Here is a 72,089-nt window from a genome sequence, read left to right on the forward strand (position 1 = left end):
TTTTCATTCAATCTATATATATTTCGTGCATTAGTGTAAGCAGTAATGTTATCATATGTAATAACACTACTTTAGTTTTAACATCTGCGAAGAGGTAACGTAAAATGAAGGTCTGTGTTACTTTTTATAGACTCCAGCTGGTAGGTCAATTAGCCTATAAGATATTCGAATCGTCAAATGGTATGTATTAACCTCTTCTGCATAATTGTTAAAGCGTTTGCCTACGTAATGGAAGGTTGATGGTTCGACCTTACACAGGGCACAATCCGACATGGCCGGTTGCGCACCCAGCATCTAGTTGAGATGATCGGTACCGATTGCCTTCCTGCCAAGCATTTGATATGGATGATATATATCGGGAGTAAAAATGGTTGTTCATCAAGATGTGTCATAAGTCAAACTGGTTGACCCGTAATCGTAAGGGGTGAAACTATAACAAACAAACACTTCATAGAAGAATATGTCGATATGTTACAGAATCACATTTGTCCGCTTAATGAAATTGAATACTTTATGATGTGTCTTTTGGGGATATTAAATATGATGTTTAATGGATAATTTACGATCACAGACCGCCAATATAACACCGTATTCGATATCAGGTTAAGGTTTATGATGTCGTGCATGATGAAAACATAACATAATGGAATCTTCGGCGTCAAAATTTATTACTTTGATTGTATCTAATCGACAAACATTGTTCTGAATGTTTCAAACATGACGTAAATGTAACAATGTTTCTACATGTACGAGGTTTTATCAATGAAGCTCGTTGCTGGATGTATACAATTTGTCGCGCAATTCCTATATTCACTGCATATATCTTAATATGTATGCATAATTCGAATTGAATGTCCATTGATCCATGACTAGTGATATTTGTGTTTGCTCGGAAAAGTACATATGGACAATCGATTTGCCAGAAGAACATTGTATTTTACTTGTCCACATCTGTTGTATCTTTGGGTGCATCATTTTGATATCACTGTTTTTTTAATAAAATGATTAGGATCCAACTTGGTTTCAATAGTCATGGGCAATGTCATAAGTTGATGGTTGGTAAAGCGATGAATTAATAGATAAAGAAATCGCATGATTTCCTTTTCAATTGTGAGAGTCTTAGAGAAATAACATTCTACGAACTAGTTAGTCCGCTAAAACCGATCAAACCGAACGAACACATAACATATTTCCCACATGTTTAACATGTTCTTTAGCTTCCTTGCAAAGCTAAAATACATTAAACATATCTATAACACGGTGAAAACGGTTTACTTAACAAAAATCATATTGATAATGTCAATATACCACCTGTTTCATCCACGAAATATACCCATTATTTCAATAATTGGGAACTAAACACATTTGATCGTTTTGATATACATTTTTGTTTATACAAGCTGCTGTGCTTTACGTTCGATTTATTATAAAGCGACGCTAGAATACAATATTTCCACAATCTTTCGTTCATGAAAACCATTTTATATTCAATGAAGAATATTTGTGACGCTAATGGGAAGTGCTGTAAAGATACATTATCCTCGAGATATATTGACTTCATCTTTTATAATGTATGCGGTTTACTTTAATTATGTTACTTGATTTTGTCTTACAATGCATGGCGTATGATTTATGTTTATTGCCAAAAATCAATCATAGAAAAAATAATGCAGTCAAGAAAAAATGAAATAGTGGCATATTTCAAAGAAATTAATGAGCGATAGTACTTTTTTGTATCCGGCATTTTAATTTGTATTCAATCAGTATATTCAAAGAGAATTGGGTGTGTTTTATTCAACTTTCAAATACAAATGTAGTTTATGATGTAATGTCTTAGGAACCGAAATTATATGAATACGTAAAATCCTTTACTTCCCGGATATCAATCGACAATAACGTTGTACATCTACCAGTATATATCTGTAAATTTTATACAAATCTTCAGTTCGAAGGCTTTGATTTGTTTTATAAAATGCAATTAAGTTCGGTCATGCGTTCAGATAATTTTGACAGCGATATTTCAGAGATATACGTGATCAATAATGAATGTTCGAGTTGCTTTTTAATTATTTTAAGATACTAATAGTCAAAAATAAACATATGTGTATTATCTTATTTGGCATCTCCGAAATGGATTTGTAACATGTAATCTTGTTAAAAGCAGAATAAAAGCGATATGTAATAACTATATTTTGCGACTGCTGAATAATATCAGTATAACTATTGAAGACGATGCATTTGTTTTTTAAAAGTTCTTTATCAGGAACATACTGTTATGTGATTGCCAACGTGTTTGTGTATTATTGCATGACTATTCACATTCACAAGACAACCGCGGGCATCTTATAAATCGAGTCATGTTGCTAAAGAAAATGTTGTCATATTTAATTCATAAAACGAATTAACTGAGAGGGAAGGACGAACGCTCGTGTACAATTTGATGGGATACTCTAATTAATGAATGATTGCAAGCAAGCAGTCTGTAGTGCATATTTCTATATAAAACGTTTAATCTCAAAGAAACTATTCAAAATGCAGGGAATGTTTGACTTTTTTAACAGGTATATACAGTATTAATGTAGTCAATATAATACAATAATTATACAAGGCGCTATGTGTAACTTATATTGACATATAAATTGAAAACAAGCTATTTTAAAGCTAAAGTATTTGAATATATTGATAATCTTCATTGTTTCAGAGATTGACATGAAAAATAGTGTCACTCTATGTCGTCAAATGTATGGAACTTGGCGTTTTACTGGGAGCAGTTTCTCGTTGTTTGTTTAATTTATCTGACACATTGGGTTACTAAAAGTTATTTACATCACTTAATGGGTCTAATGCTTTTACTTGTATATATTGACAAGCACGGTAAGCATTGTGTAATCATTAAATGAAAATAATATAAAGGATTAAATATATTGACAATACAATTTCTTATATTATGCCTTTTTTTAATTCGCTTCAAAAGGGCCGCTTTTGGAAATAATATACTTTATGATTATCAGGCAAATCTGCTACAAAATATCCAATATTCTGGGTTAAAAACAATCCTTTCTAGATATGTTGTGATTATGTTATGTGTACGCATGTTTGTTTTATTGTAAATTTGTCAACATGATGAATTTTAATATGCTACAGTGAATAAAATATTGATTATATTCTTTATTCGATATATATTCCTATAAATATTTCAGAATTTTTAATCATAAAAAAGAATATAGTATCACAATCGTCAGAGGAAAAATGTAGTGAATCATCAATTCCCGTCTGGAGCTGCACATCAAAGTTGAGAAGCAATACTAAAGTTTAAGTGGATTAAAGCTAGCCGAAGCTAATGTTTTATTGACTGGATTTGACACCCGTCGTCTAGTGAAATCATTATAAGGTCTCATGGGCGTTCAGATGAACATAAAAAATATTGCTGATAAGATTCATGTAATAAGAAAGCTGAGGAAGTTTTCGTCAATGTTGTTTGTCCCAGAATTATAAAAATCACACTGCAAGATAATTCGAGAATAACACGATGCTTTGCGGTATTCTTTGAATATGATACTCGTCAAAGTAATGTGTTATTGGTGTATTTACATGCATGCGAAGAATAAACAAACAATTATATACAAAATGCATTATATAAAGCGAACTTATACTTTACAATCATAATGCGATAATAATCTGATATGAAAAAAGAAATCGTTTTATAAATTATATATAGCTTTCCTGAAATTAACCGAGTTTCTCCTTTATAATTTTGATTTCAATGGCAATGAAATCATATCATAAATGTAGTTTTAACAAAAGAACACGTTATGAAAGCGAGCAGTTAGTTGCATACACTGAATTCAGCTTGGCTGAATAATTGAACCAACGTGTATGATTGTAGTAGTTGTGTCATATCCAATTGGTTACCGTACGTGTATATCCCGGATGCATTTCGAAAGGCTGAATAAATCATTTTTAAACGGGCCAGCACTTCTGTTTAACAAACAGCATGTCTAAAACAGCCGGATCTCATCATATGCCAGGTTGCAATATTCGGTGTATTTATTGAGTTGTTGATTTCACGGCATTAATGCTATTCTTTATGTGATGTTGTTACTTAATCAATTAACGAAGCTCAATCAATAAATCAATGCATAAAGGTGAATTTTTGTTGTACGCATTCACGCCTACTGCCCATCATGGACCATTTTAGTTGATAGGTCAGTATAAATGGCTTCTTATTCACCCGACGCTGACATTTCGTCCTATATATCTGTCAATTTGATACAAATCTTCAGTTCGAAGTCTTTGATTTGTTTTATAAAATGCAATTGAGTTCGGTCATGCGTTCAGATAATTTAGACAGCGATATTTCAGAGATATACGTGATCAATAATGAATGTTCCAGTTCCCTTTTTTAATTGTTTCAAGATACTATTAGTAAAAAATAAGCATATGTGTATTATTTTATTTGGCATCGACGAAATGGATTTGTAACATGTATTTGTGTTACAAGCAAAATAAAAGCGTAATGTAGTTTTAAACTATATTTTGCGACTGTGTAATATCAGTATAACTGTTAAGACAATGCATTTGTTTTTCCAAACGTTCTTTCCAGGATTATCCCATCATTTGATTGCCAACCTGTTTGTGCAGTATTGCATGGCCATTCACATTCACGTGTCAACCGCGGTCATCTTATAAATCAAGTCATGTCGCTAAAGTATATTTTGTCATATTTAATTCATAAAGCGAATTAACTGAGAAGAAAGGACGAATGCACTTGTACAATTTGATGCGATACTCTTATTAAAGAATGATGGTAAGCATGCCGTATGTAGTGCATGTTTCTATTTAAACGTTAAATATAAAAGCAAATATTGGAAAAGTAGGGTATTTTTGCTTTTTTGACTTATAAAAACAAAAACATTAGTCAATATAATTCATTTATTATAATAGAAGGCGCTATTTGTAACTTATATTGACGTATGCATTGAAGACAAACTATTAATAATCTTTATTGTTTTAGAGATTCACACGAACAATAGTGTCACTCTTTGTCATCAACTGTATGAAACTTAATGTTTTACTGGGAGCAGTTTCTCGTTTTTTGTTTTGTTTTAATTAATTTTACACCTTGGGTTACTAAAAGTCATTTAAATCACTAAATGTGTCTAATGTCTTTATTTGTATATATTGACAAGCACGATAAACACTGTGGAATCATTAAATAAAAACAATACAAACGAAAAAAAATATTTACAATACAATATCTTATATTATGCTTTTTTTTACGCTTCAAAATGGCCGCATTTGGAAATAATATACTTTATGATAATCAGGCAAATCTGCTACGACAATTTCCGCTTCTTTTTTAAAAGTCTACATGTTTAGCGGAAAGTGTCGTTCCAATTTAACTGAAGTGTTGCAATATTTATTTCAAAAAACAAAAGTGGACTGAGACAATCAAAATGAAAATTTATTTTGATTTTGCAACAGGATTTAAAGGGACATTTTCACAGATGTTGTCAATATTGAAGTTTGTCATTAAATGCTGTATATTGATAAGTGTAAACATTGCGTCTAAAATGCTCCAGTGAAAAACAAGAATACAATTAAAGGAAAAAAGACACTCACAACTAGGCTCGAACCACTGACCTCTGTAGAATAAGACTAACGCCTAGACCACTTGGCTATGCGTGCTCATACAATGAGTGAGGTGAATTTTATACTTGATATAAGCAATCCTCGTAGTGTCACAAAATATAACGACAACAACATAACTCTCCAAATTATTCAATCGTTTTGCGTTGCAACTCTTTATAATTTTCAGGTTCTTAAATCGTCACAAGATTCATATAATGGATATTTAAGGTCATGATAAATGTTGAGTGTTACTGTTTACTCACAAATATCATAGCTACAACAATACTTTGCGAATCTGAAACATTTAACAGTTTGTCAATTTACCAAAAACGTCCCATTAACCTTCAAGGCCTGTTCAACAATCAGTTTGCATTGAGATAATATGCATCAATGATGTTAAAATTTAAATAATATATATATCGATGGCTGAGATGTCTATATGACATATTAAAGTTAACTTAAAGAATGTATTCCCACACACAGTTATTTGGTCATGTACACGTTTCAGTCGATACATTACTATTGTATTCTATTTATTTGATATACAATCCAGAAACTGTAAATCCCTACAAAATAAAAACTGAAAAAAAAACGCGTTAATTATAAATGTTCTCAATTTTGTTTACATGGACTAAAAATGCACTCCAGAAATACACTGTTCTGGACCATTACACATGTTTGACTTTTTTGACAGGGTACGAAGCAGATGTCAGAAAAAGATACAGGGTATAGTGTTTATCAAAAACAAAACTCATTAACATGACGGGCGGGGCTAAATATCTATTGAAACATAATATTAGCAGTATTTTCCTAAGTTAGGTATAATGAAATCTAGATCACGTAAGTGTAAATGATATTGATCTTGTATAGTCTGTCAACAAATTACGCTTAGGTTGACATCATGCTCTCGTTCAATATCAATATCAATACGACACAAGCAGCGGCGGCTTAACATTAACTATGCTTCATCACATTAAATGTATTGTTCAACGAGTGTTACGTAATTATGTACCATGCAATATTTTTCTATCAAAATTTTTGATCTTAATAGGGAGATAATTAAAAGTCAGTAGGAAACTTGAGTTTCATGTTAATGAAATGGGTTGGTATTGACACGCTGACTATTGCACAAATAATAATGTACATTTTACCAAATCAAGCAAGCCGTCACACACACGTGTCTTCGAATCTTTTACAGAGGACACAATACCAGCGAGTACGTCCGAAGCATGACACCAGCACTTGCTGGTCCACAAGAATCCGTCCTGTTGACTGTCAACCGACGACATCTGGCTTGGTGTGGACACGTCATCAGGAACGACTCTTTGTGCAAGAGCCGTCAGAAGTTGGATGTGCCAAGAGTGGACCTCCCAACAGCCCACAACAGACCTTACTGGCGGAGGATCTCTGTGTAATTGTCTCTAATTTCATTCCAACAGCCAGTCCGGACAAGGAAATAGTGCTAATGATTGTTAGAACAGTAAGACAATAACATAATTAGATAATTAACTAGTAAGGGTTTTGTACGAAATGTTTTTACATTTAGTGGTACATATTTGTTATAAAAAGTTGTATGTTTATTCACATGATGCTTATGTTTTTCTTTATTAATATCATTTTAATATCGCCCGAACTAGACGTATTGATCTTGTTTATGTGAATATGTTTATGGAATTGACAGAAAAATAAATTGATTTTTATCCTGACCAGTAAAGCTTGGCACAAACACTGTATTTTTATGTGTCTTCAGAAGCTGTAAGCAGTAAAACATTTTTGTTGATGAAAAACATTAAGTATCTGTTTAACCCCTCGTTGAGTGTTGTACTATAGAAACATCGCAACTAGATAGTTTTATATCGCTTTTAGATCGGCCGTTTTTTGTACATTTATAGTATTTTAACCTATTACCGTATCGTTTTTATGAATGTCTTACGCTGACAACAATACTTCACAAACATTATGTGTGTAATATTTGGTTAACTAGTCACGTGTAAGAATTCATATTGTAATTTCCTCTCTGCATATCTTGATTGAATTCATATCGTTTTAGACGCGTTGTTGGTTTGAGATTAATTCTTTGGTAAGTGTGAGGTTCGGTTAGCCCTCAAACCGGTTTTTACCACCGATGCTTTAATGTTATTCCAGTTAAAATTGATTTGTTTGATGTTTTATGTTCTGTTGATATGGTTGTGCATACAATCAAGATTGTCTCTCCTAATAGAGTTTCATGAGTTTCGTTGTTTGCTATATTTCGTTTAAAAAAGAATCAACAATAAAACGTCGACAAACAATTTGTTTATAAAACAGTGATAAGTTTTAAGGGAATTTTATAAATTCGTAGATATTCAATATGTATAAATATGGTTTATTGTTTGTAGAACATTATGTGTGCTCATCTGAATGAACAAACTGACTTTTCAGGTGTATTGAAGTTTAATATTAATGAGTTTTAACGCATTTTTAAGTTTGATAAATGTTTACATGATTCATTCAAGAGTTCGTCATGACATTTAGTCTATCAGCCAGATGGGTTGGGATGTACCACTCAGGGGGGAAAACAACACCTATCGTACTTGATTGTATACTCAATATAAAGAAGCAAAATGAGTGATAACAATCTCAGTTGGGCAGCTATAAGTAATTATTGAGCTGTTTCTATGGCAACTGTCAGGCTTTGACTAAATAGCTGGTTTAGCTGGTATAATTCTCAAATATGTCTTCAAAATTAGTTATAGAAAAAAAGTTTGGTGTTAAAATGAAGATTATGATTATTACCTAATATGATCTGCCCTTAAATATGCAAATTAGTACATTTGCATATCTATGAATATTAATGAGATTGCAAAAAAGTTCCTAAAAACTAGCGAGCCTCCAGAATAGTAGGGTCAATATATGAAAAAAAAAACCTTCAACCACCAAAAAATTTCTACAAAAGGTATATGAAGTGAACCTGGTAGGGTAGAAGCTTCTTCAAAACATATTAAAAGATTACCACAATCTGACCTCCGGAAAGTTTTTTTGTTCAAGATGGCCGCCAATACCTATTAATGATCACAACTATGTAACTATACAATCAAATTTGATGAATTTGGTGTCTATTCCTAAGTTTCAAGGGGCCGCATATTGAAAATAGGTTTATAATACTCAAGAAGTGCTTATTTTTTGCGATGTTAACAATAAACGTTGCTTTTAAACGCAAACCAGGCCCCGTCACGAAGGAGCTGTATTTATATAAAATCACCATTTTTTGGGTGGGGTATTTCGCGTCTTGGCAATTTTCACGGAATAAATGCATTTTATTCATTAACTAAAGGAGCATTGTTAGTTTTTACGAAAAAAAAATGCTTTTTAGAGGAAAATAATAAAAAATCGTACACAAACTCGCCTTGAGCATTTCAAATCGCAACAATGTTTGCTGAAAGCACCTCAAAACACGTTTTTATAGTTGTTTACTTTTTTATGGAGGTAGCTGGTAACAATAATCCAGTATTTTGACTGAGTGTTATTATTTAGGGCAGTCTTTTTACTCCTGATCGCCTTTTATAAATCAAAGTTTCGACCGCGAAAGCCAGATGGCTTACCAGGTGTTATTAAAAAATGCATTTTCAAGCATTTCTACGTGAAAGATCGATCTGAAATTTGGCACGCATATTGAAAATAGGTTTATAATACTCAAGAAGTGCTTATTTTTTGCGATGTTAACAATAAACGTTGTGTTAAACGCAAACCAGGCCCCGTCACGAAGGAGCTGTATTTACATAAAATCACCATTTTTTTGGTGGGGTATTTCGCGTCTTGGCAATTTTCACGGAATAAATGCATTTTATTCATTAACTAAAGGAGCATTGTTAGTTTTTACGAAAAAATGCTTTTTAGAGGAAAATAATAAAAGATCGTACAAAAACTCGCCTTGAGCATCTCAAATCGCAACAATGTTTGCTGAAAGCACCTCAAAACACGTTTTTATAGTTGTTTACTTTTTTATGGAGGTAGCTTGTAACAATAATCCAGTATTTTGACTGAGTGTTATTATTTAGGGCAGTCTTTTTACTCCTGATCGCCTTTTATATATCAAAGCTCCGACCGCGAAAGCCAGATGGCTTACCAGGCGTTATTGAAAAATGCATTTTCAAGCATTTCTACGTGAAAGATCGATCTGAAATTTGGCACGCATATTGATAATAGGTTTATAATACTCAAGAAGTACTTATTTTTTGCGATGTTAACAATAAACGTTGTGTTTAAGGTTACAGTATACTAAATAACCGTTTCATGTAGTGCTGTACTCTCTAAAAAAATATCATAGTTGATTCGAAGGCATGTTGTACACTTTTAACTAGTGTTCTGGCTTTATTGTTTGGAGAAAGTAGTAGGGCATGAATAGGTGCTTACTACTAAATCCCTGAAATATGATAAACTTTGAGACTAAAGGAAAACATTGCATTGAAAGAGGTTACATTCCACTATTAAACGGCCGGAAAAAAATGCAAAAACAGTCGATTTTGACTTTTGACAAATTCTTTCTTGGTTCGTACATGACATATCTTTTGTATTGCACGAATCGACTCCGCTTAAAATGGCCTTTAAGAAAAGGTATGGGTATGGGGGTCTCTATGTGCAAAATATGGCATTTATTTTCGCTTAAAGATGTCGCTTTTACATTGAATTATATAGGGAAACTATTTGGTATATTGTGACCTAAACTATATTACACACAAATCCAACATGGCGCCCTAAATGGCCGCCAAGATGGCCATCAAAACCTATTAATGATCATAACTATGTAACTATCCACTCAGATCAGATGATTTTGTTGTCTATACCGAGGTGTTGAGGGGTAAAGAACACATTTCGATTGTAAGACACAGTTTAAGTTTATTATGTTACACCGAAATCTCACATGGCGTCTACTGACACAATACGAAGGACCGCAAGTCAATTACTTTTGACGTGATGCTTGTTATGTGAAACGCCATAGTTTGGACCTGCCGCAATTTCTGGATTTTGAAAAGAGGATCGATATTTTTCAGCTTCAGGCAACACTGAATTGGCACAGAATGATGCGTATCTTGCATCAGCAAAGTCAGTACCCTGGGCTGTTGTCAGTCATATTTGTTCCTATGATTAATATGTACAATGGGGACAAAGCGTGCATTCTGTTAACATAAGTCTTAGTTTGCAACCTTGCCACAACCTTCACACTATTGTAACGTTTGACCAACCCTTGTATTGGAAAGCTGCCGAAATAATCATTGATGCGCCACAAAGTAGTTGAAAATGTTGTTCAGAATTTGGGATATTTCATAAACGTATGAATTTGCGGGCGAGGGTTGGCAAAGGATCCCTCATGGAGGAAACCGCTCTTAAAAACATACTTGAGGCTGTCTATTGAGTAATGCAATTGTGCACATTGTGACACAAAAAGCTGTCAAGAGGGCTTCACGGGACCATCTTCTTGTTGAAAAGTGCATACACAGCAAGCTTTCAGCCGAAATGACCAAGGAAGATCCAGACATTCAGATGCTGCTTGATCATGCCACGGGTTTGTACTCTTCCCTTGTGAGGGGCAAAACGACGCTAGCAGATGATATGTTATGCGATTTTGATCAAACTCGAGAGGGCTACAGAAAAGTAGAAACATGAAATTGCCCAGACCTCAAAGACAAGCATAGTATGGCAGAATTATTAGCTTATGATTAACAATTCAAGGGTGTTGATTAAAGCATATCGTACTGGGTATTGGTTAATGCATTAGGCAGTGCCCAATTTGCTATCAATCTTTGCTGCTGCTGGATTCATTACATGCAATCTACGTATTACTACATATATCTGCAGCAAATAAGCAACCTAGAGGAAACGCACCCGTACGATTATCGAAAGTTCGGTATTGGTGTTCACGTTGTTTGTAGGAGCCATCAGTGCTGTGCTGGGCTAGGAATTGATCTTGTTATTGAGAAAACATTGATGATGTTTTTATAGAGCACATGTGGTCTAACTCGCGGCAGTGGAATGACTGAGGAACTGCAAACCCCTTGAACCCTATCTGCAACATCCGAGCACAACAATGCGATGCAGGATTTCACAGACCTGACCTATACTTTAAGTCCACAACACAAAGACTCAACTTAAGCGTACATCAAAGGGGATTCTTCTGATCTAGAGAAAATGCAGACACAGATTACAACCTGATCACCATATACAGCTGATCCTACTCTTAGAAACATGGTCAATGGGATGGTGGCTGGGTCACATGTGAATGTTCATGCAATTGAGGCTGTTGGGAAAACGACCATAAGAGATATCATAGAAAAGTCGGTCTTTGGTTATAAATTCACGAGAAAATGCAGAGCCAAATCTCTTTGGAATAGCTTGGCTGTTTAGATCGCTTCTGACAGTGCTTTTGATCATGCTCTTTTGTTCCAGCGTTTTCTTGTCGTGTCAAAATATGGAGATCCTTCCCTTGCAGTCGTATTGTCTTATGAACTAAGCTCCCATCCTGCTGTCTTTTAAGAAGCCAAGAACATACTTTGTACAGCAGATAAGCCTCAGATCGCTCAGGCAATTTGAGAGTATGCTGTAGACACATAATGTTAGGCTGTGATGTACTGTATTCATGAAACAGATGCATGTTGGTGGCACTTCGCTGCATCGTTAACCATGGAGAAGGGCGACTCATATAACGCAATAGCCGACTCATATGGAGATTCAGTGAAAGGCATTACGGACCAGCGACAGTGGGGTTCGATGTCTACGAAGACGGTGATTATAACAAAGTCAAAACGCACTGGAATCGTGAATCATACTGTGAGTTTCAGCAAAGAGACAGAATGCTCATGTAAAAAAGGAAGAGTTTTGTCTCGCGACAGAAACAAGGCCGGCATGATTGCTCTAATCAGCACAACTCTAACGAAAATGGGATGCTATTTTGTTCTGTCTTCAGGGAATGCAGACGTTCAAATTGTTAAATACAGTATAACGATCCCGTCGTAGCACCACAACGTTGGTGAGCGAGGATACATATTTGCTCATCTTGATCCTGCATTACTCCGAAAGGGACAACAAGACCATCTACTACCGCTTTTATGTAAATAAATAGTCGAAGGAACGCAAAGTGTATAATATTAACCTTTTGAAAGAACTCGTGCTTATTCAGGCTGTAATTAATCTTCAATGATTTTCAGCAACGGTAAAAAATCAAGTCTACAGAAGTTAGTAAAACCTGGGCTCGTATTCACCAAACAGTTCTTAGACTTAAGTCTAAGAATAAAGAAAATTCTTAAAATAAGAATATTCAAGAATTTCTTTAATTTTGAGTCAAACTCTACAGTAAACATCTCCATTTATATTATTCTTCATATAGAACATGTTGTTAATGACATAATCACTAGTGGAGGCCTGTATATATTCAAACACTGGACACATTTTTCTTGGTCCCAAGTCTATTCTTTATTCTTAAGTCTAAGAATGGGTTGGTGAATACAAGCCGCAATCCTATCATGAAGTCATGTGCTGGTTCATTCTCTCTTCCAGATGTCGTAAATTGGATTTTATGAGTATTCAACTCCTTAGTGATAACCTCAATTCAATTAAAGTGTTTCTTGTCTCCTAAACTATGGCATTTTACATAACAACGATAACGTTTCAGTAACATGTTATGGACTTGTAGTCCTTCGTATTGTGTTGATGGCCATTGGACGCCGTGTTGGATTTCTGTTTAACATAATTAGCTGACATTTTGTCTAATAAATGTGATATTAATGTGTTGTTTGCTCTCTGAAACTTGGGTATATACACCAAATTCATCAAATTTGAGTGGATAGTTACATAGTTATAATTTATAATAATAAGCATGTTTTGGCGGCCATCTTGGCGGCCATTTTGGACGCTGTGTTGGATTTGTGAGTAATATAATAAACTTAAACAAAATCTGATGATCTTAATGTGTTCTTTGCCCCCTTAAACATATGTATAGACACCAAAATCGTCAAATTTGAGTGGCTTGTAGCATAGTTATGATCATTTTATAGGTTTTGGCGACCATCTTTGCGGCCATCGTGGGGGCTATTTAGGACGCCATGTTAAATTTCGGTGTAACATAATTAACTTACACTTTGTTTGATGATATTAATGTGTTCTTTGCCCCCTGAAACCTGGGTATAGACATCAAGTTCATCAAATTTAAGTTGATAGTTACATAGTTATGATCATAAATAGGTTTTGGTGGCAATCTTGGCGGCCGTTTTCGACGACATGTTGAATTTGTGTGTACTAAATTAAACTTAAACAATTGCAGATGATCATTATGTGTTCTTTGCCCCTTGAAACCTAGGTATAGACACCAAATTCATCAAATTTGATTGGATAGTTACATAGTTATGATCATTAATAAGTCTTGGCGGCCATCTTGGCGGCCATCTTGAAAAAAAAAACAACTTTCTGGAGGTCCGATTGTGGTAAACTTTTAATATGTTTTTAAGGACCTTCTACCCTACCAGGATTAGTTAAAATAAGTTTTGTAGGATTTGTTTTGGGGTCAAAGTGTATATTGACCCTACTTCGGTTCAATTTCTCCCAGACAATTTATGAAAATAAAGCTGATTGAGGCCCCATCTTCAAAGGAGAAAAAAATACCAAAAGCTGCCAGTACCAGACTGTTATCAACCATTTTCAAATGCTACTGGCATGCATCTTCCAAGATATATAGGTGTAGTTTTGCCCCCCTTACTGGTACACCCCGCCTCAATTTTGGGTACTTGGCTGAAGGACTAATTACTTGAAACAGAAGTTTAGCGCGCTTTATTAAGTTAGTTAAAGTTTGCTCAACCAAGTAAACTGTTTCATCAACTACGATGTTTCTTATAGATTTCCTCTACACTAAGCACGTCATAAGTGTTATCATTTACCATACTGACATTTTGTTTTCGAATTTCTTTAAAGCCACATAAAATACTCAATATCAACGAATATTTCGTGAAATATTTTGTAAAATAAATTTAACGCATACACAAGCAATGTTCCTTATAGCAATAGCCGAAATTTCAATGTGGTCAGGTAACCTAGATTTAATGAGATTAAAAATGCTCGTCTTTATTTGTTGTGAGACAATATATTGCATGTGAATGTCCCGCGTTGATATCCGAACATTCAAGATCGACTGTTAGATTTCCCGAAGCCGAACAGTGTTCTCAATTTAATGTCTGATACGGTTCAAAGCTTGTGAAACAACGCTATAAACGACCGCCTGAATAATCGGTTGACTGTTCACAATAAGGTCGTATTTGTCTGGATGCATCAATTCTTTAGCCTTGTTGCCATGATTATGGATGTCATCCTGTTGCATACGGCTATACATGGGTCGAGTATGTAGTTAACTGTTTCGTGTATTGTATCCTCGTAGTGATTATAAGAATTTGCAGCGGGCAAGTCCGGATAATTCGCACCTTCTTGGAATCAAGAGCCGATGAAGCTAGCTTTTATGATGTCGAAAAACACGGGTACGGACGTAAAGCATAATGGAGCAATATCCACTGGGGGCTGACGAGGTCAAAGCGTAGTCCGTTTCGCTACGACGGCGGGTATATGTTTTACTACGAAAACATTGTTTAAATACACATGACATCGAGAACGGATTAGTCGATAATTGTGTTTAAAAAACAGGTAAAATTATGCTTTTCTAATAACAAAACTCTGAATTTAAGAACAATTACATTTCATAGGTCTGTTACATCAAATTATAATCCAAGATGTGTCTGGTTTATGCGGTTAAACATGAAATATACCGCTGATGTATCAAACCGAAGTCAAGTTTCACTTTAAAAAATGCAATTAAGGTTTACAACTGTGTTTAATTGACACAATTTTACAATTTCCATATTGATCTATAAATCGTTAAGCCACTGGTGTGTTTAGAAATGTGTAGGGTGACCCAGTTATCAGAAATAAAGGCTAAATATTATTATTAGGCATGATCATGTCTCTGACAATATTCGTATATGCCTCGCTACGACAACGCTTTAGCGTGTATGGGTTTCTCACAGAAGACGTATTGGTTATCTCTCAAAGGCAAAATAAAGAAAAGTTTGTTCAATACAGAGTCATGGAGTGGCTGGATGTTTCCCTTGAGGAAGAGGTAGAAACAACGGCACAACATGAAGCGCACAGTAAATTTACATCGTGTTACAATGCGATAAAGGCCCAGTCTCACTATGATGCCGGTGGAGTCCCAGTGCGTGATCAGGCATCTACCGGGATGAACCGGTGCTCCACTGGGATGAACCGTGAACGACCGGGGCTCCACCTGGAAAGTATTAAAATGTTTAATACCTCCAGGATGAACCGGCAGTCACCGGGTAGGACCAGCACCGGGAACAACCGGAACGGCACCTTAGCTCCACCGGGGCCAAACACACCCCGCAGAGCTCCGGCAACGCCCCGGTGGAGCCCCGGTGAATGCCGGCAGAGTCCCTTTATAGCTACGTTACATAAGTAAACCGGTGCTCTGACGGTGCCGTCCCGGTTGTTTCCGGTGCCGGCCATTGCCGGTCCTTCCCGGTAACTCCTGGATCATCCCGGAGGTATTAAACATTCGAATACTTTCCCGATGGAGCCCCGGTTGTCCCCGGTTAAACCGGGGCGTTGCCGCAGCTCTGCCGGGGTCTGATGCCGGTATTGCCCCAGTGAGTGCCGGCGTAGTGACGGTATACCGGGGCTCTGCCGGGACTCTGCCGGCTTTCACCGGGTTCAGCCTTTTCGTTTGGATGTTCATAATCAAAGTGAAGCACGGCATCTTTTGCACTGGAAAATGGCGGTCTGCAGTATCTGCAAACTGCATGTGATATGTACTGAAATGGATACAGAAACTTCGTTGAGCAACCTATACATTATATTTGTACTTCGTTGCGCAACCAATACATACTCTGTGCGAAACCTATACATAAAGCGACTTGTTATTTCCTTCGAAACAAAGCATTTGAATAATTAAAATACATGTTCGTAACCTGTTTTGTACTTTAAAATGTGTAATTTACACTGAATCAAAGTAACATGTAGTTTTATTTAATTTAAGTTACCGCAATTGGCTATTTTAACAGAATACCCATCTTATGCATTGCTTCAAATCAAATATTTCGATTTTAGCTCAAAATAAACTTAAAGGTTGCAACTACGGGCATTTGTTATTAGTTTGTTATTGAAAATAAGTACCTACCATTACTGGATGTTCCGTTCTCTAATCCAAAAACACCAGAAAAGATGAAACTCGCCTGATTATGTAGTGTATTTACACAATGTTTTCCTAGTAAAGCATATACCCGACGTCGTAGCGAAACGGACTACGCATTGACCTCGTCAGCCCCCAGTGATATCGTGTATGATTAGTTTTGTTGAAATTTCTTTTAGCATTGATTGTCTTTTGCGGTCAGCGCGAGGGTGTACGCTGAGCTAAAGACGCTATCATTATGTAAACTTGAGATCGAGGAAAACGCAGGGTAAATTATATATGCAAATTTAATGCAAATAAATAATACAAAATGTCAAGCATAGATATGGCATTACATAACAGTTTAATTTAGTAAAATCCAGCTAGTAAAAATACTTTTCCGCAAATACACACTACCGGAAGTTAAATTAATTTGCATATAAATGTCTTGTTTTTTGCAGTTTGTGTGGATTATTTTTGGGGTGTAAGTTGATACATTTTTACAAGGCAGCATGACATTGATAAATTGTCTGCATATCTAATGCGACAAATAGATGGATGTTTCTACGTCGAACCTTCCTACATTCCAAATGTTTCTCCCAGATGTCTGAATGGTTCTGTTTTTGTTTTTCAATTTAAGTATGTTGAAGTTCAACATAATTTTAATGTGTGAAAAAAAGACATACATTTATAAAAGTTTATCATCAATTTTTGATTATTATGTATAACAAATTGCTCGAAATACATAGTACAAGTCAATTAATATTTTTTTAGTTTTTAAATTGACGCGTTATCCTAAATGAGAATCTGATATAATTTGAACATATGTACACGAACGTAAATATGCCATGATGAAAAGGGCATCTAAAAGGACACATACTTTATACTGTCAACCATTCTTTTACTTTATTTGGTTTAAGGTTACCTCTAATATTAATCACCCGTTGCCCTTTTACATTATAGAGCTTCGAATCAGAGACTGTGGAAAGTTTCCATCGATGAGCCCATCATCGCACCTGCCTTTTGGGAATTCGCGTGGTGAGCAAATATCTCCTTTACTTGTCTTCAACTCCAACTCACGATATTTAAATATAAAACAATGTTTTCGATGAAACTATTATGTTTAAGTAACTTTTTAACAATAAACTTATACGCTTTTACATGTTTATTATTTGCATTGGTAAGCTAAATATAAGATCTATGCATGCAGAATAATTAATATATTTTGTTTGTTCAGCAGATCCATTTAATAAAGTGCAGTGTTTATTACAGTCGATTCATCACACGATAACAAGAAACGTAAAAAGCTCGAGGGGTAATGTCTTTTTTGTAAATTAACGGATGATTCGATTTTGATTGGCATTTTAATTATTTCGAATTGTATAATACACCAACTTATTTCATACAGGTATATTTAAAATGCGTCGGATTGTCATCGGATGGAAATGTGGCGTGTGAATAATGTATTGCATTACATCAATATCACGGTATTATACTTGAGTAGAACAAGTAAGTGTTTCTGTGAAAAGGAATTTTAGTAAATATTTTATTCATGTAATGATACTTTCTTGCGTATAAATAATTCATTTTCGCGTACATTTTTATATGTATATACGATTACAACCCATGTTAATCTTTTGACATTTTGTTCAATTCGCCCCATAGGTAACATATTATACGTAATTTTTTAACTACCCTTTTTAATAACAAATGATGTAAAGATACAGTGGTTCCAATACAGAATAATTTATAGGATACTTGAAAAAAATAGTATTTTGAACAAAATGAAAATAACTGATGATCCATTATGTACTTTTTGCAAACAAAGTGAAGAAAATTTAGAACATTTATTCTGGGAATGTCAGATATCTAAAGCAATAATTGATGAAATGCTACCAGGTCAATCTTTTTCTTTCATTAATATGCCAATATTTCTACTTGGATATTTTAAGAAGTCTGATAGTGCAATAAATAATGTAATTTTGTTTATAAAGCTATACTTATACAGATGTAAGATGAATACATGCATTCCAAGCATAGCTGGAGCCAAGAAATACATAAAGTACGAATATGAAAAAAATATCAATTTCAAAAAATAATTTAGACTCTTTTGACATTTAATGGGAACAATTTTATGCCATTGTTGCATTTTAATCTTAATTATACAATTATAAACACCTATTATTGTTTCTCTATCCCTTATCATTTGTTATAACAACTTTTCTTTACTCAATGAAACATGTCTTTATTATTATATGCACATATTATTGTTTGTATCAATACCTTTTTTCATCTGATAGTTCAATTGAAACATCCATGATGATCTATACACACTGGAATTGGTATTTTTTCATCTACATGCCATAAATGTTTTTTTCAACACAAAATTTCATGACTTAGATAGCTAACCTTAGATGTATTACATATGCTATTCTGTGCATTTCTGATTGTATTACATGCTTGTGTTATTGTTCATAATTGTATATGCAATCTAGAAAGAAAATGTGTTGGAAAAAACAAAATAAAAAAATAAAACAACAACATAATATACGTATACCAAAGAATGTAGTCCGTTACTGCATTTAACCACTTTGCATCCAGATTCTGCATTCGCAAACAAAATATCTCCAATGAGCGAGTTCCATCCATGGCAACGTCTTTTTACTGTGGAATTAGCACCCGAGTAACACGCAGTCCTTATTGAAGGTGTATACATCGACGAAATATCGGTTCAATACTGAACTATCTACACTTAACCGATAAAGCGCATTTATGTTCTTTCGTTTGAAGAAATCAACTGCGTTCGCGATTTAGGCGACAAAATTTAATAACCACGCGCTACATGTTTTACTGTCAAAGTAAACATCTCAATGTTCTGTGCGCTACAAAGTTTTATATGACAATTCGCCCGTGGTTTTCAAGCCAGTTTTGAACTTTTTCCTTACACACAAAATACATGTTGTGGTTTTGCTCCCATAAAGTCGCTATATGATCTACACTGTGTCGGTGTGACTTAAAATCCAGCAAATAAATAATTTGAATATATGTATGAATAAAAAATGAATCTTCATGATGTATGGAAACCGTATGGCAACGGTTGTCTTCACGAAATATCAGATACATATAACACTAAGTCAGAGTAAAAACCTAGGTCACCAGTTCAAACGATAATAATCAACATTGTATTCACAGACGTTTCGCAGTTATGAATTGACACGTACGACAATGACTTGTTTTAAAAAGCATCATTTCCTTTTAACCCCAATAGCTACATCATAATGTTGACCGCCTGTCACCCTTCCTTAATTCCATCTGTTTTATTCAACAAAGGTGATTGGTTGGCATCACGGTGTATATTGTTTTTTATGACCACACAATTTGAGCAAAATCGCCCCACCAGTACTTTAAGTACTTTGATTATTTTTGTTATCAATTTTCTTATTTTTACATAATAAATTCAAATATGTGCACTTTAAACAATACGAGTAACTACTCTAATGTACTTATTTTATTGTAGCAATTCTATTTGTTTTATTTAAATTGGTAGGATGATATCAATAAAGGGAAGCATACACGGATAAAGTATCATTATATATATATATGTTCTTAATATGATAAAGTGTACATTATACCAAATAGAAGAACAACTTTCGCACTATTATATTTTTCATGACGTGACTGGAATTTTGGAAGAAGACTTTTGAGTATCAATTTGGCATAAGTCTAATGTAAAGCGTTAGTTTACTTATTTCGGATGGGATTTTTGTTTTAATTGTGTTATTTTAGTTTAACATTACGGTTCAACATAAGCAAACAGAAATATATTCGTCTTTATTTTAAAAAAGGGTGTTTTGTTGCTATTCATAACAGCCATCTAACCAATTCCAATTACTCGGAGTCGTTTCAACAGAATATATTTTTATTGCATCGGGTCAAAGGAGAACGATTATTGTATAATTCCATGTAACAAACACACAACCGAACAATATATGGCAAAGAATTAATTCGTAGGATTGAAAACTGTTTTAATTTGACGAATCATTTCAACATCCATCCATCGATGTAAACGTCAATAAATATGTAATTGTTTCTATAAGGGTGTCAACAACAGACGCGTTTACCCTAAAGACCATGCCAAATAAGTATGTTGTCAGATTACTTGACATATCGCGTGCGTAATAACCGTGGAATGGATTCAGTTGGGTTAAGCATAAATGTATTTTGCCTCTGTTATATCTACAGAGCACGTACATTATACATAATATACGCTAAAACACATCCAATAAACTGGATATATATGATGAATACATAGTTTGAATGCTGTACAGCCGGTTAAATGATAATGAAACTCATTACTGATGCGTAGTATGTAAATGCTTTTCATCGAATCAGTTATATTTATTACAAAACAAGACGAATATAAATGAAAAGCCCCTGTTTGTCAAGTAATGATGTCATATTGTATGAGTCATTCAATGAGTTTTAAGTTGTTATATTGTGTACTATTTTAGACCGATATTTGATTATTAATCGCGAACAACTTCAGACAGGAATTCAATAACCCATTAAGTCTAGGTTTTAACTTCGTCGTATAAAGGGTTGCGTGCGTGTCTTTCTTTAACCATATTTAAAACAAACTGAGCATGCATTGGGATTACGAGAATGTGTTTTATGTAAGAACAATGTCGAATACTAAAATATCTTAACTGAGTTCGATCCAAAATAAAACAACCTCTGTACGTTATGTCTGTTTTATCTTTCTTAATCGTTATATTGAGTTTTATATATTTTAAAACATAAGAAAACATTATGTTTCACCTTTAAGTTAATGCTGGTCGTACGTATTTTTTTTTGTTTCGTTCGTTAACCAGAGTGAATTATTTATTTGAATAGACAAATGACGTCATAAATATGACATAGGAGATATTTAGAATATAAGGAATGTGTTCTGCACTGACATTTAACATTTCATCGCGGTCATATGATCGGGGAGTCAGTTGTATTTTGTTCCGTCGTTTAAAAGATTTGAACTTATTTTTGACGGTTACACCATCTCGTTTCTTTGCTAATAGGATTTCGTCACACCAGGTTAAACTAATGATAGACTTTAAATTATTATACCATTAAGTCGGGATGTGATGTATACTTTTTAAATTATCAATTTTTCTTAAAAGATTTACGACGTTATTTTATTTATTTATTTCATTTAACATTTCATAATAGTAAACATGTTGAATAAATGGTCCATAATTTCTCAATACAAACTATCTGTGCACAATATACCTTATTTAACAAACTTGAAAATATGAAACCGTTTTGTATCTTTATTATTCACTTCCTTGGTAAGTATAATTTGAAATTAATTGTATATCCTATCAACGTGATATTGAACAATCTAGTACACTATTGCAATGGGATTATTATATAAAATCCTACAAGCTTCACGTGGCAAAAAGAAAATACCTTAAATATTATACATGTAGACTTACTTTGGTCTTAATTAATGTTATGTTGCGTGAATATCGTTACCTGAAACGGTTATAGTTTTACGAATGTTAGAACATTTATATATTTTTTTTCAAAATAGGAAGCCTTGTAGTTTTTATTTTCATCATTGTACTGTCTTTAAGCACATACACAGTTATCACCGTTAATAACAATTCATATCAAAATTCTCTCATCGTGAATCAAATGAAATTTCGTTAATATTTTGCATAAGTAGGTAACGTTGTAACAATATTGAACATATATATGTTTTACAATGGCATATGCCTTGCTTATAAAACATTTGATTATGTTAGAATAACTAAGTTAACGGATCATACATAGACGATTAATGCATACTTTTTTGATTGTGTATTCGTTTCTGAATAGTGTGGCTCAAAATATACACTATTTTTTTGGTTGCTATCATTTCCGGAATGTGCATATGAAACATTCTAATGCTAATGCTAAATCAAGAGTTTTCGCTATCATTTCTTGTGATTCAGACGCACAGCAAAGAACAAATGAACGCCCTTTAGCGAATGTTGCACATAGATAAACATCCCCATGAGTTGATACATATATCTTCAAAATCTATTTTTCTCTAGTGTATTTATACAGTCTAAATGAATAAATAGAGAATACTAGATCGGTCCCGAATAAAGCAAAATAAACTTTGCTTTATTCGGCACCGACCTAGTATTCGATTTATCCCATCAATTTTCTTAGTCGTAAATTATTTCTTTAAAAATAGAATAGGAAAATCGAACTCCACGGAAAATCTCAAAGTTATTTTAAGCAAACATTGTTTTATTATTTTAATCGTGCCGAGCCTAATACATTACAAAAAGATCAGTAACTAGCCTGTTTTTCTGTTCATGATACCTCTACGTCCCGATTTTTAAGAAATAATGAAAAAAAAACACTAAACAACTGCAGCTTTAGCGTTAAAGAACCGGGAAAGAACATGCATTGTGTCGTATGAGGTGTTAATAATGACGTCACGAGTACGCGCACTTAATATTTGTAAATAATGTTTTTTTTTCTTTTTGAGTTGCATTATTTGTTAAAAATATATTACATCTTGGTATCAAATTGTTTGTTTTGTTGAATCTGATTCGATTTTACTAAAAATGATTACTTTATAGTTGATTCCGAGTAATATGACCATTCTCCGCCGCGCGTGACAGCTCTATTTCAGCACTGCCGAAATAGAGGAAAATTTATTCGACAGTGGTTTATTTCGACAATGCACGTCTGATGATGGGATAAATCACTCGGACTCACGTCAAATGTTTACAAGTGAAATAAAGCTACGTCTATCAACGTTACATATATTGACCACGTTAAACATTTGATGACATTAAAGTAGAAAACAATAATGAATTCAGGTAAAACCTCCATTTTACAAACAAATACACATCTGTAGTTTTAAAGTAATGAGATTAAAATGATGAGCTAAACAGATAACATCAAAGATCTTTTCATTGGTATGAGAATCGCATCTAAACATATAAGGGTGTCAGTTGGATACGGTATATGAATTAAATATGACGAGATCTGATCTATCGCCTCGAATCGATAAATAAAATTGGTAGTTATGACCTTTTCAATCAAAGTCTCCCGTTCATATATCAGTGTTTCTTTATTTGTGTTTGATTAATCTGTTTTAAATGTTTCAGAAATGTAATTATGTAATAATAGTAAACGTAATTGTATTTTTTCGTTATTTTAATTAAATATGACAAATGTTAAATTCATAAGTCTCTAGATTATTTAACTCAGTAATGCTTAATCACATTCTTGTCAAAGTGATTATATGCTGCGTTTTTTATATTCAAACAAGTATCACGCAGAGCATTTCTTCTCTTATATTTATATAATACACTTTGAACCAAGTATGATAATGAAAACTAACAGTATATAATGGACGCAATACAGACTTGCAATCAAATATCTGAAGAAGTCCCAACGGACGTGGGAAGAAATTGTTGTGTTTGTTATTATATAAAGTCAGAGTATTCATATTTTGTTTGAAGTTCTAAATGTTTAAACAATGCCTTAACAAACAAAGCAAAGTGACTTTTCGTTGGTTATATTTTTTTCTACACTGCTATAACCAATCTTCGGTAAATTGCAATGCAATAATTTTTGGAAAATCCCTGAAAGGCATATAGTGTTGTATTGGAAAATAATATAATATGCCAACTTCAATCATATTCTGGCGATAAAACTAATTTAAGAATACCATTACATCGACATGATATTTTCCATCGATCATTAACAAATAGTTTTCGGAGTGTTTTATTCAAATTGATGTTGCCAACGCTTATAGAGAAATGTATAAACTTACTGTTGTTGTTGTTGTTTTTGTTGTTATCATTACGGCATTTGTGTCATTCACTTTCATTTTATACAGCGTATCGCTGTGAATGTGAGTTTTATCAACTTACAAGTCCATTCGATACCTGTCTGCAAGTTGTCTATGGTAAGAATGGTTGTTCACGAGTGTCAGGCCCTCTCGTCTGTCTGCGCTGCTATTGTTCAATGCTGTAATATAGCCAACTTTGGAACTACTTTTTGAAGTCTTCATATATGAGGAAGCCGCTTTCTGGAACCTCGGCGATGTCTAGTTATAACACAACGTCGTCGGGGAAGTATCATATGACCAGCTAATGTATGCTCTCCTAAAAGGAGACTTGGTGGGTATGTAAAAAAACTTGTCTTATATATACTAGGCTCTATGTTTTGCCTAACAGTCTGTTTATTTTTTCAATCCCTCTTCTCCATTTTCTTTACGATCTCTTCAAAACAGCTGGTTACCTCTAATATTAATCACCCGTTGCCCTTTTACATTAAAGGGCTTCGGATCAGAGACTGTGGAAAGTTTCCATCGATGAGCCCATCACCGCACCTGCCTTTTGGGAATTTACGTGGTGAGCAAATATCTCCTTTACTTGTCTTCAACTCCAAGCGGCATGTTTGGCTTTGTTGCGTGAAACTTTTTTGTTTTGCAGATACCGCTCCTCCTCTCGGTGTACATGAAGCAAGTGTTTTACGTAAATCCATATACTGGAGCTAGAGCAAATAGCGCCGCTCAACATCGCTTTGTATTTCTGTTGTAGTATAGGATGTTACTCTAGGGAATGAAGGGGCCTTTTATCCCCCCCTCGCTTTCGTGTAAGAACACTCCAGTTGGACTGAATCTCCGCCTGTTAATCCTGTTGGCCCAAGAAGACATGGATTATCTCACAGCTAGCCCGTTATCCCATAAGCACCCTAACCCATCTGAATTAAAATTGACGCTTTTTGCGATTGGCCAACAATCTATGATAACGTGGTAATTATAATATCGCAGTTATCTTAACTTTTACAATAATTAAGACTGGTTATATAGTGATTCATTTGAAGTAAGCAACATCATTTTATCATGAACAAAACATTTATAACTGACGAGACATGAAACATGCGCACCTAGACAGTACATCTATTGTTGAATAATCGTATGAAAGCTATTATCTTTTTACGCCCTTGCCATGTTTTAAACGTACTTCACAATGCTATAATTTCAAACTTGTTACAGTTTATATGTAATTTCTATTGAAATCCCTTGTATTATCTTCGTTAACCTAGTTGTTTGTTAGTTGTTTGTTACTTTGTTATTGTTATTATACATTATATGGCGGTGCATGTAATTATTTAAAGAGATTTATGAACTAAAATCATCAATGACGTGCGAACGTACGCGTCGAAAAAGCATAACAAAATCGTTAAACAGTATTTACGTTAAATGCATGAAGCACGTCAACAAGGGATAAATACCATGACACAATATTACATTTAAACATGAAAGAGATTTTGTTTTTGAATGTCAAATAAAAAGACTCATACACGTAATACTGCAACGCTGATATTTACGCCCTTGCAAACTACCAAAACGCCAATAATTCGTATCATACTTTAAACCAGTTTCGTGTAAAGCAATAATGAAAAAATGGTGAGTGTACTTAATGATTCAACAAAAATCACATAATAGATCGGCGTTGTTCTGGTGATAATATATATTATATGCCATAGTCAAGAAGTGAAAACGTTTCGAATAATAAAAGCTGGAGCACGAATAGTGACTATGTCATGGAGATATTGTCATGTTGGGACGAAAAATAAAATATAAAATCGGAATTTGTATACGACAGTTTGTAATCTATATTAAATCTTAAAATTATGTCTGACTATATAATTCCACCGGTTAAGTTTCAACAAAGTTGGCGTCTCTGAAACACGACTTACCGTGCCTTACTGAAACATTTTCGATATTGGAAACACGTTAACAAGTAAATAAAATGTTATGTTTCATTAATAATACCTTAACATTGTTTTGAAAATATTTAAACTGTTCTATAATAAGTTTTAACCAAAGATGCTTCGCAATTTAATATTGTCTTTTACTAGTAAAACCTGTTAAAACTCACATGGTTTAACTTCTCAATAACACAATTAACGCAAAACGGTAAGATATGCCTCTTTTCCAATCAAATGTTGATATGCACGCAAATCAACTGCGTAAACGGTATTTTTCTATTTCGTTCAATTACGGGTTGCTCATTATCAGGAAGGTAAGGTACGCAGGTAAACTTATCTTCATTTTCAAATTCGTGTCATCGCTTAAAAGCATCTCTTGGTATGAACAGTCCCATATGCACGGATTGCTCATCATCAAAATATTAATCATATGTCCGAAGCAGTAAAGCTAATACTATTGATGTGACGAAATAGGTAAGATAGCTTGTAGAAACGCCTAATGATCCGCTCGCATGTGAATAACTTCCATCAGTGTCATACCCTGAAAGAACAATTGTGTCTTGAATATGATTCAGAGTGAAATTGAACAATATTATTCCGAGAATTGTTATACAAGAAATGGTTGTAGCAACACGGGTGCAATCAATATATGATAATGTTTTACGCAAGTGTTATTTATAAAAGTCGTTTTGTGACAAACGTTTATTAACCGACCACGATATTGGAATACTAGTTAAGTTCTGGTTTATTTCGGATATAGATTCCCTTGTAGTCATTCAATATCAATGTTTGGAATGTAATTGCATTATTTTATGTTTTTTACATGCCGACTTTAAAAAAAGCAATCGATCAGTTTGTTAAGAACAAATATTTAAATATATTGAATACAAATTAAAGGTTAATAATTAGATAAAAATTAAAATACCTCTTCGGCATGCCTGCTGCCATAGTAAAATATATATAAAACAAATTTAAGTTAAATAATGAAATTACACATGTATGAAACTCAAAAAAACACTTAAATGTATAAGCAACTTTGTTTCCATCAGAAATAATTATATATAACGGAATACGATACAAAACATCGCATATAGCACAACAGTTGTAATTGTTCAAGACGAAACGTGTTAACGCTCCTTTGCGTATCAGTCCTTCGTGTTAAGATTTGTTAATAATGCATTGATGATATCAATCTGAGATACATAAATACATTCCATAATATTAACATGTACGACATGAAACAAAAATCGATTCTTTAATTGGAAATCAATCATAAAACGATCTGCATACTCACCGCTCAGAACATCGACTCTAATGCTGTCTATCTTAAGATTGGGACCTCGGCACAGGTACATGCCCATGTCTTGATCTAAACTGTGGTCAATAATCAACTCGTTGTAGTATTTATACCCTTCCATGTGCTTCAAGATGCTCGTTCTGTCCATCAAATGGGATGCCGATGTCACTATCGGCTCACCTTATAATAATCAGTCCATTCCATCAAACTTATTGGGCACACCGTTTACAAATAGTATTGTCATTTTATAAATGAGAAATATTAGTAAATTGTGATTCTTTTTAAATTTTCCCAATATCGTTATATTTCTGATGTTTATCGTATAATGATATGTATACATTGTTAGTGAATTTTAATTTAGCAAATTAACTTACTTCCGTTTTCTTTCGCTGGATTATCTGAAACAGGAAATACCATTGATGTATTGACATTACATGGTCTTTAATATAATTCCAAACGTGTATGTAATTACATTTATTCACACCTTATAAGCAATTACTCATTTTAGTGTCACAGTGTAACATACCACGATATATTTTAGAAAGTTATTATATTATAATAAATATCTCAGAATGGTTTGAGAAGATAATGAAGGCCACCGCTCAAGGGAATGTCCATGGGACTTTCAAAGCTTAACAGGGATCAATTAAAAAAGGACGGGCGCGTGCATACAACATTTTGTTTTTTGACTTTACGATAAATGTGACAAATGTAGACATTTTGCGGATGAACATATGAACAAAATGACATATTTTTTTCAGATAGACTTACAGACAGATCGTACAAGGTAGCAATTCATAAAATACGTTGATTTATGTTTTTTTAGAAAACATGCGATTATGTCATAGCCAGTCGAATATTTATATGAACTGAAGTTTACACGAAACACGTCCAAAAGTAAAATGGCATAAATTACGATTAGTGTTTTGGATACGCATTCGAAAATGTCATACAAAGTGTTTTGTTTAAATTATTTATGAGCGACCTTATCACTTTATTTAAATTCTGAAGTCACATCATAAATCCCCATTTGTTCTTTCGGCGATAATAGAAATGAAATAGCCTTGAATTGATGATACCTACTTACATTAACTTGAAAACAAAAGTTTCGATCGGACTTTTTATAACCTCCCTATCGACAACATGTTTTGAATGAAATTTGCATGATTCTTATTTTCTTTACACTCTATGAACTGTTGAATGAAATCAAACGTCAATGATCGAGAAATAAGGCAAATGCATTAAAGTGATATATACATGTAAGTGTGTATGTGCAAACTAGAAACCTTCCTATATGATAGTTATCTAAATTGTGATCAACATTTGCCTATTTTTTATTTAAATCAGTCAACACTTTATTGTCGATACAGATCAATAAGTTTCTAAACAGTACTCTCCGTGGGTGACATTAACCCGTCAAATTGCCAATTGTCCGCTGAAACTTCCTTCGTCATTGTACTTTTGTTCAATGAAAGATGTTTTTAATTGAATATTGCGTGACGATCTTCAATATACACTGGAATGATTTCTGGCTTGTTTAAGCTTACATTATTTAACAGGCTTCAGTTGGAATTAATAAGTTACCAGAACTTTCGCTTCAATGATTGATAGAAGTGCCGGCAAAGAGGAGGAGGTCAAGCTTGTACGGCGGCTGATGGCTGAAGTTAAGTTAGTTGTATATGACTGACAGAATGGCGTCTTTTAAGGGATTTTTGGTCAGAAAAGGACATTTATATATTCTTCCATAATCGTTAACCGTTACATTGTGTCAAATTTATCACCAACCAAAGACTCCTTTTTTTTAATATTTAGTCATATATCGGGTCAATATATTTTAGTCCATTGAACGTATCACTCATAATGAATTATTTTATTTGCTTAATCCCCTATGTATAATTAAAGTGTTTAATATAACATAATTCCCAAGATGAAAGCATATTTTGTTATTCTTCCACGAGAAAGAACGTGTTTCGGTAAGTAATAAACCAGTTTCTGTTAAGCTTATATATTCACATATATTTGTAAGCATTGCAAAGTTTACATTATATCAAATTGAAAAATGTTCGCATTTTTTATTGCTCATAAGATAACTGGACTTTGAAAACGATACGTTTGCGTATCGATTTGGCATATATCTCATTTTAGGCGGTAATGTACTAATAGTTGATGGGAATTAAAAATTGTTATTGCAGTTGGACACTCCGGTTCAACATAAGCATGCAGAACTATGAGTATCGATTTGGCATATATCTAATGTTAGGCGTTAATATACTAATAGTAGATTTGAATCAAAGTTTGTTATTTCAGTTGAACTCTCCGGTTCAAAGCAGAACTATTTTCGTATTTGTTTCAAACTACCGTAAAGCGGTGACATTTTGATTTCCATTATATCCATCAAACCAATAACTCATAGTTGCTTTAACAAAATCGTTTTATGGCCTACCTATCGACTGCATCGAGTCAATATCGAGAACAATTATTGCATAATGACATACAACAAACATATAGCCAAACAATACATGTCAACGAAAAACTGCGTAGGATTAAAATTGCTTCAATTTAACGAATTATTTCAACACTCCATCCATCGATGAAAATGTCAATAAAGATTTATTTATTTTCACTAATGGTATCATCAATATACGCGACTACCCTATGAACCAACCTAAATAAGTATGTTGTCAGATATACCTGACTTATCGAGTGCGTGATAACAGTGGCATGAATTAAGTTTGCTTTCGCAATCTGGTAAATGCATTTAACCACTAGTTTATCCACCGAACACGTACGATGTAAATCCTATACGCTTAAAACACATCCATTCACTGAATATACGAGATAAATAGTTGGAATTATGTACAACCGGAGAAATGTTGATGAAACTCATAACTGATGCCATTCCCTAAATGTGTTGCATTTATTTCAAAACAAGATGAATGTCAAGTAATATTCAAGAACTGATATCGTACTGAATGAGTCGTTCAAGGTGTTTTTCTTCGTAATATTGTGTAATAGTTAAGACCGATATTTGCTCATTAATCGCGAAGTAATTCAGGAAGGATTTTAATATCCCATTTATTCTAGGTTTAAACTTCGTCATTTAACAGGTTGCTTTGTTGTCGTTCTCTTAACGTACAAATCATATTTTAGACATCGTGATTATATGTTGTGAAAACGATAAAAGTTTTTTTAAATTTTATATGAGAACATTGTCAAATACTAAAATATATTAACATAGTTATTTTTGAAATAAGACAAACTCTGTAAGTTATGTCTTTCTTATCTTTAAAAATCGTTATATTTACATGTTAAATATTTCAAAAATAACGTTTTATTTCAAACCTTCCGTCACCTTTAAGTTCATGCTGTTCGTTGGTAGTAATATGTTTTTAAAGCGTTCATTAATTACCAAAGTGAATTATATGATTGAATGGACCAATGACGGCATGACGAATCTAAACTGGTTTTTACTGTAACATCATATCTTTCTTGCGTTATATGATTTCGCCACACAAGGTTAAATTGAGAAAAAATTAAAAGGATGTATACCATTAAGTCGTGATGTATACTCTTTTAAATTATGCATATGTATCAATAGATTTACAGCATTAAATATTATTTATAAATATAACATTGAACGCTACATAATAGTACAAGTGTTGCATAAATGGTCCGTAAATGATACATTCTCAAGACAAACTATATGTGCACAAATTACCTCATTTCGCAAACTTGAAAATCTGTAACCGCAATGTATCTTCATTACTAACTTCTTTCATTGGTAATTATAATTTGATATTTATTTTCAAAACTATCCACGTGATATTTAAAAACTAATATTCTATGGCGATGGGATAATTATATAAATTCATAATGCTTCTAGTGGCAAAAGAAAATAAATGACTCATTTTACATTTATACTCACTGTGGTCTTAACTAATTGTATGTGGCGTGAAATTCTTTGTCTGCAACGGTTATAGCTTACACAAGTTAGAACATTAATACCTTTTTCAAACATCAGTAAGATAAAAGGAAGCCTTGTATTTAATTTATATAATTTTATTGTGTTTAACCACATTTGCATTTATCACCGTTAATACTATTTATATGGAAATTCTCTCAGTCATGAATCAGATAAAATCTCGATATTGATATGCAAGTGGGAAAAGTTTAAACAATGTTGACCGTATGTTAAACGATGGAATATGCTTTGTTTATAAAACATTTGAAAATATTATATTAACTACGTTAACTACGTTAAAGGATTATGCATTTACGATAATTGAAGCATACATTTTTGATTGTGTTTACATTACAGGTTAGTATGGCTCAAAATGTACACTTTTGATTTTGTTGTCAGCATTTCAAGGATGTGCATATTAAAAATGTTCGAAATCAAATCAAGAGTTTTCGCCATCATTTCTTGTGATTTAGTCGCACTAATAAGAACAAATGAATGCCTTTTAGCTAATGTTACACTTAGATAAGCATATTTTGAAGAATGTATTAATTAAGTCCACACAGATATCTTCAGAATCTATTTTTCAAAAGTGTATTGTATACAGCATGACCTAATAATTCGTTTCCAATTGAAATAAAGCTGCGTTTATCAACATTTGAACGATATTGACAATTGACCGTGTTTCATTTGATGAACTAAAAATACAAAACAATAGTAAATTCAGACACAAAATACTCCATTTAAAAAACATAAAACAGCATCTGATGTTTCAAAGTAATGAGATTAAAAAGATGAGCTATACGCATCACTGTAAAGATCTTTTCATCGGTCAGAGAATCACATCCGATAATATGAAGGGGTCCGTTAGATATGGTCTATGAATTAAATATGTCGAGATCTAATTTATCACCTCGAATCGATATATAAGATTTGCAGTTATTACCTTCTCAACCAAAGTCTCGCGTGCATGTGTCAGTGTTTGTATAGTTTTTTTCATAAATATTGTAAATATTGCATTCTTGTTTTAATGTAATCATATTTAACGTAATTGATTTAGTTAGGCATTGTAATTGAATATGACATATTGTAAATGCATAACTCTCAAGATTATTTAACTCCATACTATTAATCACGTGCGTGCCTTAGAGATCATATTTTGTGCTTTTTATATACAAAAAATTATCACGAAGATAATTTGTTCTCTTATATAAATATAATACACTTTAAACTAATTATGCTAAGGAAAAGTAACAGTATGTATAAGACCCAAAAATGACAATAACCAGTAATTAAATGTCTAAAGAAGTCCCAACGGACGTAGGAAGATATTGTTGTTGTTTTTTCGATATTATATAATGTCAGAATATTCATATTATTTTTGACGTTCTAAATGTTTAAACAATGCCTCAACAAACAAAGCAATGAGACCTTTCGTTGGTTATATGTTTTTCTTACAGTGTTGTAACCAATCTTCGCCAAATTGCCAGACAATAAATTTTCTTTCTGGTTGATATTAAGATAAGCCTTATATAATGCAAACATTAAACCTCCGTTTCTCTAAAGATTAAAGTGTCTGAACTCAATAATTTTTTAACTGATTTTATAACAATTGTTCTGCTGACGCCATTCTCCATTACATGCATTCTACATTCACATGAAATATCACTGAAGAAAATATAGAATTATTTTTGAAAATAATATACATTGCCAACTTCAATCATGTTTAGGCGATAAATCCACTCTAAGAAGGCCATTACATCGACATGATGTTTTACCATCGATATTCTTTTTGAAGTGCTTATTTAAATTGATGATGTCAACGCTTTATGAGAAATATATAAACTTATTGTTGTTGTTGTTTCTGTTGTTGTGGCTATAATTACGACATTGGTGTCGTTCACTTTCATTTTAAACAGCGTATTGCTATGAATTTACAGTTTAATAAACAAGCAATGGGTCCTTCCATACCTGGCTGCGAATTGTCTCTGATTCGAAATGTCGTTGATGAGTATTAGGCTTTCACGCTTTCATTGCTCGATGCTGTAATATAGCCAACTGTGAAACTAAATTGTTAAGTCTCCAACTATGAGCCGCTTTCTGGAACCTCCAAGTAAGTGATTTACGTAAATCCATACACTGGAGCTAGAGGAAATAGCGCCACTTAACATGGCTTGGTATTTCTGTTGAAGTATATGATGTGTCTCTTGGGGATGATTGGTCATTTTATCCCCCAAACTCTGGTAAAAACACGCAAGTTGGTAAGAATTTTGGCTGTTGATCCTGTGTATTGGTCCAGGCAAAGCTAACTCGTAAACACATAAGTCCTCTATCCCAGCTGAATTGAGAATTGTCCTCTATTTGAGGTTAGCCAACAAAAGATGATAATGTGGTGATTTTATTTGCACATTTTACAATAATTAACCCTGGAAATATACTGATTCATTTTAAGTAAGCGCCAGTTTTCTTCCGTGAACTCACTATTTATTACTGACGAGAAATTAAACATGTGCACCTAGACAGTACATTTATTGTTTACTACTCGTAAAAGATATGCGCTTATTACGCCCTTGTTGAACGTACTCAGAAAAGCTATTATTTCAAACTTGTTACGTTAAGAGTGTAATTTATATCGAAATACAGTGTACTATGCCGGTACATTTATATATTTAAGATATTGATGAACTAAATATGTTAAACCCATGAAGCATGTCAACAAAGAATAAATACCATGACACACGTAGGTGGTTTGTCTATGAATGTTTAATAAAAAAGACTCATATAACGTAGTATTGCAACGCTGATATTTGAATATTTACGACCTTGCAAACTACCAATTATTCATACGATAATGATCATACGATAAATACGATTTTGCTTTGAAGCAATAATGAAGAAGTGATGAGTGTTCTGAATGATACAACTACAATCACATCATAGATCGACGTTGTTTTGGTGAGAATATAAATATATGCCATAGTCAAGAAGTGAAAACGTTTCGTCATGATAAAAGCTGCAGCACAAATAGTGACTATGTAATGGAGATCTGATCATGTTTATATAACAAATATCATATAAAATCGGAATATATACACCACATAATTGCAATATATATTTCATCTTACAAGTTTGTTTGACTGTCTATTTTCACACGTTAAGTTTCAAGAAAGATGGCGTCTCTAAAACACGACGTACACTGCCTGACTGAAATATTTTCGGTGGAGGAAAAAAAGTTTTAGTTTAATAAAATGATCTGTTCCATCAAAAATACCTTAACATTGTTTAACTGCTGTATAATCAGTTGCTAACAAACATGCCTCGCAATAACTATATTGTCTTGCACTTGTAAAAACCCGTTAAAACTTACTTAATGAAACTTCTCAATAACACAATAACGCGAAACGGTAAGAAATGGCTGTTTTACAATCAATTGTTGATATGCAAGAAATTAACTACGTTAACGTTATCATCCATTTCTTTCATCGCGGTTTGTTCATCACCAGGAATGTAAGGCACACATATGAACTTTTCTGCATTTTCAAATCCTTGTCATCTTTTAAGAGCATATTTTGAGGTAAAACGTCCCATATGCACGGATAGCTCATCGCAGGAAGACCCACCATATGCCTCAAGCAGTAAAGCTAACACTATTGATGTGACGAAATAGGTAAGATAGTTTGTAGAAACGATTAATGATCCACTCGCATGTGAATAATTGGCATCAGTGTTAGACCCTAAAATAACAATTGTGTATTTTATGTGAAACATATAGAAATTAATTAATTTTATTCCGAAAATAATTATAATATTAATCGTTGCAGAAACACTGTGCATATCAATCAATATTTAATCATGTATTTACGAATTCCGAATTCAAAGTTTTATTATTATAAGTTGTTTTGGGACAAACGTTTAAATAACCGACCATGATAACTATAGATAAGATTAAGTTGTGCTTTATTTCGGATATAGTTTCTCTTGTTATTTACATAGCATTGTTTGGAATTAAGTGCTTAACGTTGAAAGTTTAATATTTTTGATATGCCGACATGATTTTTTTTCAGATATCTGCATTCTTTTAAGCAATCAATCGGTATGTTTAGAACAGATATTATCATCTATTACATACGCATTAAACGTAACTAAAGTAGATAAAATTTAATATACCTCTTCGAATGACATTTGGCTTGCCTGCTGCAATAGAAACATATAATAAAAACACAAAACAATGAATAATGAAACTACAAAAATATTATATTTTGATAAAACTGTGTTCCTATCAGAAATTATTATAAATTATGAAATACTGAATAAAATATCGACTATAGCCTAACGGTTGTACTTTTTCAAGAAAAAAACGTGTAATGGCTCCTTTGAATATCAGTCATTCGTATAAAGAACTTTTTTTAGAATACATTGATGATATCACATTGTCTGAGATGAATACATTCATTCTATAGTATTGACAACTTTTAAATACATTCCATAATATTTACAAGTACAATATGAAAAAATCACTTATTAAATTACAAATAAAACATACAGCGAACTGCATACTCACCGCTCAGAACATCGACTCTGATGCTGTCTAACTTCAGATTGGGACCTCGGCACAGGTATATGCCCATGTCTTGTAGTGAACTATGGTCAATTATCAACTCGCTGTAGTATCTGTACCCTTCTATGTGCTTCAAGATGCTAGTTCTGTCTATCCAATGGGACGCCGTTGTCACTATCGGCTCACCTTGGAAGAACCAGTCCACTCCATCAAGCATATTGGGTATACCGGTTACGTTGCACATTAAACGAATTGTTTCCCCTTGGTTTACGTACTTGGTGCCTGTCAATGTTAAATCTGAAATATTACAAGTATACGTTTATGCGAGCGATGTAAAACACTGGTTGAACACTAAAACTAATACAATTGAATGTCGAGAGTAATTAAGTAATTAGACTTGTGTAAAGCACTTGAACGTTATATGAATTCTAAAACGTAAAAAATATTCAGTCCATTTATAGAAGAGCAATATTGGTAAAGTTTGATTTTTAAAATTAAATTTCCAAATGTAGTGTTTTAATTACTTATTTTAATCGTATAATAAGGTGTATACATTGTAAGTGCACGTTTATTTGGAAAATAAACTTACTTTCGTTTACCCACGCTGGATTGTCTGAAACAAGATCTAAGTTATGTATTGACATAACATGATTTTAAGTCATTTCAACACGTTTTTTAATTAAATATATTCACACTCTAAACACGATGACTCATTTTAGTGTCACAGTAAAACACAAAACGATAAATTTATTTTGAAGAAACACGTTTAGGTTGAACGGACATATGTTATCTTTAAAGACTTTTAAATGTTCGTGGAAAATGACGTTCGACGACTTAAAGAGACATACCCAGTACATGGAGTGTGACGTAGTGTGTGTACAGTTTGGATGCAGTCACTTGACACAAGTAGGCACCGGCGTGTTTGGGTTGAACGTCCTTAATAAACAGGTCCCAGTAAGAATCCTGTTAAAAAGCAAATCAAGATTCTTTATATCGACATAAATTAATAAGATAATGACATTTGTATTAAAGGGATCTTTTCACGGTTGGTAAATGGACAAAAGTGAAAAAAGTTGTTTCAGATTCGCAAATTTTCGTTGTAGTTATGATATTTGTGAGGAAACAGTATTACTGAACATTTACCATGGTCTAATATAGCCAATATATGCATCTTTTGAAGATTTAAAAACCTAAAAATGATAAAGCGTTGCAACGCGAAACGATTGAATAATTTGGAGAGTTCTGTTGTTGTTGTTAAATTTTGTGAAACTACGAAGATTGCTCATATAATGCATAAAATACTTCAACCAAGGATGCTTTGCAGAATAGCCGAGCGGGCTAATGCGTTTTTACTCCAGGTTACTCCAGGACTCCGGGGGTCACTGTTTCGAGTCCAGCTGCGGCTACTTTTTTTTCCTTTTTTAAATTTTATTCTTGATTTTTTACTGGAGCTTTTAAGATCCAATGTTTACATTTATCAATATAAAGCATTTTATTACTTATTTCAAAACATGCCAAAAACTGTGAAAAGGCCCCTTTAAGAGTCTATTATCAACACGATAGTTATTCAATAAGTACAATAATAAACATATTTTATTACGCCACTTATGAAACGCATATGCTTTTTAAATAGTACTGACTCGCACATACATCTTCTGATTTCTGCTGGAACTTGATATCAATCTGATTTTCCTGCTCGAATATAGTTTTGCCGATTGTGAGAGGCACGTCGTTTTTTCCTTTATGCCAAACAACCTGAAAACAAATGAATGGAGCTCATTGACATTATACGGTAGAATTTTTTAGTTTACGTTAAATAATTATAGTACAAACTGTCATGTAGAATTATATTCTTATATTTTTTGTTCATGAATATTTTTGAATTTAAATGTTGCAACGTATACTGGTTTTAATTGTTGTTTTTTTAATCGTTAAGGATCTGATTATGATGTATAGCCGAAATACCAACTGAACGCGTGAACTCCCCATATTCCTTTTTTAAATTCATTTTAATGACATAAGTAACTTTTAACATAAAAAAAATATGTTTAAACTCATCCACTGTACAAATTTGTTTTGTTTTTTGTTTTGTTTTTTTCGTCTTCTTAGACATGAGTTTTTCTAACAACTTACAACTTTCGGTCCTAGGTTGCGGATGTGGCATTCCAGTACTGCGAGATCTCCACGATTGACCGTGATATTTGTTGGTGTCGGAAGGAACGTGGGTTCGAGTTTACGGCGTTCACCCAATGGCTCACCTAATACTGAAAGTTTTTAAGATACTTTTTATGGCATTGTTTTCATTTGGAAATGAGACAAAGATAAAATTTTATATCAATCGAATACCGTTAAGTTTGATGTTCATATTTTTATTTAAATACTAAATGGAAGGGTTAAATATTCGAACAACATTAGTACGTTTTAATAATTTCCTACACACTTAGCTTTGCTATCTAACATGAGTTGTGCTGAGATTGATAAAAAAAGTTGTTTCAATTAACACGATATTTTTTACACGTATAAAGTGTTACTGTAATAATATATAACAGTTTATAAACAGGCAACATTTGTAATATTTAAAAGGACTAGGTTCACGAAAGTGCCTATTTGGCCTTGTATTTTCGAAAAAATCAAATGCAATGAAATGCTTTATTTGACATTGTTTTTATGTTGTCTAACATTCGTTTATACAATATATGTTCGTCGTCTTTTCACCAATATGAACATGATTGATTTTTGGCAGTATGCCAAAAAAATCCGTTTTTTAGCAAAAATGCTACATGTTAAGGCTAAAAAAAATGTGTTCCGCCAAATGCGACATCAAGATATTTCGTTCATATAACCTATAATGTTACTTCTTTAAGTGGGTTAAGTTTGAAGGTGTCGCAATTGGCGGAAAATATTTAAAACATTTGGACATTGTCACTGCTTATCGTGTTTTTAAATCCGCCGCTTCAGACGTAAACATGAATTATTACCGATTTACATGTATACTTCCCGTTAGTATCAATCTTGTTCTTTTCCAAACAAAAGTGAGTCTAATCGACACATGTTTATTGTTTATTATTTATGTTTATTGTGAGTTTTGTTTCTGAGAATAACTATCCGAAATAATCTTTTTCACGGGAAACAACTCTACTAGTCCGTGACTAACAGAGTACTGTACTGACTACAGTTGACAGCGTTGTTAGCAACCGTTTAATTTTGCGTGATTTCTTGAATTTACCGCGATGAGACAATGAGGTAAACACCTTTTTCATACATTTTATTATAGTCGAATTATTAAAGCTCCTAAATATTTCAATCCATTAGTCTACTTGTAAATAACACTGTTTTTTTCTTGCGTTGCGTATCGTTGCAGACGACAGGTATACTAGACATGATAATTTCTGTGTTACGCTTAAATATATGCTGATTTCTTTGATATTAAGTGATGAAAACGTATTAAATTAGTTTGAGAAATGTAAAATAACATGCTTAAAAGAAAGAATAACATGTTTAAAGGAAAATTAAACGATACAAGTACGGTTTTCGTTTTCCTTTTTCTTTCAGCCATTACGATGTAGCATTGTATTTCATCTGATATGTAATAGAGACCATTTTTGTTAATAAATTCCATAGGGCCATTTTCGACCCTAAGTGAACCTAGTCCTTTGTAAAGTAGTAAATATGTTTTTTTTAATACAGACTAACCAGAGCAATGTATAAGTTAATAAGACTTCCAAACCTCTGAACAATTTCCCACTTTCTGTTTAAATAGGTTTTCATTTTCTACAAAGATGCATGTAAGAACGAACTCTCGTCAAAATTAATCAACATTTGTAAAAAAATTATCTTGGTAACTGCGATTTATTATATAACGTGTAAATGAAAACACCAAACACCAGATGTAAGCTCTCTTTATCTACCATCCGCAAGAACAGATTCCCTATCGAAATTTTCAAAAGATATGCGTCAAATAATAACAAACAATATCGTATGTTGAAAGGCATGTGATTATGTGTGGTATTATGCCAGTTGCGGATGCTAATTAGTTGTATATTAATTAACACGCAACAAATGCAATTATACCACGCCTTTATTTAATGTTGAGTCAAGTTTTTAGGCATGAAGTCGTATCGCCGTATAGAGTTCGATGCTACTTAATAAGATAATCTAGATTGATACATGATCTCGCCTCATAATATTAGTGAACATTAACAAACTATTATACTTTCAGACACCAACATTCTATTGAAACCTATAAATCGTAACTACGATCAAGTCTATATTTATCTTAGAAGACTAATTCAGGCGTATGTATACGTAATGCCTCTTAGATGAAAACCTATAACCATACTGTATATAATGATAGTGCCTCGGATAATAATTGTTTGGTCGTTGTCGATGTATGTTCAAATAACAAAAAAATCTCAACCACTTATTTAGTATGTGATTATGGCAAAATAATAGAATGGATAACCAATTAAACCAATCACCCGGAATTCAATGTGACGATAATGAAGGCCACCGCTCTAAGGCAATGTCCATGGGACTTGTAAAGCTAAACAAGGATCAATAAATAAGAAACGGGCGCGTGAATACAACAATTTTTGTGACGGTATTAGAATCAATAATGACAAATGCAGACATCTTTTTGGAAGAACGTTTGAAAATATTTTTTGAAGATACATTTTTCGTATGGACTTATGATACTCATTTTGTTCTATAAAACATAAATTGTGTCCTAGTCAGTAGGATATTTATATTAACTGAGGTTTACACGAAATACGTCCAAAAGTATATTGGCAAACATTCTTATTAGTGTTTTTGATTCGCTTTTGACAATGTCATACAGAGTGTTTTTTATATTTAATTATTCATGAGCGAGCATTTAACTTGATTTAAATGCAAGGGTCACAGCAAATGTAACCATGTGTACTATCGGCAATAAATGATGTTACATAGCCTTGCATTGTTTATGCTTAATGACATTAACATGAAAACCAAAATGTTCTACCTGAGTTTCATGACCGACCTACCGAGAGCATTTTAACACTTAAAGGTTTCGTGGTTCTTATTTTCTTTACACTCTTTGAACTGTTTAATTCGATCAAACGTCAATGCTCGAGAATTCAAGCAAATGTATGTTTATTATATTTAAGTGTGTACGTGGTAAAACATGTTGCTTACTAGAAGATGCTCATATTATATTTAACGTTTGATATTGAATAATATCTAGTAAATATGATAATTATCCAAATTGTGATGTTCAATTGTCTATTTGTGTTCATTAAAAAAGGTCAAAACTGTATTGTCGATACAGGGACATCTGTTACTTAACAGTACTCTACGTGTGTGATGTAATACAATCGAACTGCTAAATGTACACATAAACTGTCTTCGTCATTGTACTTTTGTTGAATGAAAGGTTTTGATAATTCTATATGGCATGACGGTCTTCAATAGACACTAGAATGTTTTTTGGCGTGTAATGGCTTACATTATTGAATATACTTCAGTTGGAACAAATAAGTTACCAGAACGTTCACTTAAATCCAAACAGGCAGGTATTCCCGCAATGATATTCCACGCAACGTAAGAAGAAGCCTATGTTAAAAGCGCAGAGATATTGAATATGAGTTCCACTTCGTTTGCATTAGTCGGACTAATAATATAACGTTTAAGGTAGTTTTGTTGTAAAACACTATATCATGGACTGTCCATGTTAAAGTGTTTTACGACATAAATACCTTAATCAGTCTGTATTAAAGTATCACCAATTACTGACTTCCGAACAAAAGAACTTTTCAAGCTACGTAAATATATAAAAGACGCATTTGTAATAAGCAATCATTGATCAATCATACCATAAAACGGTATCACTAACAAATATTTCTGTCATTATATGTTTTGAAAGTCAACTGTATGCATTTTTTTAATTTATATATTTTTTCATTTGTATTGAACATCCATGTATGGAAAATAAGACATTCTTACTTATATACTGTACTTATTAAGACGGTGTTCTTATGTATGAGTATGAATGAAATGTATGGACGGGATATGCTTATCCGGCGGCCGAAGGCGTTATATTAGATAGTTGTAACTGACTGACAAAATGACGCCTTTTTCGGGATTTTTTTTTCCTGAAAAGGACAGAAATGGTCACCCGATAGTTTAAAATATATCTATATATGTTTAAATATATACTCCAATCAATTCGGCTCTAGAATATTTGTGCTAATCTCAGTAGGGTTGTTTTGTGTGAAGATCAAACGTATTTAGTTTAAAAATAACATACCCGTGTGCGCAGTCAACAAGAAACGAAATGTCTTTACAACCTCTAATGAAATAAAGTTCTAACTCACAACATTCCAACATTTAATACCTCCTTAGAGAGGTTTGCACAATGATATTGTTCGTGATACCTCACTATCCGAAATTATTACGATATGTTACATTCGGTTTATTGTCTTTCATCAGGTATTCATGACCTTGAATACATGAAAAAGTCTGTACACAATTCGACGTTTTGATCATTTGACTTTTTTATTTCATAATCAACACCTCATCATCAAAAAAGAATATCATCATTAATGTTTGTGGTCTCCATGATTATTAACTACACGTTTCACTCACAAAAAACATGAATTTTACTTTTAGTCAAATAATGGTAATTTCAAGGTATGGGTAATTTCAAGTCCCGCGACGTTATTCATTTCTTAGACTTAGGAGATGGTACATGGCATTCTATACACACCTCAATCTACAGAATACTTGGAATAAATAAGTCGCAGAAACTTATGTTCATAGTCCAGGATTTGGTGTGTAATGGTGGACATGACAATTAACGCAATTGCAGCCGAGTTCAATATAGAAATGGTATGTGTACATTTAAACGGTGTGTGACTTAATATGAAATAAACGTCATCAATGGATGCAATATTTAACACATGTCACGTGTAACGTTTATGAAGGAATTTCATCTTGTTTCTGATGAAATGGTGTCATTTGGTAAGACACTTTGAGATAACAATTCTAATTTAACATCCCTGAACATGTGTTAATGTGTGCTGTTTGTTATTGATTACATGTCAACGTGATAGAATGGTGCGAGTTTTCTACGTTGTTGAAACCCGGCAATGCATGCAAAAGTTTTCATTTTCAAAAAATGCATTTACTCTTAAAGTTATAAAATTAAAAAATCCAATAAATAATTATCGGTGTGCATTTTGTTAGTGTTTAACAGTTTTGTTGATGGCTATAAACTTGTATTTTTAATTACACTAATGTATTAATCTATTCTACTACAACTCTTCGGCAAAAGAAAACCGCCTTTCTTTTAGTTCATGACTTTTTCAAAGTATATAATCCCATTTAATGGTGATAACTATGTTCTTAACACGAAGACATTTTCTAAACGAAGAAATATAAAAACGTTGACAACTGTTGTCTGTAAACTAGGAGACAATTACATCAAATTATAACGAAAGTGGAATTTTGAAAATAACTTGTTACCCAGCTGTAATCGAATGGCTTAAGAAGTCATCAATGCTGGAGACAGACATTGGGGCTGCCAATCATTGGCGGTCATCTCAGTGTAATCGTCGCGGCAGTTCGCCAAGGAATTACAAAGGACCAACTGCAGCTTCTTTTGTTTATAGATGTTTATTCCGAATGATGGAATAATAGAAAAAGTGTAGAATTATCAAGCTTTGTGCGCATACTGTTATTTCAATTAAAGTACAAACTCTAGTATACATTGAACCTCCAAGACGTTATAATTCGGAACTACAAAACCCCGCGTAAATTGGTATAACAAAAATGTATGTGATACACTTATCTTATAATTCGATACGGATATACATGATAAATTCTGTAAACATAACTAATTCATTTCTGCAGAGATTAAGATGTCAGCAAACAATAAATATGTTTCACCTTAACGCCGATCTCTAGACATCATAAAAATGTTTTACATAAAGAGTGCTCTATATTTAAATGAAACAGCGCCTAAAGAAACAATATTATCATCTTGGGAACTATCTGATGTAACAGACTTTAGTTATACATAGGGGATATAACAAATAAAGGAAATCAATAGTATTGATATGTCCCATTGCTAATTCAAAGAAAATATTCAAATACGAATTCCATTTAAGCGGCCACACCTCAGCCGCCTTCTTCTGGAGTTGCTTTACTATCTGTCTTTAAATATAACAGGCTCTTAACTTTAAGTTAAGCGCACACAATCGCACACACACTTTTGTTTGCGGTCCACGGATTGTTATTATATAGCAATTAAAATCACTGCATTTGTGCATGCGTTTCACAGTCTACATTTGTCAAAATGTAGTATACATGTTTTGGCATAGTTTTCTGAATAACATTTATTTCATATCAATACGTCGTTTTGATTTAACGTGATGTATGTATACGTGACCTACTAAATGCAAGGTTACATATATTATCAAAAATACAGTGAAAGACGGTTTGTGCTTATTTTTGATAGCTAATCATCTTCTTACATTACTATAATATTATATATTTAAAATGGAGAACCCAACATATTATATTTTATTACATGTCATATGTCTGTACACAACATTTTTCAAAATGTGCCGGCTTATTTTACAAACTATTGCTTTAATAATATGATACACACGGGAGTTTAGTAAACCTTTTTAATAATATGTATGTTAATTTTATTACGACAGTTGACCTGACTCGGGCAATTACGTTAATAATTTACATTTTCAACGTTTCGGATCGGGTCGTCATAAAAGAGTAGACATGTTTTATTAATAGAGGATACAATTCCGTTTGAGTTGACATTTTAATTGCGTCTGTGATTTATAAAATGTTTATACGAACCAATCACATTACTATTGTATTTGTTTGATATGTTTTGTCATTTGGATCGCATAATTTTATCGAGACATTTTTTTCTTCAACCGTATCGACATTATTAAGTACTATTTTAGTAGTATTTAAACGAAATACTGTGTGAATTAGTGTTCTAATTTTTTGCGTCTATTTAATATTTTTAACACCATTCGTAGTTAATCACACAAAATGAGCGAATAAAATAATTAATTTATCTGCAGCTGAACCAGCAGCAATGGTAAATAAATAGTTTTTATTTAAACATAAAGTTTATTTTCATTTGCACATTTTTATATTACAACGTAAGTACATGTATTTAACTCATAAATATGAACACACTATATGTGATGCCCTGATTAGTATTATTTATATTTATGCGAATAAAAACGTGAATACATCATAATTAGCCAATATAATACCATTATAGATAAACATGCAATTAATACTCCTTTGTAAAGTATTGATTCATTTAATTGTGACAACGGCAAAGCACAGCTCAAATAGTTTGCCACCCAGCAAAACAAATTTGGAAGAATTTGTTGGCAGACTTAACTTTTACTTACCTTTACGCAACAACACAAACACTAGCACGCACAATATACTGCAATCCATATTTCGTTTTGTTTTGTGCAGATAAACAATCGTTCAAAACGCATCGATATTTTAAAGAGTTTTTCAAGGTACCAGTGGTTAAGTTCCTTGCAATAAATGATATATTTCTTCACATAAACACAATTCAAGGCATTATGTATCACAGTAGAACATTTTCAGCCAATGCATCAGTTTAAACGTAAAAATGTTTCCGATGGGTTTATATTAAAAAAGCGAAGTATATTTATCGTTCGTTATGTTAGATATATACAATGAAACTCACAACTGCATTAATGATCCTCGTTTCCTCACGATAATGTCCGTCGTGGATAAAAATCACATGTCATAAAGCACATAATCGTGTGCGTTGCAAAACAATGTTTTTGTTTGCATTCAACCTTTTACAATGAGGAGATTTGTCATATATATTATGTAAATACTCGTGGTTTCTGAAAAGACACAAAAACATTATTTGTATTGTATATGGAAACACTTGAATTAAAATATACAATAGGTCTAAATGAAACCTCCGAACATGTTTGAATCTATACAATCATCCTTCACAGACTAAACATGCTGAAAAGTGCGTAGATTAGCCCTTTGCGAATAGTAGTAGTTTCATTCGCTTTATCGGAACCCTATTAGACCAATACAATACTTTTAGAGGAAAGAGAACCGTGAGAATAAATAAAGGAATCGATGTTCCTGTTTAATATTTTAGTATTCCGATGCTGACATGTTTCTCTTATCTTATATTTCGTGTAAAAGGTTCGTTGGTTTTTAACTTAACGATATTCCAGACGTATTAATTTACTTTATACATGGTGTTTATTTACCATTGAAAATTTTAAGTTCCATATATTTTGCATGTGAACATGCAAAGAAGTAAACACAATATAAATGGTGTAACAAGCTAATTATTTAGTATTATTGTCTATTTGTGTAACCACTTTTGCTGTTACGATGCAGAACTATGTATTGCTAAACATATCTAAACATATAGACAATTATTATAGCAAGATTATTTTGTACAAGCCTTAAATTCACAACGATCATTCCGTACACGTTTAACAGAAACCGAATCACAATACTGCTATCCAGCAAATTACATGTGAACTGTACACGAGTCTGCTACAAACTGATATCTGACTTCCATCCGATAGCGCGGAGTTTCAACGGTGGACGTACTATCAGCGGCTGGAGTTAGACGCTATGACAGCAAAGTCGCTTATCGCCTGAGATAAGGTAGTCGTAATGGCCTCCCTATCGCAACAACAGGCTGTAATCCGGACTTAATTATATGCAATTATTGTTCAATTATAGAATCTCGATCACTAAGCGGTCGAAGAAAGAATCGACGTCGCCTTCAAGCACATGTTTAGATCTCATCAACGTCGCTTTAAAGCACAGGTTTAGATCTCTTGGAAATAATTTTATTTAATCAAAGCTGTTGTTAAACTGAACATGTATGTTTTTCTTAAAATATGTACACAGCAATGAAATTTACAAAGCAAGCATTAATTTGACATTTAAAATCAGGAATATAGATTCATGTTATGTCATATACCATTTTCTTCATTATTATTTATTTGAATACACTTATATCCGTATAGTTTATGATATAAGAGAGATAATAATATTATATAAGTTTCATTAGCGCATTTCCAATAATTGTAATTACTTTTACCAGAAGAGAAAGTTGATCATAGCTTTGTAGTCAGATTTCACGCCAGAAAAAACTTATTATATCACACCTTGTAAATGTTCTTCAACTTTGAATTGCGCGTTCCAATACGGTTATCCCATGTTTTACTCAATATTTATATGTAGGAGTTATGTCTTAAACGTTGTCATTGTTTGCTATATTGATAATAATCAACTTTATTTTTTTACAGATAGAACTAGATGGAAGATCGAGCATTCATGAGTAAGCAAGAAATTATTGACGGTGTAGCCAGACTATGAAAACTGCTTGCTATTTGTATTATGAAACAGTCAAAGGGGCATTAGTGAAGCACTTACGATTGTATTATAAATGACATTTAATAATCTCTGATATGATCAATTCTTTTATACAAAGCTGAATAGCGTTACCTTATTATTTATCAAGAGGAGAGCATTTGTAACTTTGTAAGTTCATCTATGTCATAGGTTAGAATTAGAATCATTTCGATGACCTAAACCTAAACAGTCGCGTTTTCATAATTAACGTGCAAGAGTGCAACCAACATTTTCTACACTAATTTATATGGTCGTTACAATTAGGTATATTGGTAATATATTATGTACACGTGTGCACAAACGTAAACAATTCTAGCAAATTTTCATTACATGTATATTATTATGCAATGCAAAATGTACATCATATAAAAAATAAGCATCCCGGTTAATGTACTCTGCGTTAAACTCTTGTAGTTGTTATACGATACAAGCCCAACTGGACACTGAACCCATTTGATGTATCATATATTTTAATTGTAATTGTATGCATATTCTTTAAGGCGACTATAATTATTCAAATAAAAGTCTACAAACATAAACACAAACGTAAAAATATGGCTCTAGCTTTTACGATGTCAGTTTCGTACATAAATCTCAATTGCATTCTTGTCTGTAGCTGGCCACTCTATTTGTTAAATTGCAAACTTACTAATGACTTCCTAAATGCATAATATTCAAAATTGACAAGCTATTATAATAACACATCGTCGTTAATTACCCTGTTATCTGTTCCAAACTACAGCTGCCCTTATTTGGCGATCAAGTTGAATTGTATTGCACATGCAGGAATACATTTGTAAAAGCATATACGACGGTCTAATTCTTTGATCTTTGATACAGTGTACCCCACCTATTTACAACAAAATGAACGTACTCTTTAATTAGGCGCCCGCTTATTTGCATATACAATTTCAAATACGCCTATTGCATACTTGTAATGCATTTATATCTTAATTTGATATGACACTGATGTAAAATAACTTCCTGAGATAGCCTTTTGGCTGCCCTTTAGCGCCGAAAGTTATATGTTATTTGCTGTTTTATCTGACTTGAAAAACGAGATAAGACTTGAAAAGCAATTCCACAACAGTAATTAAATTATATAATATCTGTATGTATAAGATGATTATTATACATGTTATATGTTATTCTCGCGAAAAGCTAGAAAAAAAGGCACAACGTTATCAGCATGACTGTTAACGACCCCGCTAACATGTCCACAGAAGATTATTTGAGGCCTTTTTCTGAGAAAATTGGGCTTAATGCATGTGCGTAAAGTGTCATCCCAGATTAGCCTGTGCAGTCCGCACAGGCTAATCAGTGACGACACTTTCCGCCTAAACTGGATTTTTGCTAAGAAGAGACTTCATTTAAACGAAAAATGTCATAAAAGCGGACAGTGTCGTCCCTGATTAGCCTGTGCGGACTGCACAGGCTAATCTGGGATGACACTTTACGCACATGCAATAAGCCCAGTTTTATCAGAAAGCGGCTCATTTATATTAAAACACTTAGCGTGTTCCTTAAGAAATAACGGCCGAATGCGTGCACGTATTTTTGAACACACCTGCATTCCAGTGCTGGCGCCTTGTCGGTATCTGCGCGAAAAAAAAGAAATATTACCATAAGCACCGGCAATAGATAATAAGTGGATGTCGGGAATAAACTGTACATAGAATAATATTCATGTAATGTCAGCATCCATCAATGAGTACATTCCAATTATTAACACAATAATTATTAATTATTCTAATTTATTGACGCTACATAAACGGCAAGTGTCACTAATGATATTTTATAATGCCGTAAACATAATCGTTAAACACGCACTCCAGACTCCATTTCAATATCATTAAATTTTTATAGCACATCATATCATTTCATTAACAGGAACTGATTTGGCGAACTGTAACATTTCGAACTTGTGTTGGTTATAGAAAGCACATTTAACGCTCTCGTGGGTTAAAACTGAATGTTCAATAACTATATGTATTAGTTTGACTAATTTAGAGATGATGTAGTATTATTTTCTTTTAAGATCGTGGACGTCGAAAGTTAACAAAGGAAAAATACCAAAATTGTTTGTCAGAGTGTCGTGTGATGTTAAACTATCGAATTCGCGATGTATTTAATTGGCATTTTCAAACCAAGTAGGCGTATGAAAGACCGTGAACATGTTTCATCCACATTACAATAATTTGAATAAATATAAAGTGGCTTTCCGGGTAAACCAACCCGTCCTGTTCTGAAATCCCGAAAAAAGACGCAATTTTATTAATCAGTTACAACTTATCTCACCAAAACGCAGCCAGTCCCAGTATTCGCATGCACCCCCCTCCCCCACCCCCACCCCCACACGCGCCGTTTAGATGAATCTTGAATCAATCATTTAATTCAAAGTCACTGGTAGCTTATAGATTCTTACTGATCTATGTTCAATAATGTATCTCCTTACATTGCAGAGAACATATCCATGCCTACTGGAGATCATCACGCAATATAGAATTACCAACACCTTTTATAGACCTAAAGTACAGTGACTTAGGTATTTTCTGCGGAAAGTGTGCGGTTTAAAGGTATTATATCACAAATTATATGTTACCAAATCTCTGGTAAAACTAAAGGAGTACGCATTTCCTTCAATATGTACACAACACTAAAATTTACAAAGTATCGGTACGCATTTTTTTATTTTAAAGAAAGAATTCTAATGTCATTTTTATGTTATATATATTTTTGTCTTCGGTCAATTTGAATACACTAATATGTATAGTTTAATATATACGAGAGATAATAATATTTTATAAGTTTTATTAAGCGCATTTCCAACAAGTGTATTACTTTCAAACAGAAGAGGAAGTTGATAGAACGTAGGTTAATATCAGATATTACAGCAGAAAAAAAAAATTAAATCACACCAAATAAAAGTTCTTTATTGACTATGTGATCGTGAATGTTAGTGATCTATCTTATTCCGCGATTGCAATTATAGTTCGTGGACATGGTTTGCCGGTGATTCATTAGCAATAAGGTCTTAATTTCAAGAAAGGGATGAATAGAAGTAGATTTCTGTAAGAATAGATGAACAAAAAAATAAAATATTACTTCAAGGTTTTGTGGAACTTAAACTATTAAGAATTTGTGTTACTTAAACATGGTTTGAAGAACAACACGACACTGTTTTAACGTTTCCGCGGACATTTCTCCAATATTGCTATATACATTGGCCTCTTTCAGAGGCTTCGATCAGGAAAAAAAAAAACACAATATAGTTTCAAGTGGATTGACTATATTTAATTGGTTTCTTACACCTCGTGTGTGTGATAATTTTATGTCGTTAACTTTATACTTGAATATCTTGTATAGACATACCATATTACTGTGTGCGCTAACTTCTTAAAAACCTATCCCATCATCGCTTAAAAAGATTTATGATACTAACGACTCTTGTAGACCACTATTTCTGTAGATTTCACGCGTCACGTATAGACATTTATTTTTGTTTTCATGTACATGTACTGCATCTATAGCTAGGTTCATATTACTTACATTGTATTAGGCGCGTATTTGGTTTGTGATTATTTCTGGCCCTAATGTGCAAGGTTTGGCTAGGCCTATAACTGGTTTAAACCGAATTGAGCGTTCCAATTTGATGATCCCAGTTTTTACTCAATACCTGTTTATATGTGAAGTTCTGTTTTATAAGTCGCGAAAAAAACAACAGCAACATTTATTTCGGCAATTTAGCTACAAATAAGCTTCTAGCCTACAATTTGATAAAGCAAATGGTAATTCTTCGTGGAAAAAAACACACAAGAAAACCAATTATGTCTCACGCGATCAAGCGGGTCGATTTTCATTGGTCGGTTGATTGGACATACTCAAGTTAGTTTATTACAAAGCAACTAGAGGTAAATTCAAGGGTTCATCAGTAAACAAGAAGATTTTGACGGTGTAGCAAGACAGACGCTTAATACTTACCGTATATTATAAAACAGTCGAAGGGGCATGGTTGAAACACTGACGATTGTATTGGAAATTGAATTTAATAATTTCTATCATGATCATTTATTTTATACAAAGCCTGGATCTTGAAAATCAATTATTTAACAACAAGAAAGCATTTGTAAATATCACCTTTGGCATAGTTTAGCCTAGAATCATTTCGATGACCTAAACCTAAACAGTCAATTTTCCAGAATTCACATGGAAAGATTGCAATTTACTGTACATGTATTTAATATGCTTTCTACAAAAATCCATATCGCTGATAGCACTAAGTAAATTGGTAATATATTATGTACACGTGTGCACGAACGTAAACTATACAAGCAATATTTCATGGCATTTATACTTTTATAAAATGGAAAACGTATATGTTTCCTTGTTCATGAATTCTGCGTTTAACTAGTTTAGTTGTTATACGATACACGCCACACGCGAGAATTCATCAAACAAAAGTCTACAAACATAAACATGAATAGCAGTCTCTTTACGAAACAAAATGTGGTTCTGTGCGGCGGCATGATCTGCAAATTAAATGGAAGTTTATTGCACACACAGGGTCTTATTCTTTGATCTTCGACACAGTGTACACCACATAATTCTCGTACAAAATATGTTAAGGGGGCCTTTTTACTCCAGGACTCCAGGGGTCGGTGGTTCGAGTCCTGCTGAGGGTTACTTTTTTGCTTTTTTTAAAATTGTATTTTTGATTTTTTTACTGGAGCTTTTTAGATCCAATGTTTACATTAATCAATATAAAGCATTTAATGATAAACTTCAAAACATGCCAAAATCTGTGAAAAGGCCCCTTTAATTACAAAAATAGATGCCGTATCTTAATTTGAAGTGACACAGAAGTTATAAAACTTTCCGACATAGCCTGTCTGCTTTTTATTTACCCTATCTGTTGTTTACTGTGTTATATGATACAAAAACAACATTGAGTGTACATTAGACTTGAATACATTTGCACAATCGTAATAAAATGAATACTTTTCTAGTTGTGCAGCGCCGTAGCCACGCTGAGGCACACCGAGGCAGTTGCCTCGGCTAAAATTTGCAGTGCAATGTTGAGATTACAAGGAAAAAAAAGAACATTTATGTCAAAAAATATAATTTATATAAGAAATTGAGGCAATTTAATGAATTTAATGGCACTATGATATTCACAAACAAATATTATCATTGAGTATAATTGGTTCATGTTGAGGCAGATAATTATTTCATTTTAATAACTTCAATTGATGCTAAATGGCTCAGCAAAATGATTAGGAAAATCCGTATATTAAACAAAGCGCCGCACTGTACACTTCGATGTTACAATCATTGTGGACATCGGAACGTACTGTGCGAGGATCGGGTGTTTTACGGCCAGGTCTGGGTCTATTTTGGATCTAGACACACTTCGGGTGGTTGGCCATTTCGCCCTTATTGGAATTCTCCTCTTTATGGCCGGCGTCGAGTTTAATCCGGGACCGTTTCAGGTGGTAACAATCTTTGTTTACATTAGAATTTTCAAATTATGATATCCCGCGTATTAAACTTTTTTGATATAAAGAATTTCAAGTCTTTTCTTTTTAATAGTCAATGAAGTTGATGATAGAACGTTGATGATAGAACTGTCCACTGACAGAAAATGATGGCGCAGTGCTAAAACAAAATGTTACTTAAGAAAATTGAAAAAAAGTGGCCAAAAACTATACTGATTTAAGTTAAATACGTGTACTCATCATGATAAGCAATATGCTCATGTGTCGCAATCGGTAAGGCGTCAGACTCTGGATCCATTGCTCACTATTATATTGTCACTGCGTTGGTTCGAATCCCAGTAGGTCCGTGTTTAAGTAAATTCCATCAATGATCCTTTTAATATGTGTTTATGATTGAAAACGCTTTTCGATTTAATGCATTTAAATATTTCTTTAAAGAGTCCTATTGTGCCTTTAAGCTCTAAATGGAAAAACAAATCGTTCACGAATTATTTCGCGGTGAACTTGTCTGAACTACAACAGCAAGTTTGCGGAAGCTGATTTGATGTTAACTTAGAAATGATATTTTGTATTGGTTCTTGTACATGTGAGCGGAGTTTTAGCGCATTGCGAAGGCTTAAAACATGAACACGTTCTACTATGAAAGTCTACTATGAAAGAGAACGGCTTAATGGCATCGCTATAATGTTTGTGCATAAACACATCCCAGTTGATCGAAAACAAATTCTTCAAATGTGGGATTCGACTGGAGACAGGAGAGTTGAATTAGCGTTCAATAAGATTGATATTGAAAAGTTGAAGAATAATAAAACATGTTCATGAAACAGTATTCGCTAACATGTTTGATAGATCTGTTTCTTCATATTATAAGGTATATCTATTTTAGTTTAGTATTTCAATAATAAATATGTATAGCACATTCTATTATCCATATACATACTATGGCTTGTATGAGAGAGCTGCGTCTCATTTTTTTCTTTTTTCTATCTGACTTCAAATGAAGTATATGACTTTTTTTCTGTTGTTAAGTTTGTTACATCATAGTCACTTCAAACACCATTTATGATACCAGAATATAAAAGTTGACAATGAACTTGTAGCAGATTTTTTAAACTTTATTGTTACCAAACGGTTATATGTAGCGTCCACGATTCCGATAATTTAGGTATAAAATGTAGTTTAAATGGCCTTTAAAACGCACCAGAGACGTTCTAGGTAAAATTAAAAAAAAATCGCGGGGGGGGGGGAGGCATGCCCACGGACCCCCTATACGGACCTAAGATACTGCCTCGGCTTGAATTTGGGTCTGGCTACGGCACTGTTGTGAAGTGTATATGATATAATTTCAGATTATTGTGTATGTTCCTGCTTATTTCGGCTTAATGATAAGAACACAGAAACAAAGTACGGGTAATCAGTATGATTGTGTACGGTCCCGTTTAAGTGGAAGAGAGAAACTAGCTTGGTACTTTAAAAATACGGATGCACGTATTTAAAAAAAAACGCCTGTATTCGGGAGTTGGAGTCTTGTTGGTAGCTGCAAGCAATAAACATTTAAATATTACCATGCAATGGAACCGTCGATAGGTAAAACGTATATGTTGGGACTAAACTATACATATTCGTGTAATATCTGCATCGAGCAATCAGTACATTTCAATTATTAACAATCATTATTAATATTACTAATTACTGAACCTACATGAACGCCTAGTGCCACGACTAATGATGTTTTAATTTACCGTTAACAAAATCGACATTCCCGCACGACAGATTCCACTCCAATATAATTAAAAATTTAGTACACACCAAATCAATTGATGAACCGGAGCTTATTGACGATCTGTGACATTTAGAACGATGCTTTCAATCGTAAATTGCGCCTGTGTGTGTAAGCAACTGAGTGCACATGATAAATTAGTTTTGGTTAGAACTGAATATTCAGTAAGTATATGCGTTCGTTTGACTTATTATAGATGATGTCAATTCGGCTTTATGATCTCAGTTTTGTAAAGATCGTAAATGGCGGAATGTACAAGTTAATGAAGGAACACGTCCTCAAATCTTGTTTCGTGTCCAAAGATATCAAACTATTTAGTAAGCGATGGATGAACAGAACATTTTCAAACCACTAGGTGTTATAAAGATCGTTTACGTATTTCCTGCGAATGACCAAAAATACAAAGTGGATTTTCGGATTAACAAATACGTCATACACTGACAAAATCTCAAAACAGAAGCGATTTTGAAAGTCAGTCACATTTAACCTCACCCGCGCATTAAACCCACGTATACGCATGCATCTTCCCCCACACTCACACACACTTAGACGATGCTTGTATCAATCAGTAAATTCAAAGTTCTGGTTGCTTCTTCATTGAAACTAATGTATGCTAGTAAAGTATGCCCTGTCATGCTAGATTACATTCCAAAACCTACTGAAGATTACCATGCAATGTATGCAAAACATATACGATCATTTTTCATTTACCAAAAGCACCATGACGTTAGAATCATCTGCGGACAGTGAGCGGTTTTAATACATCATATAAATCGCGAATAATAGTTTTAATAACATATTGAGTGTATCGACAATTAAATATTGACTGTTTGAAATGCAAATTAGACTGGTGCATAACACAATCGGGTTTGCAAAATGTTGCACTGCGAACACAATTTGACTCAAGATTCATGCATTTACATTATTACTTGAGCATTAACGTTTAACCAAATTCAACAGTTCAAAGAGTGCACCAAAATTAAAAACTACATAACCTGTACTTGTAAAAATGCTGACTCTCTCAAGACAGCTATTAAACAATTACCAGGAAACTTGTACATTTTGAGTAAATGTCATATGTCATTAACAAAGTAAGCTAATGAAATTTCTAGTATCGCTGGTTGTTCTCATAAAGATACTTAATGTGACATCATCACTCGTTGCCAAAACAATAACTGCAGTATGCGTCTTTTTACAAGTTATAGAACTAATTACATGCAAACTTCAGTCTCAATATATAATCCGACTGACGAAGACAAAAGAGTGTGATTCAAAACGAAAATGGGTATCATTACATACATCAATCAAAGTCGTTATAAATTGCTACCTTGTACAAACCGCGTATAAATTTAATGGAAAATGTATGTTATTAGGTGTGTAAGTTCATTCGAAAGATTCCTGCATTTGTCTTTATTGATCTCAATTTAGTAACAAATGTATTCATGCGCCTAGTCCATATGTATTGATCCATATTTAGTTGTATGAGTCCCATGGAAATTCTTTAAAAAGTTGGCCTTTATTATCATCACAGATCATTTTGGTTTATCGGTTAACTTTACTATTCATCCTGTCGTGTGCTTTTTCTTGATCATTTACTAAATGAGTTGTCGCCATTTCTGTGTAGTTTATTAATAAATTTATCGAAAATCACGCAACATAGTATCATATTATATTTACTGCGGGCACATTTGTATATACGTGACATAACGACGTCATAATTATTCTTCCAAGATAAGTGTATTCTTGGTCTGCATGACATATAATAGTTTTAATTTGTGTAATTTGTATAAGTTTGAAGTAAATTAGTCATTATACAATTATTATGATCGATTAACCTGTATCAATATGGATGAGGTGATTCGACTTCACACGACCAACTTGACATTTCACAAAAAAAATGATCCACACTGTAATGAATTCCTTGCTTGCATGTTAATAAAATGGAACTGCATTTGAGATGTATCACTTAAGACAAAATAAAATAGCATGCGCAACTGGTTTGAATATCACAAATGGTTACAAGCCTCAAAACAAACTGTGCTCTTTGTTTTGCCGCTTACACTTTAATTATGTTGATAGGGAATCTGTTGTTGCGAATGGTAGTTAATGAAAAGTAATGTCTGGTGTTATATACTCGACATGATGAATGTAGTATATTACAGTGTCATAGATTGAATTTTTATGTTTATTAGCTGAGATTAATGGTTCGCATATATTTGTGTTGAGATAATTCAATCGTTTTAAGGAATCAGACTGCGATCAGATTTGTTTAAAGTCTAATCAACTATTGCATCGGTATGTTCGGGTATGACATACACTTCTTTTGTTAATAAAATCAATAAAAACCCAGATTGATACTAGTGTAAGTAAAAGTACAGGCCACATAGGGCCTGAATTTCGGCACGAAAGAAATTTATAACCTTACCTACGTTTGTGCAAATAAATCAGGATCCAAGCTGGTGTGATTGGTAAGCACATTGAATGCTGGTTACAAGTTTTTATTGCCACAGAGCATTAAGAAATCATCTGCGTCCTGTAAGAGCAAGAAGCCCCTTCACGAACTCCGCCACCACGCAAGATACGATCCTATGTTCAGTTGCTATGAAACTAAGTTGAGTCGAATTGGCGTAAATGTGGAGTTCAGTTGAGATTCTCTTGAGTCGATTCTGCAAGTTGAGTCTCAGTGACATTAGATTAAACTAATATAGCGTTTGTTGTGTCAACAATCGAATTGCTTGGGTCAAGTGGTCATTATTTTGGGTCAAATTGACAGTTTATTGAGTCAAATATGTTCAGCCAAGATGTTAAAAGGTATAAACTGTAAGTCAAGTCGTGTATTTTAATGTTGCTGTTTCAGAAATAAAACATCTAGCGAATGTAACTCTCTGCTGCATGGTATGGTTACTAAGTTCGGTTCATCGAACAAACACTCAAGTGGAAACGATTGGCATCAGTTAGCACTACATAACACATTTATGGCTTGACTCGAAGTAAAAGCCACTCATGTATTGCGTTTGATATAATCTTATGCCGAATTAAATCAATCTGATGCCACCTAAACTGAACATTAAGTAAACCTTACTCAATCCCACATCAACTTGACCGACCAGCAATCAAATTTGACCAGATCAAATAGAAACTGGACGCAATATAATGACAACTGAACACAACCATAAGCACAAAACCTGGCCTAACACAATGTCAACTTTACTGTACATGACTCAAATCTGAATAAACCTAATGACAACTTGACGAAACAATTCATAATTTCATAATAAAAGGGGGGGAAGAGTGCAAAATTTCGTGGTCATGGTTTACCGATGATTCATTAGCAGAAGGTCCTGATTTCAAGAAGGGATGAATAGAAGTAGATTTCTGTTAGAATATATGAACAAAAAAAATCAAAAACTACTTTAAGGTTTTGTGGAACTAAATCTATTGAGAATGTGTGTTACTTAAACTGGTTTGAATAACAACGCGACACAAACACTTTTATAAACGTTTCCGCGGACATTTTTCCAATATTGTTATATGCATGGCTTCTTCAGAGGCTTCAATCAGAAAAAAAAACACACAAGTTTCAAGTGGATGGACCATATTTAATTGGTTTCTTACACCTCCTGTATGTGACAATTTTATGTCGTTAACTTTATACTTTACTATCTTGTATAGAGATACCATATTAATTTGTGTGCTTACTTCTTTAAAACATATCCCCTCATCGCTTTAATATATTTATTATATTAACGACGCTAGTACACTTAAATTATATTTGTAATTTTCAAGCGTCACGAATAGGCATTCATTTTTGTTTTCATTTACTGTATGACATCTATAGGTTCATATTACTTAGATTGTATTAGAATTGAATATGGTTTGTGATTATTTCTGGCCCTAATGTGCAAGGTTTGGCTAGGACTCTAACTGGTTTAAACCAAATTAGCGCGTTTAAATTTTCCAGAATTCACATGGGAAAGATTGAAATTCACATGCATTTAATTTGCTTTCTACACAAATCCATATTGTTGATAGGACTAAATAAATTGGTAACATATTATGTACACGTATTCACGAACGTTAACTTATACAAGCAATATTTCATGGCATTTAGTTTTATAAAACGGAAAACGTATATGGTGGAAGTATGCATCCCTGTTTATGAATTATGCGTTTAACTAGCTTAGTTGTTTGACGATACACGCCACACTCGAGAATTCATCAAACAAAAGACTAAAAAAAATAAACGTGAATGGCGGTCTCTTTACGTAACAAACTGTGGTTCTGTGCGGCGGCATGATTTGCAAATTAAATGGACGTTTATTGCACACACAGGGTCCAATTCTTTGATCTTCGACACAGTGTACACCACATAATTATCGTACAAAATATGTTAATTGCGTAAAATTGATGCCGTATCTTAATTTTGAAGTGACAAGGAAGTTATACAAACGTCCTACATAGCCTGTCTGCTTTTTATCTACCCAATCTGTTGTTTACTGTTGTATATGATACAAAAACAACAACATTGATTGTACACTTGACTTGTAATAATTTGCACAATCATAATCAAATGAATAATTTTCTAGTTGTGAAGTGCATTTGAGATAATTTCAGCTTTTTGTGTATGTTTCTGCTTATTTGGCAGAGAGAAACGAGCTTGTTACTTTAACCCATTTATGCCTAGTGAACTCTCCCATCCTTCTAAATAGGATCAATTTATTTCCAAAATTATGGATTTCTAGTATATTTACTTCTATATTTAGAATATTTCTTACAGAAATTAATTCAAGCAAACAGCGCAGACCCTGATGAGACGCCGCAATCATGCGGCGTCTCATCGGGGTCTACGCTGTTTGCCAAGGCATTTGTTCTAAATGCTAGGCATAAATGGGTTAATATACGGATGTATGCATGCACGTATTTTAAAACACGCCTGTCTTCGGGAGTTGACGTCTTGTAGGTAGCTGCAAGCAATAATCATTTAAATATTACCCAATGGAACCGTCGATAGGTTATACGTGGATGTTGGGACTAAACTCTACATATTCATGTAATATCTGAATCGAGGAATCCGTACATTTCAATTATTAATAATCATTATTAATATTACTAAGTTACTGAACCTACATGAACGCCTAGTGCTACGACTAATGATGTTTTAATATACCGTTAACAAAATCGACAATCCTGCACGCCAGATTCCACAACAATATAATAAAAAATTTAGAACACACCAAATCAATTGATGAACCGGAACTTATTGACGATCTGTGATATTAAGAACGATGCGTTCAATCGTAAATTGCGCCTGTGTGTGTTGGCAACTGAGTGCACTTGATAAATAGTTTTTGGTAAGAACTGAATATTCAGTAAGTATAGATGATGTCAATTCGGAATCACGATCACAGTTTTTTTTAAGATCGTAAAGGGCGGAATTTACAACTTATTGAAGGAAAACGTCATCAAATCTTGTTTCGTGTCCAAAGATATCAAACTATTTAGTAAGCGATGGATGAAAGGAACATTTTCCAAACACTACGTGTAATACAGACCGTTAACGTATTTCCTGCAAATGACCAAAAATACAAAGTGGCTTATCGGGTTAACAAAAACGTCATAAACTGACAAAATCTCCAAACAGAAGCGATTTTGAAAGTCAGTTTCATTTAACATCACTCGCGCATTAAACCCAAGTATACGCATGCACCTTCCCCCACACCCACACACACTTATACGATGCTTATATCAATCAGTTAATTCAAATTTCTGGTTGCTTTTTTATTGAAACTAATGTATGCTAGTAATTTATGCCCTGTCATGCTAGATTACATTCCAAAACCTACTGAAGATTACCATGCAATGTATGCAAAATATATACGATCATTTTTCATTTACCAAAAGCATCATGACGTTAGAATCGTCTGCGGACAGTGAGCGGTTTGAATATATCATATAAATCGCGAATAAAAAATAAATATTGAATGTTTCGACAATTAAATATTGACTGTTTGAAATGCAAACTAGACTCATGCATAACACAATTGGGATTGCAAAATAATGCTCTGCGAACACACTTTGACTCCAGATTCATGCATTTACAGTAAAGTAACTTGTAGAGGCAAATTTATTTGTGGTGTAGGCGGATAAAATACTCGCCATTTTTTCTAGACAATACTAAGAAATAATAGCCAGTTGGATTAAATAATCGCCATTGGCGATAATGTCCGGCAGCAGCGTGAGCACTGATTTACATTATTACTTGAGCACTAACGTTTAACCGAATTCAACAGTTCAAAGAGTGTACCAAAATTAAGAACTACATAACCTGTACTTGGAAAAATGCTGACTTTCTCAAGAAAGCTTTTAAACAATTACCAGGAAACTTGTAAATTTTGAGTAAATGTCATATGGCATTAACAAAGTAAGCTTATGAAATGTCTAGTACCGATGATTATTCTCATAAAGATGCTTGATGTGACATCATCATTTTAATCAAGTAGTAAAGCCGCTCAGTAAATGATTTAAATGTAAAATCTGTATTTGACACTTATCTAATCATTCGTAGCCAAAACAATAACTGCAGTATGCGTATTTTTACAAGTGAAATGATTACATGTAAACTTCAGTCTTTATATATAATCCGATTGCCGAAGACAAAATAGTGTGATTCAAAACGAAAATGGGTATCATTACATACATCAATCAAAGTCGTTATAAATTGCTACCTTGTACAAACCGCGTGTAAATTTAATGGAAAATGTATGTCATAAGGTTTGTAAGTTCATCCGAAATATTCCTGCATTTGTCTTTATTGATCTCAATATAATAACAAGTGTTGTATATATGCGCCCGTCCATATGTATTGATCGATGTTTAGTTGTATGAGTCCCGTGGACATTCTTTAGAGAGGTGACCTTTATTATCATAACAATTTATAAGTCATCCTATCGTGTTTTTCACCATCATTTACTAAATGACTTGTAGCCATTTTTTGTGTAGTCTATTAATAAATTTATCGAAAATCACTCAACACAGTATCATATTATATTTACTGCGTGCACATTTGTATATACGTGACATAACGACGTCATAATTATTCTTCCAAGATAAGTGTATTCTTGGTCTGCATGACATATAATAGTTTAAATGTGTGTAATTTGTTTAAGTTTAAAGTAAATAAGTCATTGTTCAAGTATTATGATCACTTGAGTCGCGTTCTGAGAAAACTGGGCATAATGCATGTGCGTAAAGTGTCGTCCCAGATTAGCCTGTGCAGTCCGCACAGGCTAATCAGGAACGACACTTACCGCTTGTATGACATTTTTCGTTCAAATGAAGTCTCTTCTTTAGCAAAAATTCAATTCAGGCGGAAAGTGTCGTCCCTGATAAGCCTGTGCGGACTGCAAAGGCTAATCTGGGACGACACTTTACGCACATGCATTATGCCCATTTTTCTCAGAACACGACTCAATTGACCTGTATCAATATGGATGAGGTGATTCGACTTTACACGACCAACTTGACATTTCACAAAAGGAAATGATCCACACGGTAATGAATTGTTTACTTGCATGTTAATAAAATGGAAATGCATTTGAGGTGTGTCACTTAAGACAAAACAAAATAGCATGCGCAACTGGTTTGAATATCACAAATGGTTACAAGCCTAAAAAAACTGTGCTCTTTGTTTTGCCGCTTATACTTTAAATACTTATGTTGATAGGGAATCTTTTGTTGCGAATGGTAGATAATGAAAAGTAATGTCTGGTGTTATAAATCTCGACATGCTGAATATAGTGTATTACAGTGTCATAGATTGAATTTTTATATTTATCGACTGAGATTAATGGTTCGCATATATTTGTGTTGAGATAATTCAATCGTTTTAAGGAATCAGACTGCGATAAGATTTATTTTAAGTATAGTCAACGATTGCATCGGTATGCTCGGGTATGATATTCACATCTTTTGTTATTAATATCAATAAAAATCCAGATTGATACCTGTGTAAGTAAAAGTGCAGGGAACATAGGGCCTGATTTACGGCACGAAAGAAATTTATAACCTTACCTACGTTTGTGCAAATAAATCAGGATCCTAGCTGGTGTGATTGGTAAGCACATTTGATGGTCGTTACTAGTTTTTACGGTCACAGAGCATTAAGAAATCATCTGCGTCCATAAGAGCAAGAACCCCCTCCACGAACTTAGCCACCACTCAAGATACGATCCTATGTTCAGTTGCTATGAAACTAAGTTGAGTCGAATTGTCATAATGTGGAGTTCAGTTGAGAGTCTCTTGAGTCTATTTTGCAAGTGTAGTCTCAGTGACATTAGATTTAACTTATATAGCGTTTTGTTGGGTCAAAACTAAAAATGATTGAGTCAAGTGGTCATTATTTTGGGTCAAATTGACAGTTTTATGAGTCAAATATGTTTAGCCAAGAGCATGATATGTTAAGTGGTATAAACTGTACGTCAAGTCGTGTATTTTAATGTTGCGTTTCAGAAATAAAACCTCTAGTTAAACCTTTACTGCGTGGTATGGTTACTAAGTTCGGTTCATCGAACACACACGCAAGTGGAAACGATTGATATCAGTCAACACTACATTAGCACATTTATGGCTTGATTCGGAGTGAAAGCCACTCAATCTGTATTGCGTTTGATATAACATTACGCCGAATCTGTACTTCTATAGTGCATTTTTAGCCCATGTAACCAAAACTGAGAACATGTACAATAAACGTGTTTTTTTTGTGTAGGGATTTAAAGTTTCTGGATTGTATATCGAATAATAAAATAGAATAAAATAGTAATGTTTCAGGCTGAAATGTGTACATGACAAAACAATTGTGTGTAGGAATATATTCTTTAAGTTAAGTTTAATATGTCATATAAATATCTCAGCCAGCCATCGATATATATATATATAGATATATATATACATATTGGTGAAATTTTACCAACATTGATGCTTATTATCTCATGCAAACTGATTGTCGAACACGCATGTACGCTTTAGGGACATTTTCAAGTTTTGGTAACTTGAAAAACTGTTAAAAAATGTTTAATGTTCGCAAATTTTCGTTGTACAGTAATACTGAACATTTATCATGCTCTTAAAGGGGCCTTTTCACGTTTTGGTAAATTTACAAAATTGCAAAAAGATGTTTCAGATTCACAAATTTTCGTTTAATTTATGATACGTGTGGGGAAACAATAACACTGAACATTTACCATGCTCTAATATAGCCATTATATGCATCTTTCGACGATTTAAAAACCCAAAAATTATAAAGCGTTGCAACGCGAAACGATTGAATAATTTGGAGAGTTCTGCTGTTGTAATATTTTGTGAAAATACGAAGATTGCTTATATAAAGTATAAAATTCGTCTGTCATACATACTTGGCACCATGGCCGAGCGGTCTAATTGGTAGAGTTTTTACTCTAGGACTCCATGGGTCAGTGGTTCGAGCCCTACTGAGGGCTACTTTTTTCTATTTTTAATTTTATTCTTGATTTTTTACTGGAGCTTTTTAGATCCAATGTTTACATTTATCAATATAAAACATTTAATGACAAACTTCTAAACGTGCCAAAATCTGGGAAAAGGTCCCTTTAAATATCCAGTATATGAATCTTGTGACGATTTAAGAGCCTGAAAATTATAAAGCGTTGCAACGCGAATCGATTGAATAATTTGGAGAGTTATGTTTTTGTCGTTATATTGTGTGACACTACGAGGATTGCTTATAGAAAATATAAAATTCGTCTCACTAATTGTATGAGCACGGATGGTCGAGTTGTCTATGTGTTACACTTTTACTACAGAGGTCAGTGGTTCGAGCCTAGTTGAGTGTTACTTTTTCTTTCTTTAATTTTAGTCTTGTTTTTTTACTGGAGCTTTTAAGACGCAATGTTTACATTTATCAATTTAAAGAATTTAATGATAAACTTCAATAATGACAGAATGTCCCTTTAAATCCTATCGCAAAATCAAAATGAATTTTCATTTTAATTGCCTTTTTGTTTTTGTTTTGTTTTTTGTTTTAGAAATAAATATTGCAACACTTAAGTTTAATAGGAACGACACTTTGCGTCAAATTTGTATTCGTTGAAAAGAGAAGTGGTAAGTGTCGTAACAGATTTGCCTCATTATCATAAAGTATAATATTTCTAAAAGCTGTCATTTTGAAGCGTATGAAAAAAGGCATACTATAAGAAATTGTATTGTAAATATCTCAAGCGTTTGTATTGCTTTTATTTAATGATTCCACAATGTTTAGCGTGCTTGTCAATATATACAAGCAAAGGCATAAGACACATTTAATGATTTAAATAACCTTTATCCTACAGCTAATTGATTTTATATAACATAATAGGACCCATACAGAAAAGATAAGGTTTTCTCCACATATATTTTAGATAAGGTTTAACCCACATATATTATTAGAAAAAGTACATAGGGACTTCTTTTTTTGGCTTTTCACCCCTGATTGCGTCATTCAGGTCATTGGGTACGCAGTCGTTTTACGAGTGTGTGTGTTTACGATGTATTATAATAACTTTATGAATGTGAATGACAGTGTTGGGATATAAAACTGGATTGAAACTGGTGAGACTGCATTTTCGATTTCGTTAAAACGTCAAATGTACTCAAATATCGCGATGTTTTGTTGAACAATTGATGGATTAAATATAAGAAAAGTGTCAGTGAATTGTTCTTTAACTTTTCGAAGTATATCGATGTTGAATTAGAAGGGTAATTTCTTTGATGAATGAGTCGACCTTTGTCAGTCGATCAAAGAATGTCTATCAACAAAGAATTGCCTGCTTTAAAATGGAAAAGATGGATGGCGATGAAGAAATGTGTCCAGAATTTTAACTCGTCATGGAAGCAAAATAAACTTTACCCAAATAAACATGGTTATTACACAACTTCGGTGAGTAGAACAATAACCAGTAGATGTTTTACTTTTTTATGTCAGTAAGTAAAATGTGTGTAAAAAGAAGGTTGTTTATAGACTAAAATAAACAATATCGGCGGGGATAAATGCTGAATCATGCTTCACGTAGGTGTCTACACATTTTGTAAACTTTAAAATGGCAGCTATTTTTGTTGTTTGGTATTTAACAGTGGTGAAACAAGAATTGTAGTTTGAACACAACCGTCTGTTCTACTACGCAATGTTAGATTTATTTAAATTAATGTGTTTTTGCTTTTATTTTATCAATTAAAGACTCCTATTTTGATTGCATCAGGAATAAATTAAATAAAAAAAATATTGTAGGAAAAATAGAATACTATGTAAGTGTTATTGTGTACTTAAATTTATCCCACTCGTCTCATAAAGGCTTACAAGGCTCGGCAAGCCTCGCCATGTAAACCTTTCTTCACTCGTGGGATAAATTTAAGTACACAATCACACTAACATAGTACTCTCTATTTACTAACCCAAGGTTTCAAATAGATTAAAAAAACGATACACTGCTCCCAGTAAAACCTAAAGTTCCATACATTTAACGACAAATCGTGACACTCATATTCGTTTCAAAATAAGAAACAATAAAGATTATCAATATATTCAAATAGTTAGGCTTTAGAATAGTTTGTTTCAATGTATATGTCAATATAAGTTTCAAATAGCGCCTTCTATTATAATAGAATGTATTATGTTAACTACAATTTTATTGAACATACCTGTGAAAAAAAATCAAACATACCTTACTTTTCCAAAAAGTTTATCTAAGATTAAACGGTCATGTAGAAAAAAGGCAATACAGACGGCATGCTTGACATCATTCATTAATAAGAGTATCGCATCAAATTGTACAAAAGCGTTCGTCCTTCCCTCTCAGTTAATTCGCTTTTTAATTAAATATGACAAAATTTTCTGTAGTAGGCCATGTCCTAATAGGGGTCTCCACGCACCCCCATGGGATTAATTTTCACCTATACCAAGTTGTTCAGTAACTCAAGTAAGTAAATTTTTTCACTTGTCCTCAAAGATAAACTCAATTGAAAGTGTTCATAACAACCAGTTTCCATGGCAACCGCAACTCAAAATTGGAAAACGGACCAGGGCGGCTATATCACATAATTATTATATTATATCTTATCGTAATACAAACAAATTATTGTTTAAACAAAGGCTACACATTGTGCTTTATTTTAAAGACCAAATTATATATTTATCTCATCTGCATATTCATGAATATTAATGAGAAACTAACAAAATCGGAATAAAAACTATTTATGATCATAACTATGTAACTATACAATCAAATTTGATGAATTTAGTATCTATACCTAGGTTTCAAAGGGCAAAGAACAACACATAATGATCAACAGACATTGTTTAAGTTTAATAGAGTACACAAAAATCCAACATGGCGTCAAACATGGCCGCCAAGATGGCCGCCAAAACCTATGTATGATCATAACTATGTAACTTCCACTCAAATTTGATGAATATTGTGTTTATACCTAGGTTTCAGGGGTCCAAGAACACATTTATATCATCAGACATTGTTTAAGTTTAATAAAGTACACACAAATGCAACATGGCGTCAAAAATGGCCACCAAGATGGCCGCCCAAACCTATTTATGATCATAATTATGCAACTTTCCACTCAAATTTGATGAATTTTGTGTTTATACCCAGGCTTCAGGGGGCAAAGAACACATTTATATCATCAGACAATGTGTAAGTTAATTATGTTACACAGAAATCCAACAGTGTGTCAAAACTGGCCGCCAAGGTGGCCGCCAAAACCTATTAATGATTATAAATATGTTACTATCTACTCAAATTTGACGAGTTTGGTGTCTATACATATGTTTCATGGGGCAAAGAACACATCAAGATCATCAGGCATTGTTTAAGTTTATTTCATTACACACAAATCCAAGACAGAATCCAAAATGGCCGCCAAGATGGCCTCAAAAACATATTTATGATCATAAAATATAACTATGTAACTATCCACTCAAATTTGATGAATTTGATGTATATACCCAGGTTTCAGGGAGCAAAGAATACATTTAATATCACATTTATATCATCAGACAAAATGTCAGCTCATTATGTTTCACAGAAATCCAACACGGCGTCCAAAATGGCCATCAACACAATACGATGGACCACAAGTCCGTCCATAACTTGTTACTCAAACGTTATGGTTGTTATGTAAAACGCCATAGTTTAGGAGACAAGGAACACTTTAATCGAATTTAGGTTATCACTACCAGTTGAGTAATCATAAAATCCAATTTACGACATTTGGAGGAGAGAATGAACTAGCACATGATAGGATCAAGTTCTACCAACTTCTGTAGACTTCATGTTTTACCGTTGCTGAAAATCATTGAAGATTAATAACAGCCTGAATAAGCATGAGGTCTTTCAAAAGGTTAATATTAAACACCTTGTGTTCCTTTGACCATTAATTTACATCAGAGCGGATGTAGATGGTATTATTGTCCCTTTCGAAGTAATGCAGGATCAAGATGAGCAAATCCTATCCCACCAATGGTTTGGTGCTACGAAGGGATCGTTAAAGTATTGATTTAACAATTTCAACGTCTGCATCCCCTGAAGACAGAACAACATACCACCCCACTTTAGTCAGAGCTGTGCTGATCAGAGCAATCATGCCGGCCTTGTTTCTGTCACGAGACAAAAAGTCTTCCTTTTTACATGAGCATTCTGTTTCTTTTCTTAAACTCACAATATGATTCACGTTTGTTTCATCGTCTCCGATGCGTGTTGTCGTTAGTTATAATGACCGTCTTCGTAGCCATCGAACCCCACTGTCGCTTGTCCGTAATGTCTTTTTCTGTATCTACGTAAGACTCGGCTAGTGCGTTATTTGAGTCGCCCTTCTCCATGGTCAACAATGCAGCAAAGTGCCACCATCATGCATCTGTTTCATGAATACAGTTTATCACAGCCTCACATGATGTGTCGCGATCTGAGGCTTATCTGCTGTACAAAGTATGTTCTTGGCTTCAAAAAAGGCAGCAGGATGGAAGCTCAGTTCATAAGATAATACGACTGAAAGGGAAGCATCTCCAGATTTTGACACCACCAGGAAACGCTGGAACAGAGGAGCAGGAAAAAAAACACGGTCAGAAGCGATTTTAACAGCCAAGCTATTCCCATTAGCTTTGGCTCTGTATGTTCTCGTAAATTTATAAGCAAAGACTGACTTTCCTATGATATCTCGTGTGATCGTTTTCCAAACCGCCTTAATTGCACGAACATTCATATCTGGACCAGCCACTATCCCATTGACCATGTTTCTCAGAGTAAGGTCAGCTGTATATGGTGAGCAGGTTGTAATCTGTGTCTGCATTTTCTCTAGATCAGAAGAATCCCCTTTGATGCACGCCTCAGTTAAGTCTTTGTGTTGTCGACTTGTAGTAAAGGTCAGTTCTGTGAAATCCTGCATCGCACTGTTGTGCTCGAATGTTGCAGAAAGGGTCCAAGGGGTTTGCATTTCCTCGGTCATTTCACTGTCGCGAGTTGCACATGTGCTCTATAAAAACATCATTTATGTTTGCTCAATGACAAGATCACAACCTAGCCCAGCCCAGCACAGATTTTTCCTACGAACAACGTGAAAGACAATACCAAACTTTCGATAAACATTCGGTTGCGTTTCCTCTAGGTTGCTTATTTGCTGCAGATACATGTAGTAATAAGCAGATTGCAGGTAATATACCCAGAAAAGATGGATAGCATATCGGACACTGCCTGCTAATGCATCAGCCAACACACAGTACAATATGCTTGAATTTGTAATAATTAGCTGATAATTCAGCCATAGTATGCGTGTCTTTGAGGTCATGGCAAGTTCATGTTTCTTCTTCTCTGTAGCCCTCTCGAGTTTGATTAAAAATCGAATAACATTTATCATCTGCTGGCGTTGTTTTGCCCCTAAGAAGGGCAGAGTGCAAATCATTGGCATGATCCAGAAGTATCTGAATGTCTGGATCTTCCTGGGTCCTGACTGAGTATGCATTTTTCATCAAGAAAATGGTCCCGTGAAATCCTAGACAGCATTTCTTGTCAAAATGTGCACACTGCATTTTCTCCATAGACAGCCTCAAGTATTTTTTTGAGAGCAGTGTCTTCCATGAGGGATCCTTCCCCCCCCCCGACAAGTTCACACGTTTATGAAACATCCCAAATTCTGAACAACATTTTCAACTTTTTTTTGTGGCGCATCAATGATGATTTCGGCAGCCTTCCAATACAAGGGTTGGTCAAACGTTACAATGGTGTGAAGGTTGTGGCAAGGTTGCAAACTAAGGCTTATGTTGACAGAATGCACGCTTTGTCCCCATTGTTCATAATTATTAATCATAGGCAAGAATTTTGTTCTGATGCAAGATAGGCATCATTCCCTGCCAACTCAGTGTCGCCTGAAGCTGAATAATATCGATCCCCTTGTCAAAATCCACAAATCGCGGCAGGTACAAACGATGGCATTTCACATTACACGCATCACGTCAAAAGTATTGGACCTGTTGTCCTTCGTATTGTGTCGTTGGACGCCATGTGAGATTTCTGTCTTACATAATACACTTAAACTATGTCAGACAATCTAAATGTGTTCTTTGCCCCTCGAAACCTCGGTATAGACACCCAAATCATCAAATGTGAGTGGATAGTTATATAGTTATGATCATTATTAGGTTTTGGTGGCCATTATGGTGGCCATTTTGGACGTCATGGGGGGGACAAGAATTGCACTACATGTACAGTTAATGGAAAATTTCAAAGGGCCATAACTCTGTGAAAAATCATCCGACCAGAACCGGCTGATAATATGCACATCTCCTCTTGGTAGTGAAGCTTCCCATAAAGTTTAACTGAATACCGGTCATTTATTGCTGAGAAATAGCCCGGACCAAAAATGTGCATGGACGGACACACGCACGGACAGACGAAGCGGCGACTATATTCTTCCCTCAAAAATTTGGGGGAGCATAACAAATCAAAGCCTTCGAACTGACGATTTGTATGAAATTTACAGATATATAGGACGAAATGTCAGCGTCAGGTGAATGCGAAGCCCTATATACTGATCTATTAACTAAAATGGGGCATGATGGGCGTACAACAACAACAAAAAGTCACGTTTTATGCACTGATTAATTGATTGAGCTTCGTTATTTGAGTAAGTAACAACATCAAATACAAAATAGCATTAAATGCCGTTAAGTCGAAAACTCAATAAATACACCGAATATAGCATCTTTGCATATGATAAGTTCCGCCTGTTTTAGACAAACTGTTTGTTCAACAGAAGTGCTGGCCCGTATATAAATGATTTATTCAGCCTTTCGAAATGCACCCGGGATATGCACATACGTTAACTAATTGGATATGACACAACTACTACAATCATTAACGTTGGCTCAATTAATCAGCCAAGCTCAATTCAGCGTATGCAACTAACTGCTCGCTTTCATAACGTGTACGTTTGTTTACCTTACATTAATGATATGATTTCATGGCGATTGAAATCTAAATTATAAAGGAGAAAATCGGTTAATTTCGGGAAAGTTATTTATAATTTGTTGTAGAAATTGTTTTTCATATCCGATTAGTCTCGCATTATGATTGTAAAGTATAAGTTCGCTTTATATAATCAATTTTGTATATAATTTTTCGTTTATTCTTCGCGTGCATGTAAACACAGCAATAACGCATTACTATGACAAGTATTATATTCAAAGAATAAAACAAAACATCGTGTTATTCTCGAATTATTTTGCAGTCTGATTTGAATAACTCTGGAACAAATAACATTGACGAAAACTTCCTCAGCTTTCGTATTACATGAATCTTATCAGATATATGTGTTATCTTCATCTGAACGCCCATGAGACTTTATAATGATTTCACTA

At 33.6% G+C, this 72,089-nt stretch overlaps 2 protein-coding genes across 2 annotated transcripts; both read right to left on the bottom strand.

The window, feature by feature from the left end:
• Positions 1-34,791: 34,791 nt before the first annotated feature.
• LOC127850068 (uncharacterized) lies at positions 34,792-36,684 on the bottom strand. Its single transcript, XM_052382812.1, has 3 exons — positions 36,431-36,684; positions 36,037-36,063; positions 34,792-35,603 (listed from the first exon to the last, which is right to left on the bottom strand). Exons 1-3 carry the CDS (start codon positions 36,669-36,671, stop codon positions 35,419-35,421), a joined length of 453 nt encoding a protein of 150 aa, XP_052238772.1. The 5' UTR covers positions 36,672-36,684; the 3' UTR covers positions 34,792-35,418.
• A 577-nt stretch (positions 36,685-37,261) lies between these two features.
• LOC127849970 (uncharacterized) lies at positions 37,262-45,990 on the bottom strand. Its single transcript, XM_052382708.1, has 4 exons — positions 45,859-45,990; positions 38,561-38,691; positions 38,078-38,182; positions 37,262-37,390 (listed from the first exon to the last, which is right to left on the bottom strand). The coding sequence occupies exons 1-4, from the start codon at positions 45,905-45,907 to the stop codon at positions 37,262-37,264; spliced, it is 414 nt and encodes a 137-aa protein (XP_052238668.1). The 5' UTR covers positions 45,908-45,990.
• Between the last annotated feature and the right edge of the window lie 26,099 nt (positions 45,991-72,089).

Source organism: Dreissena polymorpha, chromosome 11 (assembly GCF_020536995.1).
Source record: "Dreissena polymorpha isolate Duluth1 chromosome 11, UMN_Dpol_1.0, whole genome shotgun sequence".
Lineage (NCBI taxonomy): Eukaryota > Metazoa > Mollusca > Bivalvia > Myida > Dreissenidae > Dreissena > Dreissena polymorpha.

Excerpts from the sequence above, each read along its gene's own strand:
- LOC127850068 (XM_052382812.1), bottom strand. The coding sequence starts at position 36,671 with ATGTGCAACGTAACCGGTATACCCAATATGCTTGATGGAGTGGACTGG. Across the intron at positions 36,064-36,430 it reads CAGAGTCGATGTTCTGAGCG|CAGGCAAGCCAAATGTCATT; the intron begins GTGAGTATGCAG and ends TTTCTATTGCAG. Across the intron at positions 35,604-36,036 it reads GCCAAATGTCATTCGAAGAG|GGTCTAACACTGATGCCAAT; the intron begins GTATATTAAATT and ends TTGTTATTTTAG.
- LOC127849970 (XM_052382708.1), bottom strand. The coding sequence starts at position 45,907 with ATGGATTGCAGTATATTGTGCGTGCTAGTGTTTGTGTTGTTGCGTAAA. Across the intron at positions 38,183-38,560 it reads GCAACCTAGGACCGAAAGTT|GTTGTTTGGCATAAAGGAAA; the intron begins GTAAGTTGTTAG and ends ATTTGTTTTCAG. Across the intron at positions 37,391-38,077 it reads TCCAGCAGAAATCAGAAGAT|GATTCTTACTGGGACCTGTT; the intron begins GTATGTGCGAGT and ends GCTTTTTAACAG.